The following is a 72089-nucleotide window of genomic DNA, read 5'->3' as shown; positions in this document are numbered from 1 at the left end:
AATTATACAAAGATCTACTTTTACAAATCTAAGATCAAACTCCATCAAATAGATTCATTGTGCCTAATTTATGCGGTAAAATGGGTAAAAGAAAAGAATAAATACTGAGGAGAAAGAGTGAAACAATGGAAGAGCATATAGCCCGATCGCAAATTAATGTTTGCGGAAGGTTCTGAAAGGTTTGCCTTCTAAACAAGTGTGTAGTGCTGGTGGCTTCCATTCTAAGAAAGGTTTGGAACCCTAACCAACGTTTTGGATTTTGGAGTTTTCGCCCCAACCTAGGTTAGGGGGTCGTTAGACCGTAGCTTGCTGCTGAAAAACGTTGCTAGGCTAGCGCGGCTCGCTTCGCTCTTCAAGCTCCGCCCCCCTTACTCAACCTCAACATCTATAAAAAAGCCCTTTCTCCTTTTCTAAATAAGGTAAGCTTTGAAAGGGCTAAGCAGGGTGAGAGAAATGCAACTTAAATAGAATTTATCATAGCATTTTATTAAAAGGTCATCTTATATGGCAAATGAATCTCTTAGCTTAATACTAATTTTAAAAAAGCAGTCCTCCTATATCATAGTGAGCAGCATAATTTCTTTAGCTTCTGAAATTATTGAAATCTACCAAGGTAAAGAAGCACAGGAAAGTGCCGATGCCAAGGGCTTTAGTGCAAAAGCAACTAAAGAGTGGGCTTTTAGTGAAGAAAAAGTGCTACTGAACATTTGCCAAAGAAATGATGTCAATGATTAAGCATGTCCAAACAATTATTATCTGGACAAAAGAAATGAAAAATATATATAACGAAGTAAAATATAAGAAGCAAAAATGATGTCAAAGAATTGCTTCTGAAAGTTTATAAATGTTCAACAACCACTAAGAGAAAATACTTCAGCAGCAAGCTCAACTTCAAGCAGAACCTTACCTTTCCCCTCGCCACTTTTAATAGGGCAATCGAGCCATGCTGTGCAGAGAGGAAACGCAGGAATAATAATCTCATGATGAACATACATGTTTACAGTACCATCTGATAAAACTTCCAAAATCCAGATCTGCTGGCACGGATGAATGTAACAAAATTAAAGGTGGCCAAATGAAATTAACAGGGGCATACAGATGAAAGTATAATTAAGTCTGAAGTAAGTTTTACTTGCCTCGAGATGACTGACATCATCATCATTGCTTGCACAAACTATAATAGAATCGTCAGGTTTTATTGTCATGTCCTCATCCTCCTCGGAGTCATTATCCTGCAGTAAGTGAAATGGTAAATACTTCAAAGGAGACAACGTGAGGGAAGCAAAATGGTAATTTCTGCAACCTTATCCTTGAGATATGGGTCCATGTCATTACTTGGGTAGTACAAGTCTTTGAGTCCCGAACCGAAAAGCTCAATGTCTGACAATGCCAAACACATGCAAAGAGAGATGCAAACTAAATCAAAATTCATTTAAAATTTGACAGTTAAGAATAAAAGTAGGAACAGCTTTCCAAGTAAAAATTGATATGTCATAGCGGAAACTAAGCTAGTCCCTGAGTGCCAGTAAAGTCGGATTTAGGATTTAAGTTCCCTCGGTTCAATCTTTAAGTTTTTTAGCATTGAACCCATTTTATTATTAAAATTATAGTTCAGACCTGTAATTTGTTGCAATATTGAGAAATTTTTATGCATAAATTTATGATATGCGTCGAAAGTATTGGGTCCAGATGAACACGGTGCTCGAGTGCACATCAGTCTTTGGCACGACAGTACGTTAGATATTATAATGAAGGAAGAAAAACAGTATTTAACCCAAATGAACATATCAGCTAACAGAGCTATTGAGTTACCAGCCTCCTCATCATCGTACTTTTCCATGTTCAATTCCTTTAAACCATTTGCTATGTCATCGGTTCCTAGAGAGACATCTTTTGTAGCTTTTCCAAGTGCATTAGCAGCTGCTAATGCAACAGCAACTTCATCATCATCATTTTCCTTGAATTCATCAACATTCATATCTTCTTGAGCTTCCTCATTATCACTATCTTCACTGCAAGGAAAATAAAGCAACAGACTTCAAGAGTAAGGCAAAGCAAAGATTTCACAGAAGGAAGTATCAAGTTAAGTTCCAATATAATACAAACAATATAATAACTACGCCTTAGTCCCAAACAAATGAACCCTTACTTCTTTCTTTAACCTCAACTCATATAATAAAATAGTAATAATAGGAGTATTAAAAGTTGTCTAACAAATTTAACGCTTTTTCTTCATTTGTGCAATATCTTTAGCTAAGTTTGCATTGATTCCAACGAATTGATATTCTTTCAAGACAACTTCTTTCATTGTGATTTTAGATCTACCTCATCCCTTTTTAACACCTTCACTGGCCATAGTTTCAACCCACGGACTAGTTCATCTATAGGGTGACACAAGACATGATAATAGTATCAAGAACAACAACAACAACAATAACCCAGTATAATTCCATTAGTGGGGTCTGGGAAGGGTAGTGTGTAGCAGACCATACCCCTATCTTTTTTTTTTTTTGATAAGGTAAAAGTTTTATTAATAAGGAACCAAGATGGTACAAAAAGTTACAGAGGACACCCCAAAACAGTCATATCCTATAAGCTTCCAAGTAAATCCAGAAACTCTAAAAACTTTTGATGTTCTGTTGATACACTGCTTTTACACCAATAAAACAAGTTGTGAATACATTTGTTTCTAATTCTAAAAATGTGCTCCCTATGTCCTTCAAAACAAGCCTGGTTCCTTTCCAGCCATAAAGTCCAGAAGATGCATAATGGGATGGTTCTCCATATTTGCTTCAGTCTTCTAGGTACTCTTTGACTATACCACTCTTCCAACAAGCTCCTAACAGTTGGAGGCATCACCCAAGAAATTCCGCATATGTTCAAGAATAAATCCAAACATTGTCTAGCAATTCTACAATGAAGCATAAATATGATTCACTGATTCTTGATCTCAGACCATACACCTATCCATACACCTATCTTGGGGTAGGGGTAGAGAGGCTGTTTCCCATAAACCCTCGGCATCCCCTCCAAGAACTTACTAACTTGCTGTTGGGAGACTCGAACTCAGAACCTCTTGATTGATCTTGATTGACCAGAGCAACCCACTCTTGTCGATAATGGTATCAAGTTCAGTTCAAATTTCCAAAAAAACTAGGTCTTAAATCGGTCAATATCATTTACTTTGAGGCACAGCCAAAGAAAAAAACTTAAAGAAAAAATAAATAATAATAATACCTTTTATCAAGGAGACCACTCTTCAAAAGCTCCTCAATTTCTTCTTTAGAAGGGGGCTCAGCCGCAGCTGGAACTGCCTTTGCAACCCCTTTAGGAACCCACGAAATAGCTGCTATCATTTTTAAACAGCAAGCGAAAAATGAAAAATCTTCACTGGAGGCTGAAATTCGGCGGTTAATGGAGTTGGAGGTGCAATAAACTTGTTGCAAGAAACTTTATATGTTTATAGGGAGGGTATTTTCGAAATAAAGAGAAGTTTTTAAGAGTATATTTGCTAAAATAATTATTATAATCTCACCGCTATGATTCGGGTCGGGCCGTAATAAATTTTGGGCCTGTATCGTTTGGGCCTGCTTATATTATAATCTTTATAGGGATTTTTTCCTTCCTATATCAGTAATAAAATTTTATTACCAAATATGTGCATATTTTGTAAATTACCCGACCTGTGCACTGTTTTTCTATAATTTTTATATCATTCATTAATTAGTAATTAATAGTAGCTGAATCTTCCTAATATGGCGCGCTAAAAATCAAGAAAAGAATATCCTAATTGATTTAGCGACCTTCAGTTCAAATTTGAACGCAAATCTTTTATTTGATCTCTTAATTCAAAAAAAAAAAGACGAAAAGCTTCAACAAACTGAATCAAATTGTAGAAATCAGTTCGTCGAGTTTATTCCTCAATCCAGACATCAAAAAGGCGACCAGTTATTCAACAAAATCAAGTCAAATTGTAAAAACCAATACTGCTGATACTTTGTTCTTCATCTTTTTTTTTTCTCAATCCAGTTATTTCACTTATGTATATAAACGTTGTATACTGCTCCAAGGAATGGAGAATGCAATAAGTTCTTCTTCTTTCATCTTTGGGTGCCATTTGAGTTTTTATAACGGGAGAAATTCAAAAATAGCCAGATTTATAAGTGGTCATTCAAAAATAGCCCAGTTTCAAAAGTAATCGAAATTTAGTCACTTTTCATGTAAAGATAAATCTGAACGAAAACACTGTTTAAAATCCGGAAAAATACTCCAGCATAATATACTAGAGTTTGGAGTTCCAGTATAATATACCGGTCCAGCATAATATACTGGAGTTTGGAGCACCGGTGCTCCAGTCTCCAATATATTATACTGGAGCCAGCAAAGTATACTGGTCCAGCATAATATGATGGAAGTTCATACACAGGTACACCGAACTCCAGTATATTATGCTGGATCGGTTTCTGTTGTAGCAAAATAGTGGCTATTTTTTATTGACTTGATAAATATTGACTATTTTTAAATGACCCGTCCAAAAACTGGCTAGACCGTGCTATTTTTACTTTTATAACTGAGGCAGAAAGATATCACCTCGAATTTGAGCATTCTATTCTCGTGAATACAATGCTCGAAATCTTTGACGGATTTATGACTACATAAATGAAATCATTTTCAATGAGTTTGTTAACCTTAGTTTTATTTATGGAGACCAATTACTTATGGCATTTAAATGTCTATCGACTTGCTTAACAAAGTGAGCACCATATAGAATAATAAAATCAAATCGAAGTAGCCGGGGAACACAAAATATTTATTGTGCACTTAAATAAAATAGATTATTTTCCCATAAATGCTAAAGGCAAACAACAAAAGATCAAAATGGGGTACGAGTTGTTTCTCCAATTACATTAATAACCACTCTGTAGATAAACTGAAATACATAACAAGATTATCACCCTTTGAAATTCCATCATCGAGAACATCTCTTGAAGCAAAAGCCTATTCACGATTCATGGCATAATCATTAGCAAATTCAACATTATTGATCGTTGATTCAAACTTCCTCTCTTGAAGGTCATTTAAGGCGGTAAAAAATGAAAATGACCCCAATACGTTATCGTACATGTTGAGAAATAATATAATTAAGTAATTAAAAGTATATTATAATGCTTTTGATATTTTAGTTTTTATGTATATTGTTGGTTTGAGATTAATTTTAATGGAGAATCATGGTAAGTTAGGATTTATATAACCGACCTTAACTTATTTGGGACTGAAACGTAGTAGTTATTGTAACTAAAAATCAATTCTCTCTAACAACTTAAGTTTTTAATTGAGATGATACACACATGGTATACAAGAGGTTATTGGTTTAAACGCATTTGGAAAATTTGTAAAAACAAGGATGTGATTTGTAAAACGCATTAGGTACTGTGATTTGTAAAAAACATTACTTGAATGTGATTTGTAAAGCGCATTACATTGAATGTGAATTGTATGAAACGCGATTGTAAAACGCATTTCTAGAACGTGATTTGTAAACGCATCTCAAATGCACATTTCCAGAATTCATGAGTTTTGTCGAGTTAAATTGGTGACAAAAATGGAGAAGGCATCAGCAATGGAGGAAATCGGATATGGGAGAAAGAAAAAGGGGGAAAAAGAGAAGAAAAGAAAAAAGAAGAAAGAAAAGAGAAAGGTAAAGAAAAAAATACTAATAAAAAGGAAATAGTGTTTGTAATACACTTTAATACAATTAACGAAAGAGCTAATTAGTTTGGGTGGATTTCGTTTCGAAAAGTGCATATATGGACCAATTGTGACTGTAAAGTCATATATAGGGCAACTATGTGACGATAAAGGTATTATTAAGCTAAAGTATAAGGGTATTATTGAGCTAAAGTATTAACGAAGGACAAATGTGCTCAATTTTGTATAGTACAAGGGCATATTTTGACCTTTTCCGTATATTAATTAAAGTGAATTTACTATATTAGAAATTTATCTACCACTTTTCTTGAAGTTTCTAAAAAATAACATTGTATATCTATATTTACTATTTGTATACAAATCATGCTAAAAGAAGGATTCCTTAAATTTAGGGATTAAATTGTAACCCCCAAATTCACCATATATATCAGCTTAATTATCCCCTACAATCACGATTTTTTTCAATCAAAAAGTCATAAAATGAGTACTACTTATTAAAAGTGCAGCCGATAGCTTTATATCAAAAAATCATAGTATCTCACAATTGCCCAACCTGTTTATTGCTTCAACTTTCTAAAAGTCTAAGTCCTCTAATATAACGACCCGACTGGTCGTTTTGAGCAATTTCGTCTGGTTCGGCAGTTTGAGGTCACGAGCAGCTTCATATTATGTGTATCGACTTACGTGCGCAGTTCGGACGTGAAACCGAAAAGCTTTTATGTGAAAATATGAAAAATATATTAATTTCTAGACTTAAATTTAGGTTTTAGTTGTTTGATCAATATTTTTGGTAAACGGACCCGGGTCTGTATTTCGACGATCTCGGGAGGTCCGCGGTAAAATATGGGACTTGGACGTATGCCCGAAATTGAATTCCGAGGTCCCTAGCCTTAGAAAATAATTCTTGAAGAAAATTGTTGTGCTGATTTTTTTTAAAGGAAATAAATAAATGAATTAATGTTTGAAATCATTGGTAGCGGGCCTGTATTTTGGTTCCGAAGCCTGGTACAATTTTGTTATGATATTTAAGTCATATATGTGAAAATTGGTGAGGATCAGAATTGATTTGACGTTATTTGGACGTCCGGTTGAAAAGTTAGAAAATCATGAGTTTTGAGGTTAAATTCATAGTTTTTGATGTTATTTTGATGATTTGATCACACGAGCAAGTTCGTATGATATTTTTAGACTTGCGTGCATGTTTGGTTTGGAGCCTCGAAGGTTTGGGTGAGTTTCGGATAGGTTTAGGCTATGTTGCACTTGTTTTTGGATGCTTCATCGTCGTTTTTTCAAGCAAAAATGATATCACATTGACTAAATGAAATCCAAATTCAGTTTTTATTGAGCCATTAGATCCATATCGAAATTACGGAGCCATAAAAAAAATCATCGAATTTAGACATTGTATGAGGAAGTATGCTCATTTTCGTATTAGGAAAAATTGTTGGTTTCTGGTGTGGTCGCAAATGCGAACTTTTTCATCGCAATTGCGATGCCCAGTTCGCAAATGCAAACTTTTTGTCGCAAATGCGACTTCTGCCAGCCCTGCCTTATTTGCAAATTGTAATTGCGAACCCTGAGTCGCAAATGCAACATCTGGGGCCTGTTAAATGAGGTTTTTTACGAGATTTTCACTCATTTTTCAATTTTCTCAAACCCTAAACCTCCATAGGCGATTTTTTAAAGACTCAAACTTCTCCAAATCATTGGGTAAGTGTCTCTAATCAATTTTCAACTATATTTTGTGATTATATCTTAGATTTAATATCAAATTCATGAGAATCTAAAGGAATTTTGGGGGGAATTGTGAAATCTTTCAAAAATATAAAATGATGATTTGAATGACCAAATGGTATCGGAATTAGATAAATTTTATATGGATGAACTCGTAGCGGAATGGGTGTTCAATTTTTATAAATTTTGTCGGGTTCCGAGGTGCGGGCCAGGGGAGTTGACTTTTGTTGACTTTTTGCAAATTGTATAAGAATCATAGTTTTGTCAATTGAAATTATTTTCTCTTGCATTGTTTGATGTATTCAAGTCGTTTTTGGATAGATTGAGCCAAGCGTTGATGAATCGATAAAGAAAAAGCTAAATTGAGTATTGAATTAGCCGAATTGAGGTAAGTATCTTGCCTAACCTAATGGAAGGGACTTCCCCTTAGGGTTTGTGTCTTCTATGCTAATTGTAGTCCGTGCACGCGAGGTGACGAGTGTGTGCTCGGACTTATTTGTGGGAAATTTGCCTCTAGGGTTCTTAGGTCCTTATGTTCATTATGTGCAAAGTATTCTATCATGTTTGAGTTTCCTAATTGCTTAAATTACCTCTATATGCTCCATATGATATTGCTAGCTTTCCTCTAATTCTTACGTGTTACTTGACCCCTAATTGCCTTAACTGAAGTGATTGTCTTTCTTATTGTTTTGATACTTCTTGATTGTGAGTTCCTCTATGACTTCGTGCAAATATGTTACATATACATTTTTTGTAGTTACCGTTGTAATTATCACGTGTTTATTATGTCTTGTTGCTTTGTTAAGGTTAGTGTGCTTCTTGGTTTTCTTTTCGTGATCCTTATTATGTACTATTCATGCTTGACTTGATGAGTATTCATGTTGGATCAGGCTTATGGTAATTCCTTGGTATTTGACCGTTGTTGAGTATTGACTCAAGTTGGGATTCATTTTGTGAAGTTAATTGTGGGAACGAGATTGGTTATTGTTGATTCCTGTCACACCCCTTTTTTAAACAAACCTCACTAAACCCTCTTAAATTAATAAAATATTTGGTAAATCTTGAAAAGGGTTTTCCAATTAGAACGTGACAAAATTGTGTTCAAAAGGAAATAACTCAGAGTCGCCACCTGACATTGATTTAGGTGTGTCAGGTCACCGTTTTTAAAAATAATTTTTCCTTTAAAACACTTTAGACTCCAAAACTAAGTCTGCACCAGAGATTTGGGTAAGGGGGTTCATTTGACTCGGGGAGAAGGTGTTAGGCACTCCCCAAGTCCCGTAACTAGTACGGTTGCACACTTGATCTAGTCAGCTTTTAGAATATTCGAATTGAGGTAAAACAAACACAGAAAAATAAACACACAAAAGGCTCGAGATTGTCCCCACCTAATAAAAGAAAAATAAAATAAAATAATAAAAATAAACTACTGCAAGCTCTGCTTTTGGCCTCCAAATATAAGTACTGTGGGGCATTCCCCGGAATAAAATATATATAAGTCCTTCGGGGCATTCCCCAGATAAATTTAACTAAGGGAACGACCTCTCGCCTCACAATTAACAGAAGTCCTAAAGCTTGCCTACCCAATGTGGTCAGCCTAAACATGCTCCTAATGAACAATATCATCAATAAAGAAAATAAAAGGAACTAAATAAAAGAACTAAGTAAAAGAACAATTCAATTTATGCTCATGTTTTGTTTTTAACTTTTATTTTTATTAGGCCGAGCCCGATACCTAAAGCATGAAACAAATTAATTGCTAATGGGCTTTGGCCTTTCTACCACTCCCCACGACCCAACAATCACTCGAAATAGTTCAGTCAAATCATTTATACACATAAGGAAACATAGTAACTAACTGGACGAAACAAAAGAGTACTAAAAGGGGATCAAGGTATGATAAGAGCTATGACTTCCGCTAAATATCCTTACTACGTAGCTAATGGAATTAATCTATTGACATTCTCAATTAACAAACATACTCTTAGTTTCAATATAAACAAGTGCACCCAATTTCCCTTTAAACTAACCTGATTCTCACATAGCACATTTCAATACCACAAAATAATCTCCAGTACCAAAATTGCTCAACCAAAATGATTAGCAAGCTCATAACAGACCATGACACAAATGCGTACGAAGCAACCTCCTAATTGCATTCTCTATGCAATAAGAACAGGAATCCCAGAAAATAACTCACATATATGTTTAGAAATTTCAATTTCAAACTTGGCAACCCAGGCTATTTACATGAGCACAATTCAATGACAACAGTCGCTAAGAGAGTGCATAACCAAATTTACTTTTTCCTTTATCACTCAAGCACATGGAATACAACACAAATAGATATGTCTAATGGAGATTTTATAATCATAATCACTTAAGGTTAATTAAAAAAAACTCGATTTGTGAATTTCAATTTAGTGCACACACAATTTGTCATTTGACGCAACAGAAACGAGCCTAACATTTCAGTCGGACTTCATGTTTGAAAATCAAAGGGAATAAGCAAAGGAAAATTATAAATAAAGCTATTAGACCGAGACAACAGAGTTTGTATTTCAATTAATCTATCTTCAGAACCAGTTCACAAATTTAGATGCCAGTAACAGAATTCAAAGGGACCTAAACTTGAACCAATGAAAGGATTTTTAAGAGATATGAATTTTCATTTAGAACATATGCGAGTCAAACGGGAAGCTTACACATCCAAGATGAAAGACAGAATCAAAGCATGTTTAAGAGGACTCGACTTGATTGAGGCCTAGCAGTGATTCAAAATATGTTCCTGAACATTAAACGAGGCCAACAGAGACGACGAGAAATAGAGGACATCTTCAGCAAATAGTTTTCAGCAAAGCGACTCGAATATACATTTAGTATCACACTCAATTTCAACCAAACATACGAAACATTGTTTCAAGATGCCAAGGAAGTTCATGGTTGATCCGCAAGCCACATAAACAAACAGATTTCAGGAACTCAGAAAGATCGAGCTGAGTTAACAGTGAGCTTAACTTCAAAACAGAACCATGATGTGTATCAAAGTAGAATAGAATATCAATTCCAAACCAATAGCGACTAAACGGACTCTCAAACATATTGCAAACTAACTAGGCTCTTATCATACTTTGAATCGACACCAAAACAAAAGTAAAAGAATCAGAAACGAACCTGAACTGAAAATTTCCAATAAATTGACCTTGAATGTTCAGACAAAGAAATCCAGCAATGAAATGGAATCGAGCAAGTACAGTGGCTAGATTGGACCGAGAATCGCGACCTTAAACCTCGGACGACACCTCGAATCTCAAACCAGATGCAATCCTCGAACCTAAGCTTTAATCGAGTTCCATGTTTGAAGCAAAATCAAAAAAATAAATTAAAATGTTTATATTTTTTTGATTTTCTGAGTTAGAAACAGAACTTGAAAGAAACTCAAACTTTCTCTTTTTTTTTTCTGAAATGCCAACTACATATGACAAGAAAAATTTGAGAAGAAAGCCAAAAAAAACAAAGAACCCCTAGTTTTTTTTTCTAATCCGAAATTTCTCCCAACTTCCCCCAAGACTATCTGAAAACTCCAAATATATATCCCCTCTCGAATCTTCTTCTCCTCTTCTCCAAGAAATCTCATGCATGGACCTCCACAAATTCGAAAATCCCTTTTTATAAATAAAAATCGGAAAAATGGAAACTTTGGACAAAGATTCTTCATCCTACGGTCCCCATTCCTCCAAGGTTTATTCCAGGGTCCGAATTTACCCCATCCAAAACAAAAGAAATGAAGAAAATGCGTGAATCGGCTTATGGAATCATGAGATTTGGTACGGAAGGTATGACGTGGAAGAAGGAGAAGAAAGGGGGGGGGGACCATGGGACTCGTTGAGGGTGAACTCGCCTGATTCTGGCGAGTTTGGGCGAGTTGGTGCGCGGCAGAAGCATGGGAAATGGGGCGTCATTTGGGAGAGTCTCTAGGGTTACGTTTTGGGGTTATAATAAGCTTTTATATGGGTGTGGGGAAATAACTCTGACCCCAGAATTTAAAATGGATGAATGGCTGTGATTAAAGTTTGGGATGGGGCGGGTTACTAGGTCGATCTGGCGGGTCAAAGGGGAATTGGGCTCAAGGGATCTGGGTTGAGTTGATGGGCTAAGGTTGGGATCCGAAATTGGGCCTACAAATTGGGGGGTTTAACTCTTTTAAACCATAAATAGATAAAACTTGAACCTTTCTTTTAAAATGATTTAAAATTAATTATGATTAATTAAAGTAAAATATATCATACTATGAAACTATATATTTTTTATATATCATATTTATATAAATTATTATATTCAAAAATAAAAGTAAAAATCATAGTGAAACAAAAAGATATCGCTATAACATACTAATGGCCTTAAGTTAAAAATAAGGAAATATATAATGAAACTATTTTTGTATTTTTTCAATTTTTGTGCCTTTAAAAATAGAATTAAAATTAATAATAAAATGAAATCACATAGAAATAAGCTCAAATAATATTCTAAAAATACTAGGACTATTAAGGATAATTCTAATGCGCGGGTCACCAACAATTTGAATTGTATTCTCTCGTTATCCAAGTGGGCGCCTGATCACCAACAATTTGAATTGTATTCTCTCGTTATCCAAGTGGGCGCCTAATTACCAATAATTTAAATTGTATTCCCTCGTTATCCAGGTGGGTGCCTGATTACCAAAACTTGAATTGTATTCCCTCGTTATCCAGGTGGGCACTTGATTGCTAAAACTTGAAACTGTATTCCCTCGTTATCCAGGTGGACGCCTGGTTGCTAAAACTTGAAACTGTATTCCCTCGTTATCCAGGTGGACGCCTGATAGCTAAACTTGAATTGTATTCCCTCGTTATCCAGGTGGGCGCCTGATTGCTAAAACTTGAACTGTATTCCCTTATTATCTAGGTGGGAGCCTGATTGCTAAAAACTTGAATTGTATTCCCTCGTTATCCAGGCGGGCGCCTGATTGCTAAAACTTGAACTGTATTCCCTTGTTATCTAGGTGGACGCCTGACATTACAACAAAACAGACAAAACAAAAGAAATTTTCTGCCCCAGTTTGGAATCTGGGCATATATGTGAGTGTTAGTCGAATCATGTTACCTAAAGAGCTCTAAGAATTTAAAAGATAAATCCCATTATCCAGGAGGGCCCTGAAAACTTCAAATTAAATCTCATCTTAAGAGTGACAATTTTAAAGCTAAATTATATTTTCTAAAGGTAGAACTTACGCTAAATATTGTTATCTAGGAAGGTCTTAAAATTTAACTAGGTCCCATTATCCAAGAGGGGCCTGAGAATTTTAATCAAATCCCGTTATCCGGGAGGGTCCTGAAAACTCTTTTAAAATTAAATCCCATTATCCAAGAGGGTCCTGAGAACTTTTAAAATTAAATCTCATTATCCAGGAGGTTCCTGAGAACTTTAAAATTAAATCTCATTATCCAGGAAGGTCCTGAGAACTTTTAAAATTAAATCTCATTATCCAGGAGGGTCCTGAAAACTTTTAAAATTAAATCTCATTATCCAAGAGGGCCCTGAAAACTTTTAAAATTAAATCTCATTATCCAGGAGGATCCTGAAAATTTTAAATTAAGTCCCATTATCCAAGAGGGTCCTTAAAATTTTAAATTAAGCCCCATTATCCAGGAGGATCCTGAGAACTTTTAAAATTAAATCTCATTATCTATGAGGGTCCTAAGAACTTTTAAATTAAATCCCATTATCCAGGAGGGTCCTGAGAATTTTAAATTAAGTCCCATTATCCAGGAGGATCCTGACAACTTTTAAAATTAAATCCCATTATCCAGGAGGGTCCTGAAAACTTTTAAAATTAAATCCCATTATCCAGGAGGGTCCTGAGAATTTTAAATTAAGTCCCATTATCTAGGAGGATCATGAGAACTCTTTTAAAATTAAATCTCATTATTCACGAGGGTCCTAAAACTTGGAATGAACTTACATGAGTCATGCTCTCGTCTTGGAGGATTCTGAACAGAATTTCTTGCCCCTAAACCATGCCTTCTTCGTGGGAGGGTCCCTGTGGATTGACAAATTTTCTTGCCCCTATTTCACACAAATGAAATTTTGTTTAGTTTGAAAATGTGATGGTTAGTTTGTGGCATCATTGCTGAGTGTATGCTTCCGCCACTGCCGTGCTTCATTCTTATTAGCTGCTTCGGGCTAGCAAGGAGTTGTTTGACCTTTTGATTGAAACTAGGCCACAAACCCTCTACATGACCTGAATCTCTCACACTTACTTGATGCATTGTGTTTTCATTTTGAAAGTTGTTGAATCCTTATATTTTCTTAAAATTCAAGATTCACTTGATTGCCTAGACCTCAATTATCACCATACTGCTTATTCTAAATCAAGTCAATTGTGATGAGCCTGGCCGAACTCCGCTTTGTGCAATTTAGAAGTTGGTAGTAGGCTTTGAAATCCTCTCCTGCTTGTTCAACAAGGGATAACTCGAAAGAGACTCATAAAGATAGACTTAAGGAGCAAAGTGAAATGATTTTTGACAAAAGGAACAAATATTTTTTTTTTAATACAGATGACTATGTAAAGAATAATGAGAAAAAGAAAACTTATCTGAGGGAAACAGCTAGCTCCAATGATCATGACATGCATTTCGGATTGATCAGCCTAATCCGTCCAACCAATCATATTTTCAGTTCATGTCATGTCTTCATACTTCAAACCGGGCTTTCACTGATCCAATTCCTCTGTAAAGCCATGAACCTCATTCAACTTGTAGTGCCCCGAAAAGTTTTCACCAATAAGCCTCTCTCATTTGTTTATCTCTCAACTCAACATCGCTTTACGATACCCGCGAGGGTTTTCACCAATAAGACTCTCTCATTTTAAATTTTTTCTCAGCTCACCGTCGCCTTACGGTGCCCATGAGGGTTTTCACCAATAAGACTCTCTCATTTTATTCATTTTTCCTTGTGCCCATGAACAAAGTATTACCCATGATGTAAATCATAGTCTATATCGCTTGATGTGACATCCTCAAAGATTGATCGGAAGGTCTTTATTTGGACCGCAATGTAGGCTTTTGGACATCGCTAGAAAGAAAAGGGTGGCATGAAGGCTCGAAATAATTTAAGATGAAAAAGGATCAAAATTATAACTTTTGAAATCAGATCTTTTCAAAACCAAAACTCCTGCCCTAGTTTCTTTAGGTCTGGTGAATTTTTTATTTTTATTTTGATGGGACTGGACCGTAAGGCTGCCTACGTATCCTTAAAAGGAATCAGGTCGAACGTAGTTCAAAAGAAAGTTGTTCGTTTTTGTTGATTTTCTTTTCTTCTCTTTTCTTCTTTTTTTTCTTTTTTTTTCTTTCTATTTTTTTTCTTTTTTTTTCTTTTCTTTTTCCTTCTTTTTCAATTTTTCTTATTTTCACTCATTCATCATCATTTTTTCATTCTCTACTTCTGCTACTGATTCCAAAAGAGGGGTATGAAAGAAAATAAACACGGCTTAGAAGGAGTAGCAAAGGATGAAAGTGTTTGGGTAGTGGAAAAAAATGTCTTCGTCATTTTAACTTTGAACATGCCAAGTACAAAATACAACTGAAGGTAAGCAAAGAAATCATACATAGTACCTCTTAACTACATCAAAATTAATAGCCATATCTACACATTTGCCTTCTATGTCTGTTAAATACAAAGCACAATGGGGCAACACTCTTGTCACTATGAACGGCCCCTGCCAGTTCGGGGCGAACTTGCCTTTAGCTTCAGCCTGATGAGGGAGGATGCGTTTCAATACCATCTGGCCCGCTTCGAATTTTTGAGGACGCACATTTTTGTTGTATGCTCTTGACATTCTCTTCTGATACAATTAACCATGACATACTGCGACCAATCTTTTCTCATCAATCAAACTCAATTGTTCCAACCAGGTTTTGACCCACTCATCATCATTAATTTCAGCTTCTGCAACGATCCGAAGGGATACAATCTCAACTTCTGCAGGTATAACTGCCTTAGTTCCATATACCAGCGAATAAGGAGTTGCACCTACTGAAGTGCTAATAGTAGTGCGATAATCCAATAAGGCAAAAGGCAATTTTCATGCCATTGCCTAGAACCTTGTACCATCTTACGAAGTATCTTCTTTATGTTCTTGTTAGCAGCCTCAACAGCTCCATTTGCCTTGGGGCGATACGGAGTGGAGTTCCGATGCATGATCTTAAACTGTTGGCATACCTCTTTCATCAAATGACTGTTGAGATTAGCAGCATTGTTTGTGATGATCACCTTGGGAATTCCGAACCGACAAATGATATTTGAATGAACAAAATCCACCACTGACTTCTTGTTCACGGACTTGAAAGTTACAGATTCGACCCACTTGGTAAAGTAATCAATGGCCACCAGAATAAACCTATGCCCGTTTGATGCTGCCGGTTCAATTGGTCCAATGACATCCATGCCACAGGCAACAAAGGGCCAAAGTGTAAACATTGTGTGTAACTCAGATGGGGGAGAATCAATCAAATCACCATATACCTGGCATTGATGACACTTGAAAACAAAACTGATACAATCTCGTTCCATGGTGAGCCAATAATAACCTGCTCAAAGTATCTTTTTTGCCAACACATGCCCATTCATATGCGGCCCGCAAACTCCAGAATGTACTTCAACCATGATAGTTGAAGCTTCTTTAGCATCTATGCACCTCAACAGTCCCAAATCTGGAGTCCTCTTGTACAAGACTCCCCCACTTAAAAAAAATCCACTAGCCAGACGTCGAATGGTTCTCTTTTGGTCACCTATGGCATATACAAGATATACCCTCGACTTGATGTATTCCTTGATATCGTGGAACCAAGGTTCACCATCGATTTCCTCCACCACATTATAATAAGCATGTAGATCACGAACTTGGATATGCACGGGGTCGGCATAATCCTTGTTCGGATGATGTAACATTGACGCCAGAGTAGCCAAGGCATCAGCAATCTCATTATGAATCCTGGGAATATGTCTAAATTCAACCAACTTGAATCGTTGACAAAGATCATGCAGGCACTGTCAGTACAGTATGAGCTACAAATCTCGAGTCTCCCATTCTCCTTGAATCTGGTGAACCAACAAATCTGAATCTCTCAAAACAAGTATTTTCTGGACTCCCATGTCTATAGCTAACCTCAAACCGAGAATGCATGCTTCGTACTCAGCCATGTTGTTGGTGCAATAAAATCGAAGTTGGGCTGTTACAAGGTAGTGTTGCCTTGTTTCAAAGATAGTACAGCCCCTATTCCGACACCTTTCATGTTAGCAGCTCCATCAAAGAAGAGTTTCCAACCTGGCTTTTCATCGTGGTCAACCTCATCAACACACATGACCTCTTTATCAGGAAAATAAGTCTTCAGTGGCTCATATTTATCATCCACCGGATTCTCGGCCAAGTGGTCGGCTAAGGCTTGGGCTTTCATCGCGGTCCTAGTCACATAGATGATGTCAAACTCTGTAAGTAAAATCTGCCATTTTGCTAGTCTTCCAGTGGGCATAGGCTTCTGAAAGATATACTTTAGAGGATCCATGCGAGAAATGAGGTAAGTAGTGTAGGACGACAGATAATGTTTCAACTTTTGTGCCACCCAAGTCAGGGCGCAACATGTCCTCTCAAGCAGAGTGTACTTAACCTCATAAGGAGTGAACTTTTTACTAATATAATAGATTGCTTGCTTCTTCTTTCTCGTGATGTCATGTTGACCCAATACACAGCCAAACGAATTATCCAAGACTGTCAAATAGAGAATTAAAGGTCTTCCAGGCTCTGGTGGGACCAGTACAGGCGGATTCGACAAGTACCTCTTAATCTTATCAAATGCTTCTTGACACTCGTCAGTCCACTTGACTGCAACATTCTTCTTCAGCAGCTTAAATATGGGTTCACAGGTTTTCGTAAGTTGAGCAATAAACCTGCTGATGTAATTTAACCTTCCAAGTAGGCTCATCACCTCTGTTTTGTTCTTTGGCGGCGATAACTCTTGAATGGCTTTGATCTTCGATGGGTCCAACTCAATACCGCGTCGACTGACCACGAATCCCAGTAGTTTCCTAGATGGGACACCAAATGCACATTTCGCTAGATTGAGCTTGAGGTTGTACCTGCGGAGCCTTTGGAAAAACTTCCTCAGATCCTTGACATGGTCAGACTGCTTCTTTGACTTTACGATCACATCATCTACATAAACCTCGATCTCTCTATGTATCATATCATGAAATATTGTGGTCATCGCCCTCATGTAAGTTGCCCCAGCATTTTTCAAACCAAATGGCATTACCCGATAATAGTATGTTCCCCATGGCATGATGAATGCTGTCTTTTATGCATCTTCCTCATCCATCAAGATCTGGTGATATCGCGCGTAACAGTCCACAAAAGACCCAATCTCATGCTTGGCACAATTATCAATCAAAATGTGAATGTTCAACAATGGAAAATCATCCTTTGGGCTTGCTTTGTTAAGATCACGATAATCAACACATACCCTGGTCTTACCATCCTTCTTTGGTACATGCACAACATTAGCTAACCAAGTGGGATATTGCGCGACCCGAATGACCTTTGCAGTAAGCTGCTTTGTGATTTCTTCTTTGATCTTCACACTGATATCAGTCTTGAACTTTCGCAACTTTTGTTTGACATGAGGGAATGCTGGATCAGTTGGCAATTTATGAACTACCAGATTAGTGCTCAGGCCCGACATATCGTCATATGACCATGCAAAGACATCTTTGTACTCAAACAATGTTTTGATTATTTCCTCCTTAACTTGTGATTCTAAATGCACACTTATCTTGGTTTCCCTAACATCATCCTGGTCCCTTAAATTGATTGCTTCAGTTTCACTCAAATTAGGTTTTAGTTTTTCTTCAAATTATTTTAGCTCTTTACTGATTTCCTCAAATGTTGCTTCTTCATCATATTCTATTTCATCATCATATTCTACTTCTTGGATTGTTATTTCAAAATTATATTGGCTTTTAAGACTCGGCTGAAAATTCTTCATGCATGTCACGTCACTGCAACCAGCATAAAAAGAACTATACAAAAGAAAAAAGAACAAAATAAAACACTATTAAGAATAACAGAAAACGGTAAATTGCATTTCATTGAAAATGAAAGGATAGAAGGGTTTGAACATCAAAACAAGCAAAAACTAAAAATCTGGATTACAACCCTAGAATAACCCAGATAACAGAAAGAAAACAAAGCAAACTACTAAAACTCCTTTCTGGTGGGGAGAGGAGTAGCTTTCCAATTGCTAAGATTCACGTTTGGGCCAATGAGCTGCACATCTGCTTTACCAGAGCCTTTACCAACTTCTACCATATTGACCTCTTCGAACAAACTTTGGAACCTCTTGATCAGCTCTTCATCAACATCGACCACAAGTTTTGGGATTGAGGAGATAGAGGTTTTTCGCCCCTGGTTTAACAAAAGACTTAGAGATGTGTGGGATGGGCTTGGAGAGCGACCATACCTTCTGTTTCATATTTTTAACCCTTTTTACGTCCTTCTCTATGGGCATAAATCCCAAACCAAATGTACCGGGATTCCTACTGGGGTGCACTGGATGCACAATACCCTGCAGAGATGAGCCAGACCCTTGCCCGGCACAAAACCATTCTTCAACATTTCATTCACAACCATGACAGACGCGAAGGATAGCTTAGGACCCGGAATGCATTTTCCTTCAAGAATTTTGTCAACAGATATTGTTTCGAAAGTCTGATAACCCAAGGTCTCTTATCATCTTCAGCTTCGATAAACGGAACAATTGTGTCATTACAAGCTGACAAGTCCTCATCACCGTGCACAACTATTTCCTGCATGTCCCATTCAAACTTCACCATTTGGTGTAGAGAAGACGGGACTACCTTAGCAGCATGTATCCAGGGCCTGCCCAATAACAAATTGTAGGAAACAGCCACATCTAACACTTGGAATTTCATGGTGAACTCAACTGGCCCTATCGACAATTCAAGCATTATATCTCCAACAGAATCTTTACCTCCCCCATCAAAGCCTCGAACACACACGATGTTCAAGTGGATTCTTTCGGTGCCAATCTTTAATTTTTGCAGAGTAGACAAGGGACAAATATTTGCACTAGAGCCATTGTCAACAAAACCCTTGAGACAACAGAATCTTCGCACTTCACCGTGAGATAAAGTGCTCGATTGTGTTTTGTACCCTCCACAGCAAGTTCATCATCTGAGAAAGTGATCTTGTTTACTTCAAAGATCTTACTAGCTATCTTTTCCAAGTGATTCACTATGATCTTATTAGGAACATGTGCCTCATTCAAAATCTTCATCAGGACCCTGCGATGTTCGTCTGAATGTATCAGCAAAGACAAAAGAGAAATTTGAGCTGGTGTTTTCCTTAACTGCTCCACAATGGAATAATCCTGCACTTTCATCTTTTTCAGGAACTCCTCAGCCTCTTCCTCGGTGACCGATTTCTTTACTGGCATTTGGCTATCCTTGAATGGCTTGGTTTTCCTTAATTCTTCTGGGGTGAAACATCTCCCAGAACGAGTCAATCCTCCAGTTTCACTAACTTCTTCCTTTATTTCTTTTCCTTTGTATGTCACTATCACTTGTTTGTAATTCCACGGAATAGCCTTGGCATCAACCACTGGCATCTGGGTCACTAGTTTAATGATGACAGGGGTGATATGAGCCCCCTTCACAACTATGACAGGCTTACTTAGAATCCCTGGCACTACCACCTTTGAACTTTCCAGACTTGCCCCAATATCTTTTGAAGGCCCTTTCACGACCAACACTAGTGGCTTCAAATAGAGCGAGCTCGGCTTTTCTTTCGCCCCTTCAACTGTCAAGGGCTTTGCTTTGTTAGAGTTTGGAGCTTTAACCAAATTACTTTCACTGGCCCGAATCATCATGATGGACTTAGAATACTTTTTGGGCTCCCCATCATTATGAACTATTTCAATTATATGTATCTTTTCATGGGCTGGCAAAGGGTTTTGGTTGATGTTTGGAGCGTCTGGGCTTTGGACTACAATTTGGTTTGTATCAATGAGCTCCTGGATTGCCCTTTTCAAATGCCAACACTTCTCTATGTCATGCCCTGGAGCATCAGAACAATAGGCGCACCTCAAGGAATAATCGAGGTTCTTTGGATGAGGATTTGGTATCTTTAACTCAAATCTGCCTCAAGACGTCCAACTGCCTTAACCTTTGAATAGACTAGCATAGGACTCTCCAAGCAGGGTAAAAGTTTGTTTTCTCTGTTGCCTCTCTCTTCTATACTCTGGCCTTGATTGAAAATTTGAACCATTGGGGTTTTGGTAAGGTTTGTGGAGGTGGATAGGCATTTTGTGGAGCTGGGTAGGTATTTTGTGGGACTGGGCATGCCATTGTGGGTAAGGAGGGGGTTGAGCATATGCATGTGCATGGTGAACAAGGTATTGGGATGGCCTGGCTGAGTATTGGGGGTTTTGCAGGGAAAAGTAATGTTGGGGTGGATTATATGGAGCTTGGGCGTAGGTTTGAGGTCGGGGTCGAGGATGGGTGTACTGATAAGGTGAACCCCTATGGCCATGCCATGATCCGGAGACAACCATAGCGACATCTTCCTTCTTCTTCTTGCCTAGCAAACTTCCGGTACCACTCTGGATTGCCTGGGTGGTTGCTTTTATAGCAGAATAACTCATGATCTTACTCGACTTGAGCCCCTCTTCCACTATTTCTCCCATATTTACCACATCATTGAAAGACTTACCAATGGCTGAGATCAAGTGGCCATAGTAAGTGGGATCCATGGCTTGAAGAAAGTATTTAACCATATCGTCTTCTTCCATCGGAGGATTGACTCATGCAACTTGCTCCCTCCATCGGAACCCATATTCTCTAAAGCTTTCACTGGGTTTCTTTTCCACCTTGGTCAGAGATAGGCGGTCTAGACTTTGGCTGAAGTATGCCATTAGTAATTCGTCTTTTCCCCCGGCGCCTCTCATTTTACTGCAATAACCCTTCAGATGAGCTACAGGATCCCCATGTCCGTCATACAAGTCAAACTTGGGTATATTGAACCCGGCAGGCAGTTGGACATCGGGGAACAAACACAAATCCTTATAGGCCACATTCACTTGGTTTTCCAACCCTTGCATATTTCTCAATGAATGCTCCAAACTCTATACCTTTCTAAACATCTCTTCTTGCTCTGCGTTCATGGGTGGTTTGTCAGTTTCAACATGAGGCTCAAATTGGGAAGTGTAAGAGTAAGGATCTGGGACTTTGAATGTGGGCTCCGGTGCATAGTAGTGGGCATGTGTAGCGGAGAATGCGGGCTCACTAGAGGATCGGTGGAGGCTAGCTTATGGAGGGGGTACAAAAATAGGAGCAGATGTCGGAGCAGGGTACGAGGTTGTTTTGGCTGGCGGAGCATGAAAAGTGGCTGAAGTGTCTGGGTAGTTGTGGTAAGGGGTAAATCCAGGTGAATGTTGTGGGGAAAGATCAATGGTATTGGGCATCTGGGATTGAGAGAGTGGTGGGATGGAAGCAGGGTTTTATGTATAGTTGGTAGGGAATGAGGGTGGAGGGCGTCCCTTAATCCAGGCTTGATACATTTCCGCCATCTGATGCTTCAACCTCCGGACCTCCTCTTGCAATTCCGATTTTGACTCAACAATCTCCCTTGGTGGGTCTACAACTCCAGTGTCTGTTTCCTTGCTAGCCATAACTGTTTGACGCTTTGATCGGGTGTTGTATGGATGACTTTCCAGGATGCTAACAAACTAACCACCTTCCTTTTATTAAATAAATATAATAGAGGACAACAACACAAAACCACCATGTTAGCATTAGGGCATTTATCAAATAATAATATCACGTTACATGCAATGCACCTAGCAACAATTAACGGTTCTAAAATGGCTTTGAGGGTCGCAGGGTCATATGACATCATCCCAATTTGCTCATTTCAATCCTTCTTTCTTTTTCTTTTCCAACACATCTTATCAGTCTTTTCTTTTTCTTTCTCTTTTTATTTTGAACCAAAAATGATTTGATCGAACCCGATGTAGGTTGCCTACGTATCATGTCCCTCATGAATTAGACCGAGCGTAGTTCTGGAAGAGTGATGGAAAATAAACTAAAAATAAAATCTTTTTAGGGATTTTTCATTTAAAAATGTTTTGATATTAAAATACAATATGAAGTACGATAATGAAAAACATGACAGACTCGACTACACTATGACAGATTCTGACACTACCTAAAGGACTTAGTACTCCTAGACAAGACACGAAAGTAAAGGACATCATAAGACAATCTCAAAACATCTAAATAGAATGACTCCTCAAACTGCTCCTGAATGCGACGGTCCTGGCTAGGATGATCCTGGGTTGTCCGTCATGCTCAAACTTTGTAACATGCCTCGTAAAGAAACACCGATGCTGGGAATAAAGGCCCCGGCATGTGCCCCCGCATCCTGAAGGCCGACCCTAAACAAATACTGGCCATGCTGCTCTAGGTTTGATGCCAATCCCGCTAACTGATATTTTATCAACTCAAACTTATCCCAAGGATCTTGGTCCGATGCCTCCACAAAATCATCTGTCTGAACTGCCCGACCCCTAAGTTGTGCTGGAAATGAGGTGCTGACCCCTGGTGGGACGGACTGTAACCAAATCATGTACTCCTAAGTACACTCGGTCCTGCCAACGTCCTCTACTAATGTATTTTTCTTCATCCTTTTTGCATTGTTCCATTATTGCACGTACTTGATTTCGTCAGCCGCTTTTTTGCTAAAATTCATGATGTGCCTTCGAAGATTAAAAGTTGGAGGCTTCTCTTGTCTTCTGCCTAACTATCGCATTACCCTTACGGGAGTGTACGGCCTGACACACTTAAGTCCTATTAACATCAAGAAAGGTTGCATGAGACATCCTACCAAGATCTCATCTAAAGGTAGCCAAAGGTAAGCCCATAAAACATTCCTATTTGTCCTCAAACCAAGGAACTCAATCCAAGCTGTGACGCCTATTGGGTATGTAAACCTAGGAGATTTCATCCTATGCTCGATGTATACCACCTGATCCCTCATGGAACGGTCGATGGGACAAAGTAAGGAAGCGGCGTGCAAATGCTCCATCATCCACAATTATAGCAAAAGGTTACTTCCCTCAAAATACCTGACACCTCCCCTAACCTCACTCAGGGCTCGGTACAACTCTGCTAAGATCATCGGTACAACGGTAACGGTTTTGCGTTGCTTCTCATGAAATAGTGCCATTACCACTGACTGCAGACGGGTGCTAATGTGCCTCTCATCTAATGGAAAACCAATAATCCCAACAAAGCAAGGCTGAAAGCTTCAAGGCGGCGCCTTTGCCACTTTGCCTTGGTTGTGCAGAACTCATCCCAAAAGACGTCAAAACTATCCTGTGGTCCAAATCTAGCAAACAAATAATCCAAGGATATTCAGGACTGCTCGAGGCATTTTAAATGCTTATTATCTTTCTGGCCCAGGTCGTTGAGAAATCTTGTCCTAGAGTGGTCTTGGGGAAGTATCATGTCCTTGCCTATGTAGCTTAAGCGAGTGAGACCATACATTTCCGCCAAGGTAGGAGTCATCTCACACTCTCCAAATCTGAAAATCAAATTTTGCGGGTCCCAATAAGTCAGCATCACCTCCACTAAGTCTGGGCGAGGTGTGATATCAAGAAGGGAAGTTAGAGTGCCCAAATTTCTGTATTAACTCATGCTACTCTAACAATGAAAATATTTTCCACCACTTGATCAATTTCCTAGGAATCTTTACTACCATCAGCACTTTGGATCGAATTAGCGGGTCCATACCTGAATGAAGAGAACATGGTTAGCGACTCGGGACACTACGTGACACCACAACATTTCCTAGTGGACAAATGCAAGACACAATTTGGCTATATTTTGCAAAATGGCCTAGGTTGATGAAAGTGGTTATTAGTGCAAACTTGACAAAGTTGACCCCTAATGCATGGAAAATACTCCATTTAAAGCTTACATGACTCCAAAATCCCAACGATCATGGCCTTAAAAATTACTTTGCGGAAATGGCCCATTTTGCAAAAATGGCCAATATGGCCAGAAGTGGCTAAAGATGCAAACCTAAAAAGGACGGACCTTAAAGTGATAAGAAACCGAGTTGTATACTCAAGATCCTAAGATATGGGTAATCGAACCACTTTTGCAAAAATAATCCTATTTTGCAAGAATGGCCGATGTGGCCAAAAGTGGCTAGACACGCAAATTTAACAGGAATGGACCTTAGAATCGAGAGGACACTTTATTGTAGACTCAGGGCTCTAAGACAGGAGATAAAGACTACTTTGAGAAAATACTCCTATATTTGCAAAAACGGCCGATGTGGCCAAATATGGCTATACATGCAAGATTTGGCTACGACCCCGTAAGCCAAGAACATAAGACTCACTAGGAAGACCGGACCCTATGTGGGTTGCCTACGTATCACATCTCGAAAGACGAGAATCAGGTTCGCGTAGTTCAGGAAGATCAGATACGGAAGAAAGCTTTAAAAATGAAATGCAACTAGTTTGGAAAAACTATTTTTTGTCCTTTTTAGAAAAATGAGATTTTCTTTTTCATTTTTTGAATTTTTGGAAAATGTAAAATCTTTTTGGATTTTCTTTTTTTCTTTTTTTCTATTAATTTTTGGAAAATAATGGAAAAGTGTAAAATCTTTTGGATTTCATTTTCATTTTTTTTAAAACTATGAAAGAAAAATGCGAGTGGGCCCTATTTGCTTCATTTTCACCCTTCTTTCCAAGACATCGATCCGCCAAATGACCTTTTTACCCTCACAGATGCAACATTTAGCACATAGGATGATTAAATGTCATTTTGGGCCACGAGCCCATTTTGACAAAATTTGGACAGGCTTCCTACAAAGGGACACGGTACCTGGGACCGAGCCCTGCTAGGTCTAAATGACATTATGCAAATATGACCTAGAGGCTGACCTAAGTTTGGGGTTCACTAACAAGGCAATTTCGGGGAGCGTATTGTCGATGGTGGTTGCTCAAGCTTTTCATCCACTCCATACGTCCAACGGCCCCCCTCCTAAATTAAGGGTGACTCATCAAAGAATCCGTGCACGCGATGCATACTCCAAGACTTGTTGCAGAAAAAACACCCATGGTTATGCAAATGATGACAGTTTATAAAGCAGTAACGCATTAAGAAAAACGATAAACAAATAACCAACAAAACAAGGAAATAGGACAAAAAAAAAACAAATAACAAAGCAAACAAAGAAAACAAACACATCAACCGAATATCCTAAAAGCCAACAAGATCAAGTACTAGCTCGAACCTGCAACTCCACAGTAGAGTCTCCAGAAATGTCACACCCCTTTTTTAAACAAACCTCACTAAACCCTCTTAAATTAATAAAAAGATTTGGTAAGGCTTGAAAAGGGTTTTCCAATTAGAACGTGACAAAAATTGTGTTCAAAAGGAAATAACTCAGAGTCGCCACCTGACATTGATTTAGGTGTGCCAGGTCACCATTTTTAAAAATGATTTTTCCTTTAAAACACTTTGGACTCCAAAACTAAGTCCGCACCAGAGATATGGGTAAGGGGGTTCATTTGACTCGGGGAGAAGGTGTTTGGCACTCCTCAATCCCGTAACTAGTACGGTTGCACGGTGTTTGGCACTCCCTAATCCCGTAACTAGTACGGTTGCACACTTGATCTAGTCGGCTTTTAGAATATTCGAATTGAGGTAAAACAAACACAGAAAAATAAACACACAAAAGGCTCGATATCGTCCCCACATAATAAAAGAAAAATAAAATAGAAAAATAAAAATAAACTACTGCAAGCTCTACTTTTGGCCTCGAAATACAAGTACTAAGGGGCATTCGCCGGAATAAAATATATAAGTCATTCGGGGAATTCCCCGAATAAATTTAACTAAGGGAACGACCTCTCGCCTCACAATTAGCAGAAGTCCTAAAGCTTGCTTACCCAATGTGGTCGGCCTAAACATGATCCTAACGAACAATATCATCAATAAATAAAATAAAAGGAACTAAATAAAAGAACTAAGTAAAAGAAAAATTCAATTTATGCTCATGTTTTGTTTTTGACTTTTATTTTTATTAGGCCGAGCCCGATACCTAAAGCATGAAACAAATTAATTGCTAATGGGCTTTGGCCTTTCTACCACTCCCCACGACCCAACAATCACTCGAAATAGTTCAGTCAAATCAGTTATACACAGAAGGAAACATAGTAACTAACTGGACGAAACAAAAGAGCACTAAAAGGGGATCAAGGTATGATAAGAGCCATGACTTCCGCTAATTTCTCTTACTATGTAGCTAATGGAATTAATCTATTGACCTTCTCAATTAACAAACGTACTCTCAGTTTCTATCTAAACAAGTGCACCCAATTTCCCTGTAAACTAACCTGATTCTCACATAACACATTTCAATACCACAAAATAATCTCCAGTACCAAAATTCCTCAACCAAAATGATTAGCAAGCTCATAACAGACCACGACACAAATGCGTACAAAGCAGCCTCCCAATTGCATTCTTTATGCGATAAGAATAGGAATCCCAGAAAATAACTCACATATATATTTACAAATTTCAATTCCAAACTCGACAATCCAGGTTATTTACATGAGCACAATTCAATGACAACAGTCGCTAAGAGAGTGCATAGCCAAATTTACTTTTTCCTTTATCACTCAAGCACATGGAATACAACACAAATAGATATGTCAAATGGAGATTTTATAATCATAATCACTTAAGGTTAATTAAAAAAAACTCGATTCATGAATTCCAATCTAGTGCACACACAGTTTGTCATTTGACGCAACCGAAACGAGCCTATTATTTCAGTCGGACTTCATGTTTGAAAATCAAAGGGAATAAACAAAATGATGCTATTAGACCAAGACAACAAAGTCTATATTTCAATTAATCTATCTTCAAAACCAGTTCACAAACTTAGACTGCCAGTAACAGAATTCAAAGGGATCTAAACTTGAACCAATGAAAGGATTTTTAAGAGACCTAAATTTTCACTTAGAACATGTGCGAGTCGAACGGGAAGCTTACGCATCCAAGATGAAAGACAAAATCAAAGCACATTTCAGAGGACTCGACTTGATTGAGGCTTAGTAGTGATTCAAAATATGTTTCCTAAACATTAAACGAGGCCAACAGAGACGACGAGAAACATAGGACATCTTCAGCAAATAGTTTTCAGCAAAGCGACTCGAATATACATTTAGCATCACACTCAATTTCAACCAAACATACGAAACATTGTTTCAAGATGCAAAGGAAGTGCATGGTTGATCCTCAAGCCACATGAACAAACAGATTTCAGGAACTCAGAAAGATCGAGTTGAGTTAACAGCGAGCTTAACTTCAAAATAGAACCATGATGTATATCAAAGTAGAATAGAATATCAATTCCAAACCAGTAGCGACTAAACGGACTGTCAAACATATTGCAAACTAACTAGGCTGCTATCATACTTTGAATTGACACCAAAACGAAAGTAAAAGAATCAAAAATGAACCTGAACTGAAAATTTCCAATAACTTGACCTTGAATGTTCAAACAAAGAAATCCAGCAATGAAATAGAATCGAGCAAGTACAGTGGCTAAATTGGACCGAGAATCGCGACCTTAAACCTCGGACGGCACCTCGAATCTCAAACTAGAAGCAATCCTCGAACCTAAGCTTTAATAGAGTTCCATGTTTGAAGCAAAATCAAAAAAATGAATTAAAATGTTTATATGTTTTTGATTTTCTGAGTTAGAAACAGAACTTGAAAGAAACTCAAACTTTCTCTTTTTATTTTTTTATTTTTATTTTTCTGAAATGCCAACTACACATAAAAATAAAAATTTGAGAAGAAAGCCAAAAAAAAAACCAAGAACCCTAGTTTTTTTTCTAATCCGAAATTTCTCCCAACTTCCCCCAATACTGTCCGAAAACTACAAATATATATCCCCTCTCGAATATTCTTCTCCTCTTCTCTAAGAAATCTCGTGCGTGGACCTCCACAAATTCGAAAATCCCTTTTTATAAATAAAAATCAGAAAAATGAAAACTTTGGACAAAGAATCTTCATCCAACGGTCCCCATTCCTCTAAGATTTATTCCAGGGTCCGAATTTGCCCCATCCAAAACAAAAGAAATGAAGAAAGCACGTGAATCGGCCTATGGAATCATGAGATTTGGTACGGAAGGTATGACGTGGAAGAAGCAGAAGAGAGAGGAGGGACCATGGGACTCGTTGAGGGTGAACTCGCCCAATTCCAGCGAGTTTGGGCGAGTTGGTGCGCGACAGAAGCATGGGAGATGGGGCGTTGTTTGGGAGAGTCTCTAGGGTTACGTTTTGGGGTTATAATGAGCTTTTGTTTGAGTGTGGAGAAATAACCCTAACCCTAGGATTTAAAAGGGATGAATGGCTGTGATTAAAGTTTGGGATGGGGCGGGTTACTAGGTCGACCCGGGGGGTCAAAGTGGAATTGGGTTCAAGGGATCCGGGTTGAGTTGGTGGGCTAAGGTTGGGATCCGAAATTGGGCCTACAAATTGGGGGTTTTAACTCTTTTAAACCATAAATAGATTAAACTTGAAACTTTCTTTTAAAATAATTTAAAATTAATTATGATTAATTAAAGTAAAATATATCATACTATGAAACTATATTTTTTTATATATCATTTTTATATAAATTATTATATTCAAAAATAAAAGTAAAAATCATAGTGAAACAAAAAGATATCGCTATGAAATACTAATGGCTTTAACTTAAAAATAAGGAAATATATAATGAAACTATTTTTGTATTTTTTCAATTTTTGTGCCTTTAAAAATAGAACTAAAATTAATAACAAAGTGAAATCACATAGAAATAAGCTCAAGTAATATTCTAAAAATACTAGGACTATTAAGGGTAATTCTAATGCGCCGGTCAAAAATTACATGTCTACAACTCCCTTGTTGGGATGTATTATTTATGATATTGTTTCTCTTGCCGGGATGTTATTGCTTATGATATTATTTTTCTTGTCGGGATATTGTTGTTATACTATTGTTCCCTTGCCGGGATTTTTTTGTGACTGGTGTTGATTTGTATATTGGGATCGGGTTGCATGCCGCAATAATATTATATGGGATCGGGTTGCATGCCGCAACAAGGAGTAATAAGGATGGACAGGTGGGGTCGGGTTGCACGCTGCAACATCATTATATGATTTGGATCGGGTTGCACGCCGCAATAATATTATATGATTTGGATCGGGTTGCACGCCGCAACATCATTATATGATTTGGATCGGGTTGCACGCCGCAACAGTATTATATGAATGGGATCGAGTTGCACGCCGCAACAAGAAAGAATAAAAGTGAATATTGATTCTTATAGTGAGAACGAGAGTAAAAGCACGAGAGATAAAACACGAAGGGTAATGCCGTGCACTTTCTGTTTGTTGTGTTTATTTATTGTTATCAATTTAACTGTTTAGATTCCTTTACTGTTGTGATCCTTTGTGTTGAAATTCATAGTGTTTTCAATATCTCGCCGTATTTATATATGCATATTTCAATTCTTCAAATTTCAAAATTTGTCACATTTTTAATTCAATTAGTTACTCAATTAAATTCCCTTAAACCGTCTGAAGTTGTAATTTACTTAAAGGGGAATTTCTACCAAGTTAATTTATTAAATCCCATGTTAAAGGTAATAATTCATTCGATGTTGTATTTTAAATTGAAAATGGTACATTCTTTATTCAAGTGATTCCTAAAAATAACTTCATATTTTCTTGCTGAGTTCCTAATTGGTTTAGAAGTTGTACTCTATTTTATCTTATGTAAATGAGACTCCTGGAACATCTTAATTGCATTAGTTATGGGTCTTATGTACTGAGTAACATGAGAACGTTGTTGTACAAAGTGATATAAAACATGTGGGCACAAGGTGCTGGGTGTGCTAAAGGTTTGGAAGTTGAGGTTATGATATGAGACATCAAGTTCTAAGATGGATGGGGTGTTGCAACAGAAACGATATGATCGATTGAGTTGACATTGTCTTCCTTACTTGAGTTCATTCTACTTCTCTGTGTTCCAGCTATGTTTGTGTTGATTTATTTGGTTATCTTTCGTTTCCATCCGAGTTCCTTTTTATTGTTTCGGCTGTTTGTAGATTGATTTATCCCTGCTGTTGATATTATTTCGTTACCTTTATCTTGATATTTGTTATCATATCCTGTTTAATATGTTTAACTAGTAGATGTCTTGATTGTTCCTCGTCACTATCCCATCGAGGTTAGTCTTGATACTTACTGGGCACCGTTGTGGTGTGCTCATACTGCACTTTTGCACATTTTTGTGTACAGATCCATGTATTTGATCGGTAGCAGCCGTGCGGTCGTTGCGGTGGGGACTCAAGGTAAACCTGTTGTAGCGTTCGCAAGCCTCGGAGTCACCTTCACTTGTACTTACTTCCATTTGTTCCTTTTGTTTCGAAACAATGATGTATTTATTTTGTATAACTACTCTTAGAAAGACTTATGACTTGTACCATCGATTTTGGAAATTGTAATTTGTTAAGAGTTATTTAAATTAAAGATAACAAATATAACTATTATCTCAGTTAACAAATATAACTGTTATCTCAGTTAATGTTAGGCTTACCTAGTTTAGAGACTAGGTGTCATCACAACTCCTTTGGATGGATTTTGGGTCGTGACATCTAAGGTAATTGTAAAACAATGAATTATTCCTATTATTGTAATATTTATTTTCTGTTGACAACAATACCTAAAACAATACTTGATACAATACTAATACAATTACAATACCATTATATTCAATTTTTAGTGTAGAGTTGTGATTGAAACTTGAAGAAGATGAAGATCATAATTGTATCACAATTTTTCATAAATACATCGCGATTATATCATAAATGTATATGTATCATAATTGTTGCAGGAATTGTATTATAAATGTATGTTAATTGTATATTCTTAGTATATTGTTACGAGCAGTTGTGAGTTCGTGACCAATTTTGCAGTTTTTATCACAAATGTATGATAATTGTATATTAATTTATTAGTATTGTATCATGTACTGTTTTGGGTACTAATGTACCAGATACAAGTTAGATACAAGTATGATACAATTATGTTTCATGCATTGATGTATTTGATGCATTTCAAATACAATTATGATACAGTTATCAGACAGTTCCTGAATTTTTTTCTTTTTCTAGTTTCAATATAAAATTTCACCTAAACCCAACTCAATACTTAACTAATCTCCTTTAAAATTGAGATTTAAACTCGAAACATATTCTCAATCATTTGCAAGAATATTGTCACGACCCAGAATTCCCACATTCGGGACCGTGATGGCGCCTAACATTTTACTTTCTAAGCAAGCCAATGTTAGAGAATCTTTAAGCCAATTAGTCAATTTCAATAAATAAAACCAATTAATCCGAAATAAAACTAAAACTGAATGCGGAATAACGTAAAAACCAATAATGACTGAGTACAACCCGGATTTGGAGTCACAATTCACGAGCTTCTAGAGTTTATACATAGAGAGTTTGAAATAAGTGCAACTGTCTCGAATGATAAGAACAGTAAATAAGGGGAAAGTGGAAGGGGACTTCAAGGTCTACGGACGCCAGCAGATCCACCTCGAGTCTCCAAAGCAAACCCGAGCTAAAATGCCTCACAGATAGTTGGGACCAGTACCAAAATCTACACAAGAAGTGCAGAGTGTAATATGAGTACATCAACCCAATGTACTCCGTAATTATCGAGCCTAACCTCTACGAGGTAGTGACGAGGCTATGACATGACACCTACGTAAATAAACCTGTGCAGATAACAATATACGTACAACATAACAACAATTAAAGACTAGACATGTACGGGTGGGGGGATGCAAAAAGGGGTACAAGATACGATAAGTACAACAGGGAATGATATCAAGAAATAGTCAATAAGCCCTTAACCAACAAAACGAATAAACATAATGAACAAAACTGCACGACATCACTTTTCGTGCTTTTACTCTCAACCTTACTATGAAACAATAATAACGGCACTGCATCACCCTTTGTGCTTTTACTCTCACTTTCATCATAGATCAATAGATACAACACGACATCACCCTTCGTGCATTAACTCTCACAATATGGCACGACATCACCCTTCGTGCATTAACACTCAAATATGGCACGATATCACCCTTAGTGCATTAACACTCTCCCTTACCATATAATAATGAACATATAACAACAGGGAGATAGAATGAACAAGAACAATCCTTACGTCAAAAGTGGTTCCACAATACTAACCTCAACTTCAGAAACAATACTCAATTATCACTAACAATCTATAAACGTGGAAAGAACGATCAATTTAGTAATTATCTAGTCTAAGTATGGTTATCATGATCAAAGAAAACATTAAATTACAAAAAATAAGTCAACCCGCATGCTTTAGCCCAACAACAATGCATAATTACCCGTCACCTCATATATATATGTTGTATCCAACATTTAAACAAGTAGCAAATAAGTAAAAAAAAATCCTAATCCCTCAAGTCAAGGTTAACCACGATACTTATCTCGCTCCAAAGATCAATTCAAAGCTCAACCACAACTTTGCTTTTCAAACAAGCCTCCGAACGAACAAAATCTAACAAAGTACCAACCAAACCGTTCAAAATAAGCCTTAGGAACTACCCATGATTACAAAAGATTCAATTTAGGTCATTATTGAAAAAGTAAACAAAAGTCAACTCCCGGGCCCGCTTGGTCCAAACCCGAAATTTGGACCAAAACTCGATTACCCATTCACCCCCGAGCCTGGTTATATAATTTATTTCGAAATCCGACCTCAATTTGAGATCTAAATTCCAATTTTACAAAAATCCCTAATTCTACCCAAACCCCCAATTTCTACCATGAAAATACTAGATTTTAGGTTAAAATCTTATGAAATGTAACGGAATATTGAAAGAAATAGGTTATAATCACTTACCAATGTTATGAGGAAGAAGGGCTCTTGGGGAAATCACCTCTAAGGTTCTCTAGGTTTGAAAATTTGAAAGAATGAGATAATTCCCGTCTAACTCAGCTTTTGCTAGTTGCAGATGTCGCAATTACAACCAGGGTTTGCAATTGCGAACCCGCAAATGCGAGGTTTTATTTGCAAATGCGAATTGCCAGCATTTCTGCTATCATTGCAATTGCGATAATTTGTTCGCAATTGCGAACAATGGCCATCTCGCAAATGCGACCAATTGATCGCAAATGCGAACTCAAGCTGACCCACCCTTCTTCGCAATTGCGGCCCAAGCAGGAATTGAGTTCTTCGGAATTACGAACACTGACCTCGCAATTGCGAGGTCAGAGACCTGCACCAAAACTGAAGCACAGAAGCATTGTTTTCTAAGTCCAAACCACTCCGTAGCCTATCTGAAACTCACCTGAGCCCTTGGGGCTCTAAATCAAACATGCACACAAGTTCAAAAATATCATACGAACTTGCTTGCGCGATCAAATAGCCAAAATAACACCTAGAACTATGAATCAGATACCAAATCAAATGAAATTTTCAAGAAAACTTTAGAATTGGTATTTTAATAACCGGACGTCCGAATCACGCCAAAATAACTCTGTTTCTCACCAAATTTGACAAAAAAATCATAAATATAGTATCAAACCTATACCGGGTTCTGGAACCGAAATACGAACCCGGTATCAACAAAGTCAAACATCGATTAAACTTTTAGATTCATTAAGCCTTCAAACTTCAATTTTTTAACAAAATATGATAGCTCGAGCTAGGGACCTTCGAATTCGATTTTGGGCATACGCTTAAGTCCCAAATCACAATATGAGCCCACCGAGATGCACCATCAAGACATAGATCCGGGTCCGTTTGCTCAAAACATTGACCGAAGCCAACTCAAATGAATTTTTTGGAAAAATTTCATATTTTATCAATTTTAACATAAAAGCTTTTCGAAAAAACACCCGGACTATGCATGCAAATCGAGGAAGGCTAAAATGAGGTATTTGAGGTTTCAAAACACGGAATTATGGTTTAAAACTCTAGATGACCTATTGGGTCGTCACATTCTCCACCTCTAAAACAACCGTTCGTCATCAAGCGGACATAGAAAAGTACATGGACTGGTGAAAAGGTGTGGATATTTACTCCGCCTGTTCGACTCATACTCCCTAGTAGCTTCCTCGACTGGCTGACTTCTCCACTGCACTCGAACTGAAGGATAACTCTTTGACCTTAACTGATGAACCAATCAGGCTAGAATAGCCACTAACTCCTTCTCATAAGTCAAATTCTTGTCCAACTGGACTGAACTGAAATCTAACATATGAGACGAATCACCGTGATACTTCTGGAGCATGGAAACATGGAACACCGGATGGACTGCTGATAAACTAGGTGGCAATGAGAGCTTGTAAGCCACATCACCCACCCTCTCAAGAATCTCAAAATGTCTGATATACCTAAGGCTCAACTTGCCTTTCTTTATGAACCTCAGCACACCCTTCATGGATGAAACCCGGAGCAATACTCTCTCTCCGACCATGAATGCAACATCACGGACTCAACGGTCGGTATAACTCTTCTGCTTGGACCAAGTTATGCAAAGTCGATCCTGAATAATCTTGACCTTATCTACGACATCTTGTACCAAATATGTACCCAACAACTGAGCCTCTCCCACCTCAAACCATACAAATGGAGATCGGCACTGCCTCTCGTATAATGCCTCATAGGGGGCCATCTGAATCCTTGACTGGTAGTTGTTGTTGTAGGAAAACTTCGGAAGTGGCAAGAACTGATCCCACGAAACCCCGAAATATATAACATAGACGTGGAGTATCCTCCAATATTTGAATAGGGCGCACGGACTGTCCATCCGTCTGAGGATGAAATGTTGTTCTCAACTCAACCCGCGTGCCCAACTCACGTTGTAATGCCCTCTAGAAGTGCGAGGTGAATTGAGTACCTCGATAAAAAATGATAGACACAAGCACACCATGAAGACGAACGATTTCATAAATGTAAATCTCGGTCAACCGCTCTGAAGAATAGGTAAATGCCACAGGAATGAAATGCGCTGACTTGGTCAGCCTGTCCACAATGACTCAAACGACATCGAATTTCTTCTGAGTACGCGGGAGTTTAATAACAAAATCCATAGTGATACGTTCCCACTTCCATTCAGGAATCTCTAACTTCTAAAGCAAACCACCAGGTCTCTGATGCTCATACTTTACTTGCTGACAATTTAGATACTGAGCTACATTTACAACTATATCATTCTTCATTTTTCTCCACTAATAATGTTACCGCAAGTCGTGATACATCTTGGCGGCGCCCGGATAAATAGAATACCGGGAACTGTGGGCCTCCTCAAGAATCAACTCACGAAGTAAGGAACACAAATATGACCATGTATCCTCAAAACTGCGTCATCTCTAACAATAACCTGCTCGGCATCACCGTGCTACACTATGTCCCTAAGGACGAGGAAATGAGGGTCATCATATTGCCGCTCCCTAATGCGCTCAAACAAGGAAGACCGAGCGACTATACAAACTAGAACACGACTAGGCTCTAAAACATCCAACCTCGTGAACTGATTGGCCAAAGCCCGAACATCTGATGCAAGCGGTCTCTCACCAACTAGAATGTACGCAAGGCTGCCCATACTCACAGCCTTTCTACTCAAGGCATCAACCACCATATTGGTCTTTATGGGGTGATACAAGATGGTGATATCACAGTCTTTCAATAGCTCCAACCACCTCCTATGCCTCAAATTGAGATCATTCTATTTGAACAAATACTACAATCTCCGATGATCCGTGAATACCTCACACGACACGATGTAAAGATAGTGCCTCCAAATCTTCAGCGCATGAACAATGGCTGCCAACTCTAAGTCATAAACATGGTAATTTTTCTCATGAACCTTCAATTGTCATGACGCATATGCAATCACCCTACCATCCTACATCAATACTGCACCAAGCCCAATACGAGATGTATCACAATACACCATGTTGGCCCAAGTAAAGGTTAGTTTTGAAGACTAACAATGGAACTCAGGCATGAACCAGGTCCATCCCTCCAGGTCCATCCCTTATGTGCATAGAAACGGGCAGATTCGAGCATGTGGGATGCACATGAAAGAGATAAGCTTAAATTGGTGTATTTAGTATCTCCTGATCGAAAAAGTTGCATAGTTGATAAGGAGAGGGACTCCTTAATCAAAGAGAACACTATTCCAAGATAGGGAAGGAGTTAGAAGTTGAAATCAACTAGAACTCTTCCACCAAGAAAGAGTTGCATCAGAACTCTAGTTATTTCTTCATCTACTAACTCTATAAATTGCAGGAAGTTCTTACATTACATGGGTTGCACAAAAATGCAGAATTTAAATGTGAATTGAGAGCAAAATAGCAAGGCTTTTTCCAAGCAGTTCGTGTGTGATTCAAGTGTGCAAACCTGAAGCTACATGAACCAGATTGAAGAACCAACTCCATAAAGAGTTTTATCTCTTTATTTCTAGTTCAATTGTAGTAGGTGTTTTCATATTGTACCTTTCAGCTTTATCTAAAAGCAATTGTAATAGGTACTTTGAGTATTCAAGTTAGAGTTAACTTGTAGTTGCTGCAACGGGATTAGAGCTAATCCTTAGGTTTACAAAGATTTTTGTAAATGTTGTTTTGGCTCAGTGATTTAGTGAATTGTTGGGGAAACCTTTTGAGCCAGGTGTTTTCCAAGTAAAAATACGTGTATTCTTTAATTTCTACATTTATTATTCTGCAACAGTAGTAGAACGAACACATAGAAGAACCAGGTCATTCCATAATCAATTTAAGCGAAAAATTGGACACCACACAAATCACCCCCCCTCTTGTGTGGTATTGAAGTATAAAATATCAATTGGTATCAGAGCGGGTTATCCTTGAAGAGGGTAACACCTTAGGAACAAATCAAGATGAGCGCACCACATGAACACTGGGAAGGGCAATCCACTGATAGGCCTTCACTGTTTTATGGATAGTACAACTCTTGGTGGAAAAGAGGATGAGAGATCACATCATCGGAGAAGACTATCAGCTATGGGACATTGTCACTAATTGTCCCCTGGTTACCTTGCAGAAGAATGCTGAAGGAGTACACGTTCCAACAACAAGAGATGACTGCAATGTTGAGGACTTGAAGAAATGGGAAAAGAATGCTATGGCCAAGAAATGACTTGTGTGTGGACTTGGTCCATATGAGTACAGTAGAATTCAAAGTTGTACCACTGCTAAAAAAGTCTGGGACACTTTGCAGGTGGCTCATGAAGGAACATCTCGAATGAAGAGGTCCAGAGGAACGATGCTATATTCTCAATATGATAATTTCACCATGAAGGAAGGGGAAACCACCCAGGAGATGTATACAAGGTTCACCACACAAACAAATGACCTTAAGTCTATTGGAAGAGTTATTCTTGAAGAAGACAAAGTTTGAGAAGATTTTGACAAGGGTTCTGCTAGTCTCTTGGGAAAGCAAAATCACTGCTATTCAGGAATCAAAGAACATTGCCACTCTTAAGTTAGATTGGCTAATTGGAAATCTCACTGCCTATGAACTTAGAAGGCAAACTATGAAGATGGATGCACCCAAGAAGGAAAGGATCCTAACACTCAGAATCACTGAAGGTGCTGATCTAGAGGAGGATGAAATGAACATGATCACAAAGGACTTCAACAAGTACCTAATGAGAGGAAAGGGTCCTTCAAGAAGTGGAAGATACAACAAACCAAGGGTTCCTGAAAAACAGACCAACGAGGGGTGTTACAGGTGTAGGAAGACGGATCACCACATCAAAAACTGTCCTCAATGGGAAATTAAATGGAAGAAGGAAAGAACTGAACGAAGGAACAGGAAGAAGGAACATGTTCAACCCAAAAAGAACAAAAGATCAAAAAAGCCTATGGTTGCTACCTGGGGAGAAAGCTCAGACGAGGACTCAGATGATGAAGATGGAGATGAACAAGCAATTATGACAATTGGAGAATCCGATGAGGAATCTGAGGTAAGTATAATTCATCTCAAAGACAAAATTAAATTTTTGTCTAAAGAAAGGCTATCTGAGTTACTCTTAGATTTCATTGATGAATATGAGGATCTAAGCAATGAAAAGAAACATCTGTCTAAGGAGTGTGTGATTTTGAAAACTAAGTGCAAAAATTTAGAACTTAGGGCTAGTGAAAGTAATAATAAAAATGCCGAGTTAAAGAACTAGGTTCATGAACTTGACACCACTGTCCTAGAGCTAAGATCTGAAAATTTAAAATTGAAATTAAGAACAGGTAAAAAGAAAGCTGATCACACACAACTCACTTTAGAAGAAAATGTAGAAAAAATGAAAAATGAGTTGTACAAAAGAGATGAGCAGATAAGAGTCCTATAGGAGGATCTGAGGAAGGTCAAGCATGAGCTAGACAGAACCTGTAAATGGAACAGGTCCTCCGATGCACTTTCATTGCTACACGAACACGCTAGTAGCAACAAGAGAGGACTTGGCTATGGGACCCCTGCACCTAAATGGGATCCCAAAAGCAAGTACCTCATACTTCCTGAGAATAAATTTGCATACACTGTGGTTATCACGATTAAAGAAAACACTAAATTACAAGAAACAAGTCCCACTCGCATGCTTTATCCCAATAACAATGCATAAGTACTCGTCACCTCACATATACGTTGTACCCAACATTTAAACAAGTAGCAAATAGGCAAACAAGTCCTAATCCCTCAAGTCAAGGTTAACCACGACACTTACCTCGCTTCAAAGATCAACTCAAAGCTCAACCACATCTTTGCCTTTCAAATAAGCATCTGAGCCAACAAAATCTAGTAAATTATCAACCAAACGATTCAAAATAAGCCTTAGCAACTACCCACAATTGCAAAAGATTCAATTTACGTTATTATTGAAAAAGTCAACAAAAGTTAACTCCCGGACTCGCTTGGTCCAAACCCGAAATTCCGACCAAATTCGATTACCCATTCACTCCCGAGTCCGATTATGTAATTTATTTCGAAATCCAACAATTTTGAGGTCTAAATTCCAGTTTTACAAAAATTCCTAATTCTACCCAAACCCCCAATTTCCACCATAAAAATACTAGATTTTAGGTTGAAATCTTATGAAATGTAATGGAAGATTGAAAGAAAATAGGTTAGAATCACTTACCAATGATTTGGAGAAGAAGGGCTCTTGGAAAAATCGCCTCTAGGGTTCTCAAGGTTTGAAAATTTGAAAGAATGAGATAATTCCCGTCTAACTCAGCTTTTGACCAGTTACAGACCAGGGGTTTGCAATTGCGAATCCGCAAATGCGAGGTTTTCTTCGCAAATGCGAAGTCCTAGCATTTCTACTATCATTGCAATTGCGATGATTTGTTCGTAATTGCGAACAATGGCTATCTCGCAAATGCGACCAATTCATCGCAAGTGCGAACTCAGGCTGACCCACCCTCTTATAATTGCGAAGATTTTCTTCGCAATTGCGACCCAAGCAAGAATTGAATTCTTCGTAATTGCGAACACTAACCTCGCAATTGCGTGGTCAGAGACATGCACCAGAACTGAAGCACACAAACATTGTTTTCTAAATCCAAACCACTCCGTAGCCTATCCGAAACTTACTCGAGCCCCTGGGTCTCCAAACCAAACATGCGCACAAGTCCAGAAACATCATATAAACTTGCTCATGATCAAATCTCCAAAATAACACTTAGAGCTATGAATCGAACACCAAATCAAATAAAATTTTCAAGAAAACTTTAAAATTGCTATTTTAACAACCAGACGTCCGAGTCACGTCAAACTAACTCCATTTCTCATCAAATTTGACAGACAAGTCATAAATATAGTATCAAACCTATACCGAGTTTCGAAACTAAAATACGGACCCGGTATCAACAAAGTCAAACATCGGTTAAACTTTTAGATTTATTAAGCCTTCAAACTTCAATTTTCAACAAAATAAGATAACTCTAGCTAGGGACCTCTAAATTCGATTTCAAGCATACGCCCAAGTCCCAAATCACGATACGGACTCACCAAGACTGTTAAGACATGGATTCAGATCCGTTTGCTCAAAACATTGAGCGAAGTCAACTCAAATAGATTTTAAGCCTATATTTCATATTTTATTAATTTTTAACCTAAATGCTTTTCGAAAAAATACCCGGACTGCACACGCAAATCGATGAAGGCTAAAATAAGGTATTTGAGGTCTCAAAATACGGAATCAGGGTTTAAAACTCTAGAGGACCTATCGGGTCATCACAAATATCCAATCCAAATAAATCACAAAATCTGAAACTATGAATATCAAATTCAAAGCTTCAAACTTTTTAATTGAATGGCATTGCGAATAATTCTGGCAACTATCTGAATGTTTCTTCATTTTCAGTTTTATCCAGTCTCCCAGTAAATGAACGATGCAATTAATATTTGTTTAATAATATAAAGTTCTCGGCAATAGTGAAAAGAGAGAAAATGGAGATTCTGCACGTAGATTTAGGGACCTTGATGTAAAAAAAAAAAGGAGAAAGAAGAAGAGAGGGAAAAAAAAGGAAATGATGTAATTGAATTCCTTAATTGAATGTACTAATAATGAAATGAGAACCTTCTAAGGAGCAATGTATATAATTTGTAAGAAAAACCTAAGTACTATTAAAAACTATAAAACATAGATAAAATAGGTATATGTTACCAAAGTGATCAAAATTCTTGCAATAGTGTGACATTAATTTAAAGGCATGAGATTAATTTAGTGTAATCGGTAAAGAACCCAACTGGTTTTTTTTCTTCTTTCTAGGATTGTTAATATAACTAAGTTAGAATTGAGGCGTAATTATTGAAATATTAAAAACATGTCCACAATTATATTTCCCAATATCAGCTGCAAAATATGCTTATGGAGACCATGAAAATATTGAATTTCCAAAGCTAGAATTTAACTTATCTCTAATTCCAACTATTATATTTGTAATACAATTTGTCACTATTTCTTATTTTAATTATCTTAGGTACGATTAGGGATGGGCATAATTTGGGAAAACCCGAAATCCGAACTAAAATTTGACTTTTTGGGATTTTTGCTTTGGATTTTTAGATTACGGATTGGATTTTTGATTTAGTTTTTAAAATTTTTGGATTTCGGATTGGATATTGGATTTGGTACTTCAAATTTTTGGATATCCAAAAATCCAATTTTTTTATACTTTATATTTAGTCCATTATCCATAAGCAAATAATAATATGTTCAATATCCTACCATTAGATAATATCTTGTATATTCAATATTAATTACTAAGTTACTGTTATAAGACTTTCTATTTGGACATGATTTACTATTGTTACTTCTTATTAACCGTGTTAATGTTTCTATTGTATTTCTTTAATAATAATTTTATTACTTGAATACTTTAATTGGATGATTGCGCTGAGAATGAGGAACTTTTCATGCAATTTAACGTACTTCATTTGGATATTCATTTATGTAAAAGAAGAAACATCTCCACTTATAAGCTCAAACATAAAAATTCAAAATATCCAAACCCATTAATCCGAAACTGAACTTAAAAATCCGATTCAATCCGAGCATATTTGGATTGTCATTTCTTCAATCCGAAAATCGAAAATCCAAACCGAAATTTTTATATTCAATCCGAAATGCCCGAACGGCCACCCCTAGGTACGATAAATTTGTAGTACACATATTGCTTTCCAACCTTGGAAAGTTGCTAAAGGTATTAAAGTCAGCCTCCTTGAATATATGATTCATTTGTACAATAAATAATGAATAAGAGATAACTAAAAGAAAAGTGCTGCTATAAAATACCGCGAATAATTATTTCACTAATAAAACAAGGTAAAAAAACTACAATTTCTTACATAATTAAGGCAAATACGAGCTATAAACACTTGTTTTATTGGTTTGAACCAGAAGTTTATTAGTGACTCTTTACTCAACCAAAGACACAATGCCTTAAAATTAGTCCCACATGTCCTCTTAATTTGGCCTTTTCAATTATGTTCAAACTTTAAAATGAAGGAGGCTCTACCTTTAGAACTCAGATATAAAGTTTGTCAAAAACTGACTAAACTTAAATAATTTTTAAAAAATACTCTTCCGTCCACAATAAGTAATATTTTGTGATCCAAAATTTCTGACTTTTTAAAATTTTAAGAATGAATTAATTTTTTTTCCAACATTGCCCTTGGAGTAAATAGTGTTGGAATATGTATTAGGACTTAGGAGTATTTATGTGAAGATATAGTAAAAGTTAATATGGTTAATTTTATTGCTAATTAATGTTAAAAGGGAATTTCTTAATCTGTGTAAAAACAGCCAAAAAATCACTTATTGTGGATCGTAGGGAGTACATTACTACTATAGGAGTGCTCAAAGCTACTTGATGTCACTTGTTCGTGGGAAAACTACACATTATTGCTCCAAAAAATAAAATCCTATGAATTATATATTTTTTGTATATTAACATATATACACATTTTTTTGAATATTTGGCTAGCTAATGTAATTAGTTTTGACCGACCGGCTAAATGTGTAACTTGCCCTTTTCTTCTTTGAATAGAGAGCATGTTGGGCCCAAATGTCGTGGGCTTATAAATGGGCCTAACTTACTGATCCATATTTTCTATTTTCAACACAACCACAAATGACAAAACCCGTATAACAATGGCGGGAGTTTGAATTACAGCCAAAAAAAAAAAAAAAATGGAAGGAAAAAATCAGTGACAGCTACAAATTCGAGACAAAAAATGGAAAATCCAAGTCACAATGATGTTGATTCTCTTCGCAGGTTTCTTATTTTTTATTTTCTCAATTTCAAGATACATTAATTTATTTATGCGTATTTCTGATATTTTTTTTTTTGAATATTATGGTTATAATAGAAATATTCAAGAGCTTAGAGATATTCAAAGAAGTTGTATTGAAGATCCAGAGTCCTGCGATTTAGAATTGAAGAAATTACTGGAAGATTCTACACTTCAATTTAAGGTAAATATAAAAGAAAATAAGAGAATTTTGGAAGATTCTCGAGCTTTGTAGCACTTTTTTTTTTTACTGCTTTATGGATAGTTTGTAGAAATTCAAAATTTAGTTAAAAATGAGTGTATTGTGTTAACATTTGTGTGATTTAGCTCCAGAAGTTGGTCAGGTTAAATTGACTAATTGAGCATACTCGTTTATCATTTTGATATTAGAATTTGCAGTTATTGTAGTTTCTAAGGGTTTGTTTAGTATGAAGAAAATGTGTAAAGTGGTTTCTTACTTATTTTCTGTTGTTTGGTAAGTGAGAAGAAAATATTGTGCCAAGAGCATTTATATAGAGTTTAGGCAAATACTATGGGGTCTAGGGTGTGGTCTAGGGTGGGGGGTCATGGGTTCGGGGTTGGGTCGGGGAAGAGGGGGGTTGGGGTTGGGGTTGGGGCAAGGGCAGGGCAGGGCAGGAGGAGGAGGGGTTGGGTGTTCAAGGGTGAAGGGTGATGCATTGGGGGATGGGAGGAGACAATGAATGTGGAATGCCACTTATATAACTTGTTTTCCCTCCTCTCACTAGGGAAGTTATTTTCCTGATATTTAAGGAAGTTGTTTTCCTATAAAATATATTTTGACCAATCAAACATGAGAAAATTTGAAAATATTTTCCTCCATACCAAGCACACACTAAATATCTTAAGAGTTTAAGTTCTGACACTGTAAAAAAAATTCATACAACTCACTTAAAAGAACATTGGAGGTAGTTCTATTAACAATATTGATTGTTAACTAGCATAAAAGGTGATTAACCTATAGGTTAAATTATACTGGTGGTTTAAAAATTTCTTTACACTGTCAGTGTATATAGCTTGAAGGAAAATAAGTTAACTGTTTTCAGTTGTGCATTTGGTTGAGGAAAATGTTCTGGATTATTTTCTAGTGTTAGTTGGATATATTTTTGAATATTAAAGGTTTGAAAACAATGTCTAGAGTTATTGAAACAAGTAACATGGAGTGAGAGTTGGGATATTTGGAAAGAAAAATGACTTTTGTCATAAGCTAAAGAAGCCATTTTCCACTTTTATGTGGAAATCATTTTCATTGAAGAAAACAACAACAACAACAACAAAAAACCCAGTTCGATCTCATAAATGGGGTCTGGGGAGGGTAGTGTATACGCATAACTTACCCCTACCTCATAGAGATAGAGAGGCTGATTCCGATAGACCCTCGGCTCAAGGAACAATGAAGATAAAGCAACCAAGTAGCAATGAATATCAGCAGATCATATGCACAGTATATTCTGAAAATACCAATTCACACAATAAGTTGTCAGGCCTTGTATTTGTAATAATAACTGAAAATCATTCTGAATTGGTATATTCTGAAAATACCAATTCATTGAAGAAAACATTGTTCACTATTTAAGATAACCAAACAATGAAAAATGATTTCATCAAACAAGACATTTCTAACCATACCAAACATGTTAGCTCCGAAAATGATCAAGTTGACTCTCTATAAGAGACAATGAATGAATAAATTGGGACCAAGAGAGGTTCTTCTTTTTTAATTTGATTTGTTTTCTTTGACGGCTTGAAAAGTTCGCTATATTTTTCTGTCAATGTCGTGTTTGTTCACTGTGTATGATTTTGCAGAGCAAAGTGGAACAGTTATTGTATGATGCCTCAGAGATCAACTTCTCGTCTGATCAGGATATAGGTAGAAGAAGAGCTGTTCATATCTTTTTTTTTTGCTCCATGTGTGTGTGTATCGATGTATTACAGACACTTACACACACATACACATATATGTTTGGAAGGAGCTTACTATAACACACACGCACACACATATATCTTTGGAGGGAGCTTTATCTTCCATTTAAACCTCGTTTTTGCAACTTCAGATGAATTTTGGGAATATTTGAAGAATGAGCTAAGCACAGAGGAGGCTAAGAATGCAAAAATAGCAGATGAAATTGAGGGGCTTTCAAGGGAATATGTTGAAGGTGCTGAGAATTCATGGTGGTTTTGGAAAATTCAGATTTATGTGGGGTTAATAAGACATTGCTTGAGCTCTGATTTTGATATGTTTACTCTGTCTGTAGGTTATAGCAAATTGGTGAACGGGATTGAAGGCCTAAGTTGTTCTTTGGAGCTCATTGAATCACAGGTGTGTTACTATTATCCCCTGATTCTACTTATATATAAACTGAGTGTTGATTAGGGAGGGTTTGAGGGGGATTGCTTGCAGGTTTAGTAGACACGTCTACTTGTTGGTTCCTTAGGAAACTGGACATGCTATAGTTTTATGGTATTTGGCTGTCTTGTTCGTGTAGCTACTGAACTAAAATGTTAAAGGTGAAATACCAAATAAACCGCAGGTGGGTGGAAGAATGTAAACTATGATAATTCTAACTCTTCCGTGTGATCTTATTCTATATTGAAGTTGCAATTATTTATGGTAGTGCATAAGTTTTTGATAACTTTTCAAGCTTGTTTGGCGGTAATGGACTTCATTTCTGTTGCATGTTTACCATATCTTCCATTTATAGGGAGCACATAAGCGCAGAGTTTTCATGATAATGCTTCCATGAAGATACAAAGTGGGATCATCATTCTTATTTGGTGACATGGTGGATAAATTTGGTTGTTTCATTGATAAGAAAACACATGTAGAAGTTTGGTGATACTTACAACAACAACATGCCCAGTATAATCCCATAGTGGGGTCCTATGGTACTTGGACTCTTCAAAAATATTGGTGGGTGCGTGTCGGATCCTCCAAATTTAGTGCATTTTTGGAGGATCCGACATGGGTACGACAATACTTTTGGAGAGTCTGAGCAACATAGGTGGGGTCTGGGAAGGGTAGTGTATAGTGTATATGCAGACATTACCCCCTGCCTTGTAGAGATGGAGATAGAGAGACTCTTTCCAATAGACCCTTCGCTCAAGAACGCATAAGCACCGGATTAATGAAAAGAAAAACAAAAAGGGACAACACCGAAAAGCTATGTAAAAGCAACATATATAATAACAAGATAGTAAGATGGCCGATATGAAAGAAACAACAAGTAGTCATAAAAACCTAATACCAACAGAATGCGAGAGTCTGGGGATACTTAGAAATGAATAAATTATTTTCCTCACTAGCTTCCTATAAATTCTATGAATAATGGGAGAAGTCTGAAAACACACGGAGGTGTTGTGGAAGATAGCCTGTTTTATGCTTTGGGATCAATTTTCTCGGCATGATTAGTAGTGATGAATGTGAAATGGAACAAACGTTAAGAAGCAGGGACTTCTAAATTTTTAGCTTTTCCTGCCCATTGATTTTTGTTTAATATCTCTTATTTAGCTGGAAGTAAGTTCAAAAGTTGTGTTTATGTTCTTAAGAAAATGAGTGAAAAAGAAAGTTTGTGTTTGCCTTCTATTTGGTAGTGAGTCGCCTCTGCAGTTTCAAGTTCTATGTGAAGAATATTGTGGCAAGAAACTTAAAATTTGACCAACAGCTAATGAATTGCATAATTGGAACTTGCATATTCTTTATGGGGTCTGGAAGGGACAATTCATTAGCTTTATGTGTCTCACTTATTTCCAGTTGCAATCATTACATAATTCTACTGTGTGCTCTTTCCATTTGAAAAATAATGGTAAGTTGTCAATTATGGAATCTTTTAAGTGGAAGATTAGCATGGATACTTTTGCTATACTGCTGAAGCAGTTAATTTGATCAAACTGCCTTAGAGAAAGTTTCACTTTTATCAGAAGTTGAGTTTTTCTTGCTTGGTGAACAATTTCTTGCCCTTTTTCTATCTTCTTCTCTTTTACTTGTCAAGTCTAATGTGTCAATTTTATCATGCTTCCTCTCTTTCTTAGTTCTCCTAACTTTGCTCAAATGCTCGTTATTGTTAGACTTATTGTATTTTATGTTTTATATATTAGGGACTTGAACAAGGAAGAGTACTGGCAAATTTTGCTTGTTCGACAACTGGAGAAGATAATGGAAACTTGTCAAATACATCTGTGGAATATAACTTTAAGGTTCTTACAGCTTTTCAGTATTTCAAGACAACTTAGATTAGCTAGATATCATTATCTAAATGCAGTTTCGGCCTTACAATTTGAGCACGTTCTTATTGAGAAAAATCAGTTATCTTGCTGTCAGTTGCTGATACATTAATATTACTTGTATAAAAAAAGAAGTTGCTGATGCATCAATAATTTTTTAATCTATTGGTGGTCTCAGTTATCACATTGTATAACAACCTTTCTACTGGCGAACTGCCAAAGCATATTTGTTGTTGCTCCGTTATTTCTTTAAAAGAAAACTGAAGGATACCCCTTTTGCTCATCGTTTTACTCCGTTTATATGTAGATCTTAGAATTAGGCAATCAGCTTGAGGAGAGCGAAATGAATTTGAAGTCATTGCAAGATCTCGAGAATACTTTCAACAGGTATTTTCCAAAATAAACTTTGCATAGTTCTCTGTGCTCTCTCTTATCTAATTTTGGTGCATTTAATTTTACAATATAATCAGGCTTGAGGCTACGGAGGAGTTTGAAGATGCATGTTCTGGTCTTAAGATAGTTGAATTTGAGGGGAACTGCATCAGATTATCTTTGAGAACTTCTATCCCAAACTTAGAAAGCTTGTTGCATAACCAAAATATAGTTGATGTTGTTGAAACACCAGAGAAGAATCATGAGTTGTTAATTGAACTGATGGACGGAACCAAGGAGCTAAAACATGCCGAGGTATGGTTTATCAGCAGTTTGTGACATAAAAATTATGAATAACTCAATTTTCTTTCTACTGACGAGATGATATTTCAAAAGAGTACATAGTGGCATAACTTTATAAGCATGAAATGCTAGCATGTCACAGACAAAAAATCTAAGCTTCACTTAACCTCTCATGGCAGGACATTAGCTCAAAGTAGATTTATTAGCCTTCTCCATATCTGCCACAAATTAAAATACGTGGCCGCTTTTTGATACATTGGCAACGGATATTCTGTAGCAAACAGTCAAAGACTAAATATGGCTGGTGTTGAAGTATTGAAACAAATTAGGCTAAGACAATTCGTTTTGTGCTTATGAAGAGTATGTTAGATGAGATACAACAAGCCATGTGCAGAAATTGAAAAATCTATCATTTCGTGTTATCCAGTATATTTGAGTGCTCAACCGACTGTCTCATTGCTTTACCTGCAAGCTGCTTTGATTTTCTTTCTTTGTTGAACTGACCGTTTATGTAGTTTTTACTGGTCATTAAGATATAAAGCTGCCATTTCTGATCTATTGTAACCTTAATCTACTTCTTGGTGATGCTCTTCAGATTTTCCCAAATGATGTATATATAAGTGAAATAACTGATGCTGCAAAATCTTTCAGGTGTGTTTCCTTTTCATATTTCTCTTACACTGTAGTGGTCTTTTTTGGCATGTGTAAATTTATATAAAAGCACTGAAATATTCATTTGTTTGATGCCTGAGCATAAAAATTTATCCTTTAGTATTTAAAGTAAAATTTGATGCGAAGTTTTAGTTGATTTTTGCAGAGTAATTCATATTCTCTTTTTATTTTGGAAGTAATTTGTAACATGATCTTGGAATATGTACGTGAGGCCCCATGTAACTTTTCAGGGTTATTTCCTGTTCGATGCAACTATGAACTCAGCAGCTCAGCATGAGTACAGATAGATTTTGCAAGTTTCACTATGTTAAAGTGTGCATGCTCAATGAGTTCCATACAATAAATATTTTACGTGATATATGTTTAGGGCAAGATGCTCATTGACATTGTTTTGGCTAGTGGCGAGCTCTTTCTTTCAATGGATTAGACTAGTCTGACATCATTGTCCAAGTTTTGGTTAATTTGCACTCATATGTTTAACAATAAATCCTTAGGTTAAATGTCCTCTGTTGCAAAAAGTATTTTAGAAGTATAAGTTATGAAGCTCTCTAGATATGAAGAGTTTTATCTTGGCCTGAGTAAAGACTGAATGAGAAGTTCAAATTCCTGAAAGATAGATGGACCAAAAACTCTTTTAAGTTAGAGCCTGATCTATCTGTGGTTTATTCGATATTAATCTTGCTACTATGAAAACTCACACAGTGCCACTGCTTCCAGACAGGCCTATTCTGTGGCAGTTCTTGAAAATAGATGTTTTTTGGAGTGGTTGGTTAGAAGGGTGCAAGATCGAATTGTTCTTTGCACATTAAGGCAATTTCTGGTGAAGAGCGCAAATAATGCAAGGTTAGTCCTTATTTTATTCTTTATGCATGCAATTTGAGTTAGATCTTTCTGCAGAGTTGTTGTTGTGCTTCCCCCCCAATTGTGTTAATCATGATTTTAGCACTTAATTCATCAGTTTCTGGTGCATTGATCATGTTTGTTACACCTAATTAAAAAGACGCCCTTCAACAGATGATTTATTTGTACCTTCGGATGCACTGCTTGTATGCTACAGAGGGAGAGCTACGTCTCGTTTTCCGTGCTTTTATTACATATCAAACGGGTTTTCGTTGCTTCCGAAGGACAAAATTAAGGAGTGTGGCATGGGGCCTATCTTAGGAATTACAAGTCTTAAGATGAGCAGCACAAGATGCAACTTGTTAATAACACACTAAAACAGCTCAATTCAAGTGAGTCACAGAATTAAATCTCAAGAGTAGTTGGAAAATTCTGCTCTACTGAAAAAGATGTGAGTTATGCTGGTATGTGAGAGATCTGAGAAGAAGCAAGGGATGGATTTTTATCATGTGCATCTCGTTGAGGGGTTTATGGCTTAGGAGCAGCGCTGCAATATTGTGTTGAATGGGTGGTTTAGTAAGTGGGCTATTGGGATGAATATGAAACTGTTTAAGAGTTCAAAGTGGAGTTCATAACTGTGACTTAACTATGTAATGGAATCTGAAGTGGTAGATGGAATACAACTGTTTTATTTCTTAATTATTTTCTTATATCTTTGGCTGTTAAATATTCTTGTCTTCCTCTATTCGTGTTGAGAGGGAGAGAGAGAGTGAGATTCAGTTTATACACGATATTCTCCCAGAAATCATTGATCAGAATCTTAATGTGAGTAATAGATTAGATCAATGAGTAATATAAGCCTACTCTGCAGCTATGGAAAGGTGATCAAAGTCTATATTTACATTGATATCATGTTAAGGAAGTCATTCTTCCTATCGCTGCGGAATGCTTTGAAATTAATGGAGTAGAAGAAGATGTGCTAAATTGTATGAATGTGATGAAAGGAGGAGAAGCTTCATAAATTCAATAAGGGTGAACATGTAAAATCCTAGTCCTGACTTTAGAAGGGACCAGAGAATTTTTCAGAAGGTGGCGAAAAGCTATAAAATTTATACATACGAAAACTTCAATAACTTCAACAGATACAATGGGTATGCACACGTCAAGCTGACACAAGAGAGCAGAAAATTAGCGATCATTAGTCAGAAGTATTTCAAGATGGGGGATGGAGAACATTGCCAATAAATTTCGAAGTTCGTGTGGAAAGGAACAGATCAAATACAAAATCAACAAGGAAGCAGAATTATACCCGGGTTGCTGCCATGAAGGAGTGGCCCACAGAGAACCATCACAGAACACAGGGGATAAGGGGAACAAAATTCCAGTTGATAAATGGTCTATTAAATGGAGAATTTACTCTGTGCAGAGATGTTTGGTCAGAAGAATTGGTCATACCACTTAACATGACATCTTGAGTTGTTTTCCAGTTGATAAATGGTCTATTAAATGGAGAATTTACTCTGTGCGGAGATGTTTGGTCAGAAGAATTGGTCATACCACTTAACATGACATCTTGAGTTGTTTCCCCATGTGTTAGAGATCTTTCTAAGACAGATTGTGTTTGATGGCAGGTAATAGACAGTGGTGGATCTGGGATTTCTAAAGGATCAGTGCACCACTACCAAACATATAGTTCCTGGGACAGGGGTTGGGAAGAAATAGTGATTAGAAAAAAAATTACTTGAAAGAACTGAAAGAAACGAAAATAAAACTAAAAATGAACAAGTTCTGTATGGTAGATCGATCCTACTCCTGAAAGCAAATTAAACATACTGCCAACATAACCAGTGCTCCACTGAAGTTGCCAATTCATAATCATTGCACCACATTCTTGACAATGGTTCCCAATTGTGTTTGTTCCCAGAAATTATATACACTACTATATAGAAGTTGGGGGTGTAAGCATGGGTTCACGTGAACCCAAGTTCACTATGTGGAGTGTAGATACGCCACCGGTAATAGATTTAAAATGTTGGATGTTCGTATATTGTCTAGTTAACAAAAGCCGTTCATTAACCCCCCACAAATATATCTTATAGTGGCATTGAGTGTTTTTTCTCTTGTTGTCTGATGTCGCATTTATTTGATCTCTTTTAGATTATGTACTTATATCTACTCAAATCAAACAGGCATTCATTTGAATACGTGGATAGAGAGGAGATGATAGTAGCTCATATGATTGGTGGAATCGATGCTTTCATAAAGCCACTTCAAGGTTGGCCACTAACCAGCTCTGGTTTAACGCTGATGTCTCTGAAGAGCTCAAGTCACTCCTCAAAAGAAATACCTTTGACCGTCCTTTGCAAGGTTGCGGTAAGTTGTTCATTGGTAGGGCTGTGGTAGACTATAGCTGTTTCAAATCAGTGCTGGAAAGTTTTGTGTTGACTGTTGAAAGTTCAATTGGGTTTGGACTGTTAACCAATAATAGATGTAACATTTACATCGTGAATGGTAATTTAACCTGAATTTGTAAGGTCTGTAAGGGTTAAAGGGAAATGAAAAATATGACTACAAATTCTCAGTGCTCTCTAAGAATTAAAAAAGAAGGAAACAATGAGGTAATGTGCACCATGAAGCGACAGCCTTGAAGGGAAGATCGATTTCACATTTGACCTTTGATGTATATGGACATGTAGCTCTTGTCATGCTTGACTCCAACATCTGTGTTGAGCTAGTTTATTAACTTTTAGTTTGAAAGAATGAGAAGTCTTTCTTTCCGTATCACGTGCCTCTAACAATACCGATTTCCAGTAAGCTTGTTAAGCATGCAATCAAACAAAAAAAATTTAAATTCTGAGTTTTCACATGAAAGGTCATTTCAGTTGAATGATTGTGCAGTAGTGATGCTATGTAATTCTGATTGGGACCTAGCACGCCATAAAAAAAGGGAATTTAATTCAGATTGTTCACATGGAAGGTCATTTTAGTTAAACATAATTGTGCAGTGCTGATAGTACATAGTGCTGCTGGTTGGGACCTAGCTAGCTCACTAAAGTCCAAATTTTCTGATATTAGGTATTTCCTGCATAATAGGTTAAAGTATTCAAATGGTCCGCATAGCATTTTCCAATTGATAGGAAAAAGGTTAGAATGGGTTTATATGAATGCAAAATTTCATGCTAATGTGGTTTTTCTTGTGGAAAGAAAGGGAAGGCTGGCCTATTGTCTCTATGATGTTATGAGTCTAGTACAACCATAAAGTTAGAAAACTATTTGACAGATTTGGTACGATTCAAGTTTTTTGGCCTTCTGACCTTTGCTTCATTTAACGTTTTTAGGAAGTGGCAAACTCGTTGGATACAAATTCACGACAGACTATCTCAGTCTTCGCGGATAGAGTTGAAGAGATACTTATGCAGCAAATGAGTGCAGTAACTTCAAACTGAAAATATTCCAGAAGATGACTTCTTCCCTGCTTTGTGTCTGTAGTCTGTACTCATTTTGGTAAGATTTATCAATGTCATAATACTGTTTACATTCAATAGTACGCCAGCTGCTAGTTCTCCGAATCACTCTGTAAATTTTCCAGCTATGGAGATGGTTTCTATAAAAAACATTTGAATTAGTATGTCCTAATTTATCTCACTGAATTTTTCAGACATTTGAACAGAAGTGGAGAGTTAGTATAATGCTGATGTAGGTTTCTCATAAATGTGTTAAAGTATCACTTGGATGTAAACCTTAACTCGAGTGCAAATTATTATTTGTGTGAGCTTAGTATCATTATGGATGTATAACAGGATTTTAATTCATATCAAGGTATATAGCTCGGAATCTACGTTTCTGTCATAGTTCTACCTCCACTATTCTTCCCAAACATATTTCTGGGAATCTAATTTAATCTTATCAAAAGAGACAAAAGTGAATCTAATTTATTTAAAAACTATGTTAGTGCATAGGTACTTTAGCAGGTTCAAAGAGGTATTTTGGTTTTCCTCTTCAAGAAAACTAAGAAGAGGTAAATTTTTAGCCCAAATGCCAGATTAAATGGGCTTGCCTGATATAGTTGTGTCTCATTTACAGTAGATTAAATGTTTTTAGCCTAAAGAGTATAATATATGAACATTTCGACTACTCAGTAATGAGAAATGAACTCCACAAAGGTGATGCAACTTCATTTGTAAACAATTAATATAAGTTCTTTTCAGCCTATGTGTTCATATGTATTATGTAGTGCTTTGTTGTTTGACTGTTAGTTGAAAACTTACAGGTATTAACTTTGTGTTCCAACAATATGCATTTGTGTCACTAAAATATGGAACTTTGTCAATTAGGAACACTAATTACCTTCCTTTTATGCTTTGTTAAACTGAACAAGATATGCAAATTTCTACCAGTTTTCCCTTCTTTTAGCATAATTTTCCTACTTTCCAACAAGGGGCAAAAGTTACTAAGCTCATACTAAAAGTAAATTTAAATTGAAACTAGTCAACAGAAAATCTCCAAGTTGGTAAGACTTCTTGGTAGGACTGGTTAAACAGTTTCAATAAGAAGTTGTTATCTCTGTAATCATTAATGAAGAAGTTTTGTCCAAAACCATATGAACACACAATAATCACTATAATTTGGACCAACAATAACAAGAAAACCAAGTATAACAAGAAACAAAATCATCATGCCTTCCTCATCACACTACTTAGTACTTTACTTCTTAGTTTCTTAGCATTTTCATCAGTTAATTCACAGATCCCCGTTGATTACCCGTTCGAGGTTATTGCGACAAATGAAACTCCAAGTACAGCATCGGCAAGATGTTATATACATGGAATTGAGACTCGCGACGAAATCATAATGACACCAGATCATTCTGCTGAATTCATTTGGAGCATTATTCCTGGAGGGATTACACCCTTTCTTGTGACGTGAAATTAGGGGAGAAACATGGGTTTTCCAGTTGTTTAACTTGAATAATACTAACATTTGTCACTCTTGATGTATTTTGTTATTGGAATGCACATGAAGATGGATTATGCATGTTTGTTGCAGGTAAATGTGTGCTCTTCAAATGGGATGCTAACTCTACAGTTCTTCCCAGTTTGAGTCACCAAGTCAAAGAAAAACTCCCTTCAACTAGACATATTGCAACTGAAAAACTGAGATATGCTACAACTGGACCCTTCATTTTGAAGAGAAGTCCTAAGTAAATTCATGAAATTTTTACTAATGTTCTATGAAATTGATTAAGAAAATTCAGGTATTATGTGAATGGATATGCCAAGCTGTATGTTCAATGTGTAATGAGCTTCCAATCTCATGTCACAAAATCGTTTGCTCGTTTATCTCCATATAACATAAATGTTACTCACGTCTATGGGAAGTATCTCTTTCCGATGCATTTTAAAGGTTAAGACTTTCTCTCCATATTTATAAATTTGCTCATTATAGTTGAGTTAGAGACAAATTACGCATAATTTCTAATTAAAATCGAGACATCGATCTTGACTAATTCACACAAAAAGAATGATATTTGAAACTGATCATTACTCATTGAGCATAAAGCTTAAGGCATATTCAACAAGGAAGAAAAAAGCAAAATTACAAGCACCATATTTTCATATTTTGGGATCCCCGAATAGAATCATTCGATTATATTGGCAAAAATTGATCTCGTAGATCAATGCCAGTAGAAGAAATTTCCAAATACTTGTCAAAATTATATGTTGAACCCTTTTTAATTAGCTTCAAATCCATATCCTTCACTGCTAGACCAAGATTCAAGCCAAAATATTCTCATATCATTAAGAATTCCCAAATGATGAGACACTAATATTTTTTAATTTGCACATTTTTTTTATCCTAAGCTTGATTATAAGGTGAAGCTTACAAGCCCTCGTAGCCATGCGAAAATATTTGGGTCAATTGCCACAATTGCTGGAGCCATGATCATGGCTCTAGTACGGCCAAGATAATTGGGCAAAGTTCACTTTTAGCCCACAGTTAAAACTATTTATATTTTATAGACACAAAGTGTATAAAATTATATTTTTTGTATATAACATACAAAATGATTCTCGAAAAATTGATGCACTTAAGACATTATTTCTCCGATACACAAGGAAGGACACGGTGGGAAGGAAGCAACCCTAGCCTCTGTCCCGCCAATCATTCTGCTGACATCTCGTATTCACGCCTTGTAGATAGGTTAGTCTTAGTGGGTCGTTGGCTCCAGAAAGCACACTACTAAATCTACTATTTCAATATATTGTTTGCACTAGTCTCATAATCATCTCTTTAACATAACTCGGTGCACAAAGCATTCCATGTTCAGGAGGTTGAGAGAAGGGTTGCCTCCCAAGGGGTGTAATGTAAGCTGCCTACCTTAATGCAAACATTAGTGGCTTTTCTTCCCGACTTGAACCGTGACCTATAAATTATACAGAGAAAACTTTACCATTACTCCAAGACTCTCTTCGATAGAGATATGTTCGGATATTGAAATCAGATAGCGCTCGTACTACAAGGAGCGAGAGATGTGATATTCTCGCTCAATTTGGTAATACCTAGCTAGGCCTCCAATTTCCTTGGGGTTCGTTTGGTTTGAAGACAAGTTATGCTAGGATTAGTTATGCTGAGATTAATTATATATCCTGCTATTATTTCTTATTGATTGTTTGGTATGTTGTATTAATCTTGGTATTGTTAATTTTACTGCTTTATTTTGTGATAACTTATTTTGAGATTAGTATTCCACCATCTGGTAGGCGTATAAATTATCCCAATACTATTTTAATCCTGAAATAGCTTACCCAAAATTAATTACTAAATAAAGTATAAGGCGGTACTAAAATTTTATCTTACAATTATTTTTGCTTGTCCATCATTGAGAAGGACAACCACGTGAAGGAAAATAAATCAAACAATTATAGGAGAAATCAGAGTAACCAAATGAAAGAAGGAAAGCCAAAAAAGTGATACATGCCAAGTAAGGCCTAAATTTCCCTTACTTTTTGTTTCAAGCATTTAAGAAATGAAAATATATTATGCAAAATAATTTTTATGAAGTGATTTAATTGATTGTCAACAAAAAAAGGTATACTGTACTTGCCAAGTTAGGCCTAATTTTGTCTTTTTTTTTTTTTTTTTTTGTTTTTTTTTGTTTTTTGAAGCATCCAAGAAATCGTGTAAAAAATGGGTTCCCTGTCAAAAATGGTTCACATTAAAAAGAAGAGAAAATAACTAAAATGTTTCTTATGTTTGAAGGCAGGTATAATGTGATCCTTTAAATATATTCTTAATCAGTTTTGATCCTTTATAATTTAAAATTGTTCTCTTGTAACTTTGTTCTTGTCAATATAAAGACAGAGTAAACCAACCAGACAACCCTTAGTTAATAAAAGCCTTCTCCTAATTAAAAAAAGAGAGGCCTTGTTCTGAAATTATTATATGATCAGGATATACAAGGTTCTAATGATTTAATGTGAATGTAATCATTTTCAGATAAACCCCAATGAGATTTGAAGCTTGGGAATAACAAGCAAAATAACAAGTATCATATCTTTATACTCAATCTATCAATTTTCTCATTAATTTCATAAAACTTCATATCATGAAAAGAAATCCTACATTTTTATGGATTTACTAAGGATTTGCAATATATCTCACTGGTTCACTTGCAACATATGTCATTGATTCACTTGTAATATATCTCGTTGGTTCGCTTGCAACATGTCTTATTGGTTCGCTTGCAACATGTCTTGTTCTTACACTTACAACATGTCTCACTGGTTCACTTGCAATATGTGTCACGGGTTCACTTGCAACATATTTTGTTAGTTCACTTGTAGCATATCTTATTGGTTCACTTGCAACATATCTCGCTGATTCACTTGCAACGCGTGTCACCGGTTCACTTGCAACATATCTTATTGGTTCACTTGCAACATATCTCGCTGATTCACTTGTAACGCGTGTCACCGGTTCACTTGCAACATATCTTATTGGTTCACTTGCAACATATCTCATTGGTTTACTTGAAACATATCTAGCTGATTCATGACTTGCAACGCGTGTCACCGGTTTTGCAACATATTTTACTGATTCACTCGCAATATGTCTTACCGGTTCACTTGCAATATCCCTAGTTGAGTTAGCACCCCATTTGAAGAGAACACATTTGCCTGCAAACAACATGCATGGTCCATCTTCATGTATTTTCCAAAAACAAACCTCAGTAGTATGACAAATATGAGTATGATTCAAGTTAAACAACTCAAAAAACCCATATTTTCCCCCTAATTTCATGTCACAAGAAAGAGTGTTATTTCCTCCTGGAATAATTGGTACGTAGAATTGATCAGTCCAACCTGGTTTCATTGAGTAATCACCACTATCATTTCCATATATATAACATCTTGCTTCCACTGTATTTGGAGTTTCATTTTTAATAATAACAACAAAATTAATAGGGGAGTTTTCAGAATTAACTGATGAAATTGCTAAAAAACTAAGTAGGAAAAGGCAAAGAACAAAGTGATGTGATGAGGAAAACATGGTGATTTCTTTCTTGTTATGTTTGGTTTAATTTCTTGTTAATGCAGGCCAAATTTATAGGATTTTTGTGTATCATATGGTCTTACCAAGAAGTCATACCAACTTGGATATTTACTGTTGACTTTTTTTTTTTTTTTTTTTTTGGAAATAAAAGGAAAAATTCAACTAATTCTTGGTGTGGGCTTATTCCTTATGAACTTTTGTCCCTTGTTGGAAACTAGGAAAATCGTGCTAAAAGAAGGAAATTAAATTTCTTAATTGACTGAGTTTTCACATCTTAGAAAAAAAAATGTATCTTGTTTGAATATAAAGTAATTAGTAAACACAACTAACCGTCAAACAAAAATGCAATTTAGGGTATTCACAACGTGGTGGTTGAGCTTTTCATGTATTAAGGGTCCGTCTGGGCATAAAGAAAAATTCACTTTTTTTCCGAAAATTTTTAACTTTTTTTTCGAAATCAATGTTTGTTCATGAAATTTTTTATTTTCACTTGAAGATAATTTTGGAATTTTTCAAAAAATTTGAAAAAACTTCAAAAAGTTATTTTTCAAAATATGCACTTCAGATCACTCAAAATTCAAAAACAACTCAAAATTGTATTCATGTCCAAACACAATTCTAATTTTCAAATATCATTTTTACTTGAAACAAAAATATTCACTTTCCTCTGGAATTTTATAATTGTTATGTTCGTACGCCCACTAAACTATTTTAGGCTATAAATATTTTATCTACTGCAAATGAATAATATATTAGGGAAACCCATTTAATCGTTAAAACTTCACATTTTAAGGGAGGATGAGCGTGCACGCATAATAATTAATTTCACTCGCCACTTTTTTCTTAGCTATAGTCTTTCAAGAAAATTCCACGAATTGCACTCATTTTAACGTTACAAAAAATTTATAAATACTAACAATATTAGTAATTATTTACATGATATGAAGGAAAAACTCCAGTATTCACGATTGAAATTTCCGAGATATACAAATACTCTCTCCGTTCACATTTACTTGTCTATTATACTAAATCAAAAGAAAGACAATCTTTTTTTCCAACTTTAACCTTATCATTATCTATTAATTTTCAAACTTATTTCCCAAGATTTTTTGAAAGGCTATCATTATTAGGGGTTGTAAGGTAAAATACACACTATATTTATTATTTTTTAAGGGGCGTAAAAAGTTTAAAATGGACAAATAAAAGTAAACGGAAGTAGTATATGTTTGACATGTAACATGTTTGCGATATAAAATCGTCTAAAAGTAAGTAAAACTATATATAGCACATTGGCTAGGACTGTTGTATACAAACTTCAGTTAACAATATTTGATCTCATCAGCCAAATTGAATAATCATCAACTGCAGAATGAATGATGTCTAATCAATTATAATAATCCGGTTCACAAAATTCTGCTATTAATGCATCCCAATTAAATGCACTACTTACTAGCAGCAGAAAAATGGCAGCCCATAGTAGTCAGTACTCATCAATGACGAAATTAGAAATTTACCCAAGGATATTTAAATTTGAAAATAGTGAAAAAAATTCCGACAAAGGATATTCAATATGTGTTATATACATCTAAAACGTAATATTTTTATCTATATACATAGTGTTCACTTTAAACTAACCAAGACTTCAAGGTGGGTTTGGCAGTGTTCGCTTTTGCGGACAATGGGTCACATTTGCCAACTCAAGATTGCAAATGCGACTTCAGCAGTTTGGCATATAATTTAGAATTTCGGGACTTAGCTTCATTTATCACATCACGCTTAGCAAGAGCATCAGTGACTTGGTTCGCCTCTCTGTAACAATGTGAAATCCTCCGGTTAGTCCCTACCTCTCCTCACTGGTGGAGCATACACCATGATCAACTTACACCAGCAGAACCACTCCCATTTTGACTATGTCACGACCCAAAATTCACCTGTCGTGATGACGCCTATCTCAATACTAGGCAAGTCGACAGTCTCAACAAAACACCATTTCTTTTAAATACTTAAAACATAATATTTGAATTTCATAGAAAAATCTCACAATTTCTGACATAAAATACATTCCCAAAACTCGGTGTCACTGAGTACATGAGCATCTAAATGATAATAAAATCTGACTGACAAAAATACTGTCTAAAATATAGAACAATACAATTACTGAAAGGAAGAGAGTCAAAGTCTGCGGACGCCAAGCAGCTACCTCGATAATCTCCAACAGGTAGATATCTGAATTCTAGCAGCAGCTGCATCCAAAAGTATCTGGATCTGCACACGAGGTGTAGGGTGTAGTATGAGTACAACTAACTCAATAAGTAACAAGACTAACCTTTGGGCTAAAAGTAGTGACGAGCTCAACAGGTACAGTCTAGTATAGAAATAACAGTACAGAAATGTAGGAATACTTTCAAGTTCAATAATTAAACTCTGTAAAAGTAAAACAGATCAATTATGAATGATATGAGGAGTATGACATCTCAGTAGATAACCTCGTGTACTCACGATTACAAGTTATTCGTTCACTCAGTATTATATATGACCAATCCAGCTCAGGGAAAATCCATCCCATATATATATGTATACATCGACTGACAGTCAGTCACTCAGTATTGTATAAGGCCAATCAAGCCCTGGGGTAATTTATCCCCAAACATATAAATGATTAGAACAAGATCCATGTCCAGGAAATTCATCACAATTATAAATAAATAAGTAAGGCAAGTCCATGCCTTGGGAAGTCCATCCCGAATATATAATCATTTACGCTCATTGTGTGGGGTGTAGACTCTGGAGGGGCTTCTTCAGCCAAGCGTGATATAAAGCCAATGTGGCCTGCTGAAGGCAAGCAACCTCGATGCATATAATAATAAAGCCAATAATGTCTGCTGCGGCGTGCAGCCTTGATCCAGAATAATAAAGCCTATAAGGCCTGCTGCGTGCAATCCGATCCCATAATAATAATAATAATAATAATAATAATAATAATAATAATAATAATAATAATAATAATAATAATATATAAAACCGATATGGCCTGCTGTAGGCGGGCATCCCCAATCCCATAAATATCCTCACAATGGATAAACATGACTGAGTATGAAATGTACATTGTAAAAACAATTAATTCAACAACAACACAACCCTATGGGTCCCAAAATATCGGCATGTAGTCTAAACATGATCTTTAATACGAGTCTCAGCTCATTTCTATAAAAAGTGGATGATACACAGATAACAACATGATTCTTTAATTTTACAACTCTACAGAATTTATTTAAGTAACAATTTCTATGGTGCACGCCCACAGTCTTGTCACCTAGCATGCGTGTCACCTCCAATAATTGATATAACACAAAGTTCAGGGATTCATACCCTCAGAACCAAGTTTAGAAATGTTACTTACCTCAAATCGTGTAGTTCTTTACTCCACTATGCCGTTGCCTTGCGAATCGGCCTCTAAATGCCTCGAATCTAGTCACAATTAATTCGATTCAATCAATATGAATTATAGGAATTAATTCCAGAAGAAAATACTAATTTTCCAACAAAATCTGAAATTTAACTCAAAAATTGCCTGTGGGGATTACGTCTCAGAACCCAACAAAAGTTACAGAATATGAATGCCCATCTAACCACGAGTCCGACCATACATTTCACCAAATTCAGACATCAACTCGACTCTCAAATCAATTAAAATCTTTGAAGGTTTCTACCATTTTCAACCCAATCTTTACCCATTTGAACTCAACAATCTTCCCACAAACCTTATTGGTACTAGTATGTATAAATAATACTCTCACGCCCAAGAATCATACTCCCAATCACCCATCTTTACCCAAACTTGAAATTGAAGACTAGGGTTAGAACCTTACCTCTTGGGTGAAGATCTTGTGATATCTCCTTGTTGGATTTCAAAACTTGAACAAGATCTTGATGAACAAAGCACTTGAGCTTCTTCCTCTCTCTAGAATACTCTCCCTTCTCTTTTAAAAATGTCAGATTTTTGCTCCAAAATGAGCTTCAAAGGCTATATATATCGAGGTTGAGTCGGGTTATAAAATCAGAAAAATGAAGTTCCGAAATATCCTCTGCGATCGTATATGTGACCGTATAATGCTTCTAAGGCCCGTGAAATGATTCCTCGGAGCTGGGCATCTTCTAACCGGATGTGCGGTCACTATGCGGACCGCTGACTTGTTTTGCGATTGCAGAATCGGCCACAAAATAGCATCCAAACCTGCCCAGTCCTTCCTTACTCTGCGGCCATTCTATGGCCCGCAGAATGATTCTGCAGCCACAAAGTGGATAGCAGAAACGCCTTTTTCTGCCAAATTTTTTTATTAACAATTTGGTGCATTCTTTAACCCAAAATCTACCTTTGTACTAATTAATCTACCTCTGCACCACAAAAACTTAATTTCCTTAGCAAAATTTTTCAGGGTCATTTACTCATAAGTCAATATCCGGTCAACCTTTTCAACTTAAGTTTTAAATCTTGGAACCAAGTGTTCCAATTCATTGCGAAACTTTCCCGACAAGTCACATAATTGTAACTAAACAGAGAAAAAGCGGTAATTGGGAAAACTGGATTGTAATACTCAAAACGACCGACCAGATTGTTACATTACCATCAGTGTTCACTTTAACCCAACTAAGACTAGGTTTCTCCCATCTTACTATCTTGTATTCTAATCTCGGAACAAGAGAAAGAACCTCATGATCATATATGCCATTCCACTGCCATGCCCATATAAAATTAGGGTAATTTTGGTAAATAAATTTCAAATATTGTATAGAAGAAAAAAATTCCTGTAAAGAAAGAGACACACAACAAACTTGCCCGGATCTGGAAGAGCACTACTTGCAAATAAGATTTCACATGACCACCAACAATAACAAATTCAGTGTATTTTCATAAGTGGGGTATGAGGAGGATAGCGTATACACAAACTTTGCCCCTACTAAAAGCAAAGAAATTATTTTCGGTAGACCAATGATATTAATGATTTTATAGGGATAGGTGTCTCATGTGATTTTGGATCAACTTCTCCATTTGTGATCATAGTGATATATTAACATCTTACTATCCCAAAAATAAATAAATTAAAAGAAGCATATCACAAGGGTCTGGTCCAGACCGGTTGGGGGTAGAGGAAAAGGGAATCGTCCGGTTTCGATACGGGGCTAGTTATCGGTTATCTTTTATCAGGGTTACTGGTTCTGGGCTTCCCTGATGCTAAATTGAACCGGGACAGTTCCAGGCCTAATGGGTGGGGCCCTCCAGGCCTATTTTTTTTTTTTTTTTGTATTTTGTATAACAATTGTAATTTATATTAAGATAAAGTAAAAATATAAAAAACTAAAAACTAATGTATAGAAAGAATGTTTGAATAAATTTCAAGGCTTTAAACACATTATATTTGAAAAATTCATTACGAATTTAAGATAATACAATAAAAATGAAAAAAATATAACTCATAGTATAAGTCTTATACTGGAGTGTTGATAACTTGATATGTAAGGATCAAACTTCAAAGGCTTTCATTTCATATTTTCATTACATAATAATACTTCAAATTAACTTGTCTAACAAACTAAAATATTAAGCTTAAATAAATCTAATTTTTTTAAAATAACACAAATTGTCTAATCAACTTAACTACGAATTTCTGGAGGACGCTTAAGACAACTCTTCATATGCCTCCTTAAACAGCCTGTGCCCTCCCACTTTCGATAAACATTTAAGACTCGACCACAGTTCTTGCACTCTACTTTGCGAACTTCTTCATTTTCTTCTACCACCTCAAAGTGTTCCAAAACATATGAGCACACTCTAGAAGACAAGGCATGATTTAACTTGAATTGAGAATTTGGGTTTTAGAATTGTGAGATGAGTGAAGAAATGAAGGGGGGGGGGGGGTTTCTATTTGTAGTTTTTCAAAGGGCTAAATTAGTAAATAATAAAAGTATTATTTTTGAAAAAATGCCCAAAAAGGGCTATTCTTGCAAATTAGCCGTTAGGCAACGATCAAAATGACAGCTGACCGTTGCCAACAGTCAACATTATAAAAAAAATCTGAACTAGCCATTGAGCCAGTCCGGTTAACCGGTTCCTGACTGACATGACCTTACCGGGTCGTATCTGTCTGATTAACCGATAAAAAAAATTTATCCGGCACAGTCAGGTTTGACACCTTTAATTGGAATTGTGTTTGCCACGGTCTTACCAACAAGTCATACCAACCGGAGATTTATTGTTGACGAGTTTCAATTTTTAAACAAGGGATTTAACATTTTACTATACATTAAAATTAATGATTTTAATGCAAGTTCAACAAATGAAATCACGGTTGTGGTGGAATGGTAAGGTCTAGGGTTCGAGTCTTGTATATGAGTTGTCTTTGTTAGGAAGTGCTTTACCCCCAACATGGGCGAAGACACAACCCGACCTACGAATTTTCCGAACTTAGTAACTTTTGCTCAAATAGTGCATTTGGTGTTTTGAATTCATGAAATATATATAAATATTAAATCTAGAACTCAAACATTAATACTTGAAGTGGTCCAAAATTCAGAACCCATAAGGTTAAAATTCTGGCTCCGCCCTTACCTTTCAATGTGGGATTTCCGACAAGAATCTGGATTTAGTGAGACCCTGATGCGGATATCGAACACTGAGTAAGAAACTAAAAAACAAATGAAATCCCAATAGATTTTGTATCTATATAATAGAAGGGAAAAAGGCCATTATTACCCCTGTACTTTTGAAAATCATCCACATTCATCCCCCGTTGCACTTTAGGTTCAATCTCCACCTTACAGTTAATAAAGTCTATACAATTACCCCTAACCCTAATGCTCGTCCAAGTGGCAGCTGACCCCATCTCGTTTTTTCAACTAAGCTGCCAACTAAGCTGCCAATTGGGACTTCCACTCACTTATTATACCCAAACCCAAACCTACTCCCAAATTTTATTGACCCGTAACCGAAAACCCATCAAATAAATAGATTAAACCCGTCTGAAAATCAAAACCTTATTCACTCATTTGCTCGAACCTTCTGGTACTTCAAAGAAAAAAAGAGAATCAAAACTGATCAGGATCCTTGCTTCCAGTGGCGATTTCAAGCAAGGTAAGAAATCTTTCTCCCAAAAATTGATTTTTCTGTTAGTTTAATCTCTTATCTTGAGTTATCCCAAAAAAAATTTCGAAGAAAGTTTTCCGAATACCTTTCAGATTTGTTCTTTGTTGGTTAGGGTTTTCATAAACCCTTTTCTTTTTCGATTATTTAAAGTTGATAGGTGTTTGTAGTTGTCATAGGGTTTCTAATTTTTTCTGATTTTGTATTTATTGAAGTTATGGTTTACTGAATAGTTCTTTGTTGGTTATGATTTTCACTTCTCCTATCTTTGACGATAATTTCAAGCTGGTAGTGTGTGCTTTGCTTTTGTATTCACTTGCATGTAGTTTTATAGTAATAAACTCTTTCTTTACTCTTTTTATTTGCATGTGCCTCATATGGTATTGGAATCCTTTTGGTGGTTTAGGGTTTCGAATATAATATTTTGTGGTCCCAAATTATTTTGTTTTTTTTATAGAAAAGAAGTGAATCAGAATTTTAATATTGAAGGGTGGGGCTAGGACACTTTATTCCGTATAATACTTTAATGTATGGTCCCCATATTCATGGCTACTTAATGTTGACTTGCATTATTGAATTTGTGGCTGATTTTATTTTACTATCTTTATATCTTTATTTTAATTGTCCTTATTCTTTTTCCCTATCATAATTTTCTTAGTACTAATTTATTCGGCAGTTTACTATCAATGGTCCTACTGGATTTAGATATGCAAAAGGTATGAACACTTTACTTCACTATTTTCCTTTATTATTTTATTATTTTTCCAATCTGTACATATAGATTCTCATACTTCTTCTTTCCTATATATGTAGGGGCTAATGACTTAATCTTAGGAGTGCTTCCTGAGACACACAGATTTTGTGTTAGACACATAGAAGCAAACTGGTGTAAGAGATGGGGATCTGGGGAATACAAAAAATATCTGTGGTGGGCAGCTTGGAGTACCTATGAGGAGGACTTCCAAGATCAGTTGAAGAGTATAAGCCAAGTGGATGATGATGGTAAAGCTGCTGTTGAAGATTTGTTAAGGTATCCACCTACCTGCTAGAGTAGGCCTTCTTTGATACTACATGCAAGAACCAGTCAGTTGATAATAACTTGACTGAGTCCTTCAATTTATGGATACTGCAAGCTAGACAGAAGCCAATTATAAAGATGTTAGAGGAGATAAGAATCAAGGTTATGAATATGTTAAATGATAATGAAACTGAAGTTATGGGGTGGGGAGGTGAGTACAGTCCTAAGACTCTAAACTTGTATAACCAATTTATGAGGATTGCACAAAAGTGTCATGTGAATGGCAGTGCTGACCAAGGTTATGAGGTGACAGAAGGTAGTGATAGGCATATTGTCAATCTGGGGGCAAAAAAATGCACTTGTAGAACATGAGACCTTTGTGGAATCCCATGTCCTCATGCAATCCGTGCCCTCTTGTACAAGAAGCAAGATCCTTTGAGTGAGATTCACTAGTTTCTTTCAAAAGAGGCATATCTCCAGACTTATTCTCATAAGTTGCAACCTGTGATAGGAGAAAAGTTCTGGAAGATAGAGCCCTCCCAGAAGATGGACCCACCTGAATTTATAAGGCAAGCTGGCAGACCAAAAGTAAAAAAAAAACAAGAGAGGCAAATGAGTCAACCAATAGGAAAGGGCAATGGTCTCAATCCAGAAAAGGGAGAGTCATGACATGTAATAACAGTGGAGAAACTGGACATAATGCTAGGGGTTGTGCCAAGTTAATCTTGTTTGTTGAATATAAGTGTGCCTTGTTCTATTTTTTTCTGCCTTGTTCTAACATATTATTGTGTTCTATTTGATAATAGCACTCTAAAGGAAAACAACCAATGAGCGGAAATTCAAGGAGAAAGCAGAACAAAAAGCAAAGAACTTTGGTTGATGAACCTGTTACTAAACAGCCTACATCACCAGCAGCTGCAGATATCCCAACTGAAGAGGACTTCCATTTATCAGCACCCCAGCCAAGTCAAAACAGTCAATCTAGCAACTTTGTATTTATGCCAACCCCTACTGTTCAGCAGCAACTTCCAACTAGCAATTATCCAGATTTTGAGATCCCTAACTTTGAACCTGAGCCTGACATAGCTGTAAGGCCAAAGAGCATCTCAGAAGCAAGGACAAGACTACAACTGAGACAACAAAGTATACCAATTGCAACCAAGTAAATTGGATTTGTTGGTGATTCAAGTGGTGCAAGTCAGCCTTCAAAGTTTACTTTCTCAGCAAAAGGCCTAACATGGCTGGGAACATCTGCCATCACTGGAAATCAGTTGAACAAGCAAAGGTTGAAGAAGTTGAATGCAAGAAAGGGTAGTGGTAAGGAGCAAAAATGATGGGACTTTGCTTCAAGTATTGAACATTTGTAAATTTTTGGATGTGTTGTAATTACTGCCATGTCAGTAAACTTTATATTTTGGTTGTGGTTGTTTAGTTGTGACAGTTGGATGCCATGATATAGCTAGGTGTTAGACATATTTTTGGGGTTATAATATGGTATCCAATTATCTTATAAACTCACTTTATGAATGTTGATAGTTGGTGAATATAGGTGAATTTTATTAATGTTATGAATGTTGACAGTTGGTGTTTCATTTTCAATGATGGAATTCTAGTTATGTAGTTAGCAATTTTTACATCTAGATAATATGGTATTTAGTTTTTCAGTTTTCCATTTTGTAAGTGTTTAAATTTTAAAGCTTTGTATCCAGTTATCTGCAGCTTGCTGCTGTAGTTTGTTTTATTTTATTTTTCAATTTTGCACTTGGGTGTAGTTATTTAGAAAGCAAACAAAGAACATGTTTAGGAACAACCAAACATATCTTATAAAGAAAACAAACATGTTTAGGAAATGGAGTATACAATAAAGGAAAAGTCCTTTTCATAACAAATACTACTACAACATCATAATCAAAGAACATACAAATACTAGTACAACATGGCTACACATATAAAACTCAACATCAACAACTTTGAATTTGCAAAATAGTCACTTCATCATCGAGACCACAAAATAACCAATAAACAATCCCCAAGAAATCATAAGCAACATCCTTGTCTTTGCAAGTTTATCTTTCAACTTGACAACTTTATCCACTTCATATTGGTGTATAACCTTCATGGCAATTACTTCTTCATTCAATTTGTCCCGTTGCATCTTAATCTCCTCAATCGACGATGTTACATCTTTAATATTAGTCCAATCACTTCGCGGGAAGATTTCGTCTTCCCATTCCCAAAACCCACATGAATTAGCATGTCAAGCATAAATCAAAAAGAAGATTTAAGTTTCAAAATTGAAATAAAATTATTAACAAAAAAGAAGAAGAGAACTGAAAAATATGGTAACTTTGGGCCTCGAACATTTGTAGAATTTTCTTCCAGGGTTATATGGAGTAGACGAAGTGAAGTGTTTGGCTATAATGCCACAGCGACACCTAATCTGTGATGAACAACTAGCTTGCGACATTTAACAACCAAAGCAACGACGACAATGAAATAAAGAGAATTTTTGGGAAGATTTCAGTCGGATGGAAGGTTTTAGCAATGGAGTTTATTTTGGGGGAGAAGAAGACGCTGGGTATGTGTCAAATTTATTTGACTGAAATTGGGTTATGAGGGACTAAATGGCCGTTGGGTTTGGGTCTAATAAGTGAGTAGAAGTCCCAATTGGCAGCTGAGTAGGAAAAAAGAGATGGGGTCAGCTGCCACTTGGACAGGCGTTAGGGTTAGGGGTAATTGTATAGACTTTATTAACGGTAAGGTGAAGATTGAACCTACAGTGTAACAGGGACGAACGTGGATGATTTTCAAAAGTACCGGGACAATAATGACCTTTTTCCCTTAATAGAAATATAATAACATGTTGTAGCATAGCTTATTTTATGTTGTAGGACCTTATCTCGAATAATCCTTATATATACATGATAGTGAAAGCTTTGTTTAATATCAAATGAATGAATCTTTTTCTTTACTTTTGATCGGTAAAACTCTTGTTGACAAATCTAAAATGCATGCATATGAATATATTATAAATGTACTTTATATTAATAAGGCAACATTCCTAATTAATAAGTTAGGTCCATGACATTAATTCATGTAAAAGTGGAAGGATTTTGTCTCCATCTTATGGAAAAAGCACGCTGTAAATATTGTCTGTCAAGTCATGTAGTTGTATCATTTTGGGAAGGTTACAACTGGATTTGAAAAGAAACGACTAATGAAATTTCACTTTTTTTTTTTAAATTAGTATTTGGTCATGAAATTTCAATTTTCACTTAAAAATTAATCTCGAAAATTTAAAAAATTCAAAAAAATTATTTTTCACTTTAGATCACTCATAAATTTAAAAAGATCCCAAATTATTCAGGATTTCCCCATTGATACACTAATTTTTTTTTTTCTGAAAAACAAAAAAGAGATTTTTTCTCCTAGAAGTTTCTGGTTGTTTTCAGAAAAGGTTAATTACTCTTTTTTTTTAACAGATTTTGATTGAAAGAAAGAGTAATTATCCTAGAAAATTAAGACACTTAACAGAATATTTCTACTACATGCAATTTTATGTGGCATTGCCACAAATTATCAATACACGCATAATACATACACACACGCAAACCACACATCTGATGCCATAATGCCTGGTTTGTTGTTTCATGTTCATACTTCCCAAATGATTAATGTATTGGGAAAAATTGAGTTTGCATATTGGAGGTGACGTGTCATGACACGTGGATTAGTCAAATAGTCAAAGAGTTATAATTAACCAAGAGGCACGAGCAATAACAGATACGAGAGAAGGTGATGAAAGAGGCACGGGCAGTTATTCAAATAGTTCGGCGCCCGTATCTATTTAAGTCATTTAGAGTTCAAAGATCAAGAAGAATCAAAGAAATGAATCTGACAACGCATGAGAGTCCAAATTCAGTATTTAACATATATTAAATACTGAGTACGTTAGAGAATTTGTATTTAATATAAATGATTGAGTAACGTTTCTTTTATTGTCATTGATTACCCATAATTGCCTTATTAAGACAAAGGCAATACACATATCTCCAAAAAAACCATTATAAAAGGGAGAATGCTTTTGTAAGGACAGGGAACACAATTGAAATACACTCTGATTCACTTGTTTTTCTCCTGATTACATTCTGGTTATTCCAAATTATTCTCTTCTACATATTCTTTTGATTATCAGTAACCCGCGTTCTTCTAAATTCTAGCTTTGACTAAAATTCTATTTTTTAGTTAAACAATTAATTGAACATAATGGTTGAATGTATACGTGTTTACACGGTAGTAATAGTAATAATTTATATCTTTAGATCACTACAACGAGGGGGGATTTCCGGGAATTTTGTTTCCTCGTGCAATTCGCGTGCATCTATTTAATGAGAAAATTATTTTGAAAAAATTACATAAATATTAAGAGCAAGAACACATAGCCTTTGAAGATTTAAAAGCTTCTTGAATCTCTTTCGAAAAGCTATTTTCAAGTTTATTTTTTCTTTCATTTTCAAGTTCATTCTAAAAAATACATCACAGTTAGCCACTAACATAAGATAGTTTTTTTTTCTTTCTAACAAGCAAAATTCAAGTTGTTCTATTTCTTTAATCAATTATTATACAAATTGTTTTCATCAAATTAAAAAGAATAAATTACCATTGCGTTTCCGTCAGATTAAAAAAGAATAAATTACCATAATAAAAATAGAATACAACACTACATTATGAACTACAAGTATTAGTTGATTTGACAGTTTTAAATATTAAAACAAATTAAATGATTTTTTTTATTAAACGGAAAATTAATTTAAAAGGTAAAACGATCTATCAACATTTTGCGTTGGAGTTTTATCTTTTATAGTTATTATATAATAAGATCGATAGATATATAAAACTAAGAAAGTATAGGTGTCACGATCCGGAATTTCCACCATCGGGACCGTGATGGCGCCTAACATCACACTTGCTAGGCAAGCCAACGTTAGAGTATTATTAACCAATTTTCGTTACATTTCAATGATTAAATGTAAACAAGCTAAAACAGGTATAAATAATTGTGGAAGTAAGTAAACAACCTCTTTGTTTATATACTATTACTAATTTGCTACTACTACCCAGAATCCGGTGTCACAATCCACGAACATACTATGATTTTTCTACAAACATCAATCTGAAAGAAAGTACAACCGTTTTGGAAATAAAGTAAACCAGTAATGTAGAGAGGTAGAAGGGGATGCTAGGGGACTGCGGACGCTAGTAGGATTACCTTGGGCCTCCACACCGTGTAACCTGAAGCCAACCTCTCAATCAGCCACTGCCTGCTCCGAAATCTGCACAGAAAGTGCAGCGTGCAATATGGGTAGAACCGACCCCATGTACTAGTAAGTGCCAAGTCTAACCTCGGCGAGGTAGTGACGAGCTACATCGGGGAAATTATAATAAA

At 36.3% G+C, this 72089-nt stretch overlaps 3 protein-coding genes across 3 annotated transcripts in view; 1 reads left to right on the top strand and 2 right to left on the bottom strand.

The window, feature by feature from the left end:
• The window catches only part of LOC104225653 (uncharacterized), an 18677-nt gene extending 15238 nt beyond the window's left edge, over positions 1–3439 (bottom strand). Inside the window, exons 1-5 of the mRNA XM_070167072.1 lie at positions 3238–3439; positions 1813–2012; positions 1304–1380; positions 1137–1232; positions 908–1034 (exon numbers count right to left, since the gene is read on the bottom strand). Of these exons, the coding sequence (XP_070023173.1) occupies positions 908–1034; positions 1137–1232; positions 1304–1380; positions 1813–2012; positions 3238–3356 (619 nt within the window). The 5' untranslated portion in view covers positions 3357–3439. The remainder of the gene's footprint in view (positions 1–907; positions 1035–1136; positions 1233–1303; positions 1381–1812; positions 2013–3237) is intronic.
• A 15294-nt stretch (positions 3440–18733) lies between these two features.
• LOC138890381 (uncharacterized) lies at positions 18734–21344 on the bottom strand. The gene is made up of 5 exons (XM_070173765.1): positions 21061–21344; positions 19677–20691; positions 19192–19584; positions 18996–19100; positions 18734–18940 (listed from the first exon to the last, which is right to left on the bottom strand). Exons 1-5 carry the CDS (start codon positions 21342–21344, stop codon positions 18734–18736), a joined length of 2004 nt encoding a protein of 667 aa, XP_070029866.1.
• Positions 21345–43389: 22045 nt separating this feature from the next.
• Positions 43390–53383, top strand: LOC104241095 (uncharacterized). The gene is made up of 12 exons (XM_009796010.2): positions 43390–43492; positions 43587–43692; positions 45333–45396; positions 45581–45682; positions 45782–45846; positions 47622–47720; positions 48055–48134; positions 48218–48434; positions 49018–49073; positions 49812–49937; positions 52124–52307; positions 53273–53383. Exons 1-12 carry the CDS (start codon positions 43452–43454, stop codon positions 53378–53380), a joined length of 1248 nt encoding a protein of 415 aa, XP_009794312.1. The 5' UTR covers positions 43390–43451; the 3' UTR covers positions 53381–53383.
• The last annotated feature ends 18706 nt before the right edge of the window (positions 53384–72089 follow it).

Source organism: Nicotiana sylvestris, chromosome 1 (assembly GCF_000393655.2).
Source record: "Nicotiana sylvestris chromosome 1, ASM39365v2, whole genome shotgun sequence".
NCBI classification, from domain to species: Eukaryota; Viridiplantae; Streptophyta; class Magnoliopsida; order Solanales; family Solanaceae; genus Nicotiana; species Nicotiana sylvestris.
The sequence above is the reverse complement of the archived record's forward strand: the minus strand, read 5'-3'. Positions and strand labels throughout refer to the sequence as shown.

Excerpts from the sequence above, each read along its gene's own strand:
- LOC104241095 (XM_009796010.2), top strand. The coding sequence starts at position 43,452 with ATGGAAAATCCAAGTCACAATGATGTTGATTCTCTTCGCAG. Across the intron at positions 43,493-43,586 it reads GATGTTGATTCTCTTCGCAG|AAATATTCAAGAGCTTAGAG; the intron begins GTTTCTTATTTT and ends TGGTTATAATAG. Across the intron at positions 47,721-48,054 it reads CTGTGGAATATAACTTTAAG|ATCTTAGAATTAGGCAATCA; the intron begins GTTCTTACAGCT and ends GTTTATATGTAG.
- LOC138890381 (XM_070173765.1), bottom strand. The coding sequence starts at position 21,344 with ATGGAAGAAGACGATATGGTTAAATACTTTCTTCAAGCCATGGATCCC. Across the intron at positions 20,692-21,060 it reads CATAGGGGTTCACCTTATCA|ATTTGAGTTAAAGATACCAA; the intron begins GTACACCCATCC and ends GTCTTGAGGCAG. Across the intron at positions 18,941-18,995 it reads TTAAAAATATGAAACAGAAG|GGGCGAAAAACCTCTATCTC; the intron begins GTATGGTCGCTC and ends TTGTTAAACCAG.